At 42.8% G+C, this 72,089-nt stretch overlaps 1 protein-coding gene across 1 annotated transcript; it reads left to right on the top strand.

The window, feature by feature from the left end:
- The first annotated feature begins 19,911 nt into the window (after window positions 1-19,911).
- LOC135051708 (vomeronasal type-2 receptor 26-like) lies at window positions 19,912-51,475 on the top strand. The gene is made up of 5 exons (XM_063957404.1): window positions 19,912-19,932; window positions 24,251-25,117; window positions 31,914-32,141; window positions 40,069-40,192; window positions 50,580-51,475. The coding sequence occupies exons 1-5, from the start codon at window positions 19,912-19,914 to the stop codon at window positions 51,473-51,475; spliced, it is 2,136 nt and encodes a 711-aa protein (XP_063813474.1).
- Window positions 51,476-72,089: the final 20,614 nt, after the last annotated feature.

The raw sequence follows: 72,089 nt of genomic DNA, 5'->3' as shown, positions 1-72,089 counted from the left end.
TCTGAGAACTGCTCTGTCTGGAAAAAAACTTAGGAAAGAAGACTTACACGATAACGCTCCTAAATCTGACACTCTTCTGGCTGACGCCATTGCCAGTAGAAAAAGCACTTTAACCGTTAACCATTTAAGATCTGCTCTCTTAAGCGGTTCAAACGGAGGACCCTGGAGAAATTTAAGAATTAAATTCAAATCCCAGGGAGCTGCAGGAGGAACAAATTGAGGTTGAATATGTACCACTCCCTGAAAGAAAGTAGGTACATCCTGTAAATCAGCAATCTTTCGCTGAAACCATACAGTTAATGCTGATACTTGAACTCTCAAGGAAGCAACTTTTAAACCTTTATCCAATCCTGCTTGAAGGAAATCCAAAATCATGGATACTTTAAAAGATCTTGGATTCAAACTTTTTCCAGTACACCAATGAATATAGGCTCGCCATATTCTATGATACACACGAGCTGAAGAAGGCTTTCTTGCTCTAAGCATTGTTTGGATTACTGGTTTTGAAAATCCTCTGGCTTCTAAGATAGAGGTTTCAATAGCCACGCCATCAAATACAGACGATCCAGATGACTGTGGCAACAAGGACCCTGCATTAGCAGATCTGGATGTTGAGGGAGCAACATCGGTACTTCCACAGACATTCTCAGTAGATCTGTGTACCAATGCCTTCTTGGCCAAGCTGGAGCTATTAGAATTATGGCTCCCTTTGCTTGCTTTATTTTTCTCACTACTCTGGGTAACAGAGATATTGGAGGGAACAGATATGCCAGATGAAATTTCCATTCTACTGACAGCGCATCTACAAGGACCGCTCCGGGATCCATTGTTCTCGATCCGTACTTCGGAACTTTGTTGTTTAGATGAGACGCCATGAGGTCTATCTCCGGTAGACCCCATCTGTTCACTATTGTCTGAAACACCTCTGGGTGTAATGCCCATTCGGTTTCCTGAATGGTGTGACGACTGAGAAAATCCGCTTCCCAGTTCAGTACACCTGGGACAAACACTGCTGACAATGCTGGGAGATGGAGTTCTGCCCATCTTAGAATGGGAGTTACTTCCTCCATCAATCTTTTGCTGTGAGTTCCTCCTTGATGATTGAGGTACGCTACTGCTGTTGCATTGTCTGAGCGAATCTGGACCGGTCTTCCTTGCAGACTGTCCTTTGCCTGAACTAGAGCCATGTAAATGGCCCTTATTTCCAACAGATTTATTGGCAGGTGACTTTCCCTTGTGGCCCATTTTCCCTGGAATCAAAGGCTTCCGAGTACCGCACCCAGCCTTGCAGACTGGCATCTGTTGTCAGGACTTGCCATTCTTTTATCCAAAAGGGTCTCCCCTTGTTTAAATGGTCTGTCTGTAGCCACCACGCTAGAGACCTTTTTATGTTTACTGGAAACTTTATCATCTGCTTTTTTATCGTCTGATGATTTCCGTTCCATTTGGTCAGAATAAGGTGCTGCAATGGTCTGGAGTGGAATTGCGCATATTCCACCATGTCGAAGGTTGATACCATAAGACCCAACAGTCGCATTGCTGCATGGACTGACATTGTCTGGGCGTGCAATGCTTCCTGAGCCATGACCTGCACCTTGACTATCTTTTTCTCTGGTAAGAGAACTTTCTGTATGTCTGAATCCAATATAGCCCCCATATGAACCATCCGCTGTGACGGATCCAGAGACGACTTTTCACAATTTATGAGCCACCCGTGTCTCTATAAACAAACTATTGTCTGTTGAAGATGGCTCAAAAGTAAATCCTGTGAATGTGCTAGGATTAACAGGTCATCGAGGTATGGGAATATTCTTATTCCCTGTTTACACCGACAAGCTGTCATAACCACCATAATTTTGGTAAACACCCTGGGCGCTGTTGCTAGCCCGAAGGGCAAAGCTTGGAACTGAAAATGTTCCTGGAGGATGGCAAACCTGAGGTAACACTAATGAGACAGTGCTATAAGCACATGTAGGTAAGCATCCCGTACATCCAGAGATACCATGTAATCTCCCGGTTCCATAGCCAACATTATGGAGCATGACATCTCCATGTGGAATCTTGGGATACAAATGTATTTGTTCAACATTTTGAGATTGAGAATTGGTCGAAATGACCCATTTGGCTTCTGGATCAGAAATAGATTGGAGTAAAACCCCTGTCCCCTTTGTGATGGTGGTACAGGGACAATCACACCTGATTGCAGTAATTTTTGGACTGCTTCTTGCAGAGCATTGGCCTTCGACTCTATACGAGATGGGCTGGTGCAAAAAAAATCTTTGAGGAGGCTGCCTCCTGAATGGGAACCCATACCCCTGAGAAACCACCTTCTGCACCCAATCATCTGTCATCGACTGTTGCCATATGTGTGCAAAATGAAGGAGTCGGCCCCCAACCCTGGAATCCTCCAGGCGGAGGCCCGTCTCTTCAGGCTGATGGTTTCTGTTCAGGCTTGGAAGCTGGCTTTCTACTAGCCCATTGCTTCCTACCCCTGGCCGATCTATTGGACTGGGGCTGCTTAGATTCCTCTTTAGCTTTCGCTTTACTTTGCCAACGAAATGAGCGAAACTTTGAACCCTTAGACTTAGTATTATAAGTAGCCGGAAATCTGACCTTTTTTGATTCAGCCTCAGATTCTAGGATATCAGATAATGGTTTCCCAAACAATATATTACCAATAAAAGTAATGCTTCCAATTCTTTCTTGGATTCCGCATCTGCTTTCCAGGTACGTAGCCAAACTGCTCTGCGAGCGGCTACTGTCAAGTCTGAAGCTTTAGAAGCAACTGTACCCATATCAATTGCTGCTTCTTCCAAGTATTGGGCAGATTGTCTTAACGGCTTAAATTATACTATTGCTCCCTATTAGGAGAAGAGAGGCCATTCTCTAGTTCCTCTGTCCATTCGCCCATTGCCTTTGCTACCCAGACCGAAGCCATAGCAGGTCTTACTACTGCTCCTACTAGAGAAAATACATTTTTCAAAAAGCTATCTACCCTTCTGTCTGTGACATCATTTAGTGAGGTAGATGACAGTGGTAAAGCAGATTTATGCACAAGTCGCAGCACATGTGCATCTACTTTTGGAGGAACTTCTCTTTTCGAACAATCCACAGCTGGAAAAGGATAATAAGAATTCCATCTTTTTGGAATCCTATATTTCTTACTGGGCGTCGCCCAAGACTCATCCATCATTTCTGTCAGCCCATCTGACGCTGGGAATTCAGTTTTAACTGATTTTGCTCGTTTAAACACAGTTCCAAAGAGAGAACAGCCTTCACAGCATCAATAAGTTCAGCTGCATCCTCTGAACTAAAACTCTGCGACTGATCATCATACGGAGTATTTGAATATACTGTATCATCCTCTGTTGTATCATCTTTTGTAGTCTGCCACATAGACGCATCTGTCTTAGTCTTACCTGTCCCTTGGTTGCTTGTAGAGGCTACTGGAACCAAGGCGTAGGAAGGGAGCTGCATGTATGGGTTAACAGCATAACCTAACCCTTGAGGTGGTGCTACCGGAGTTAACCTGTCTGCTATTGAAGATAAAGTCTTTGAGAACATATTCCATGGTGGCTCTGTTGGTGGTTGAACCAACTCCTGCTTTTTACTTTGCTGAAAAGCAAAACAGTTCGCACACAACCCCTCATAAGTGACCAATTGGTCCATACCAATAAACCCTGTCTTACAAGATAAGCATGTTAGGGATGTAGGAGTGCTTGATAAATTCTCCTCGTCACTTTTGCTGCTCACAGACATGGTAGCAATCTGTTAACGACTACACAATTTGTGACTGAAAATCACCTATATATGAGTATATAGAAGTGAGATCAATCTGACCACAGCCGTGCACCTGAATTGAGGGTCAGAACACTATCTGCAGGGAGGGGAACAGCGCTGATATGGAGGGTACTTGCAGGCAGCGAGTCGCCGCCCGCAGCTCCTCTCCCACCTACACACCATACCTGCCGCCTGACACCCACACCCCAGGGAGAGGGCGCTAGCTCAGGCACCGCTAGATCAGCATCTGCAGCATACAGACAAGGGCTGCCATGCTCAGCGGCAAGCGGTGCGGAGCATGTGCAGCGGGACAGCGCCAGGACGGGACACGCACTAATCAACATTGCTGCTGGGCCGGAGCTCCGTCCGTCTGCAGCCTAAGGACGCGCGCCGCACCTCTCCAGGGAAACACCATGCCTGCCCGCCCACAGGGCTCCGGACGCTTACCTATGCTCCGCGATCACAGCAGCTGACGCTGCCATGCAGGATGGAGGAATGACGCCCGTCAGACGGGGCGGACAGTGTGCGGCGGAACGGGGCCAGGAGGGAATGCTGACCACGACCCATTGCTGCTGGGTCTGAGCTCCCTCCCTCTGCAGTCACCATCTCACAGCAGCAGCCTGGAGGTTAGTGGCCACCACGACCCGCACATCCTTACCTCACATATACCTCACACATACCTCACACATACCTCACATATACCTCACCAGAGGCGTAACTAGGGTAGGTCGAGTGGGGCACGTGCCCTGGGCGCCCTGGCAGGCCCAGGAGAGGGGGGCGCCGCCGGCGTCCAGGGCATCATGCCCCACTCGCCCCGTTAACCCTAAATGTGCGGGGAGGAGAGAGCGCAGAGTCTCTCCCTCCCCTCACCGCCGCTGGGAGCACTAGCAGCGCTGCCAGCAGCGCTGCCGTGTCCGGTCTCCGGCGCTAGCCAATCATGGCTTGCGGACCGGCTCCTGATTGGCTGCCGGTCCGCGAGCTCTGATTGGCTAGCGAACCGGCGCCAGACAGCCGCCGGCGTCCAGAGACCTGGAGCAGCAAGGGGAAGGAGAGGCGCTGTGCTGCGCTCTCCTCCCCTCACAAGAGGTTAGTGACGGGGGTCCGGCGGCGGCACGGGGGGCCTGGCACTGTGGGGCATGTAACAGGCACTGTGGGGCATTGTATCCAGCACTGTGGGGCACTGTAACTGGCACTGTGGGGCACTGTAACTGGCACTGTGGGGTATGTAACTGGCACTGTGGGGCATCGTATCCAGCACTGTGGGGCATTTTATCCAGCACTGTGGGGCACTGTAACTGGCACTGTGGGGCATGTAACTGGCACTGTGGGGCATTGTATCCAGCACTGTGGGGCATTTTATCCAGCACTGTGGGGCACTGTAACTGGCACTGTGGGGCACTGTAACTGGCACTGTGGGGAATGTAACTGGCACTGTGAGGCATGTATCTGGCACTGTGGGGCACTGTAACTGGCACTGTGGGGAATGTAACTGGCACTGTGAGGCATGTATCTGGCACTGTGGGGCATGTATCTGGCACTGTGGGGCATGTATCTGGCACTGTGGGGCATGTAACTGGCACTGTGGGGCATGTATCCGGCACCGTGGGGCATGTATCTGACACCGTGGGGCATGTATCCGGCACCGTGGGGCATTGTATCCGGCACCGTGGGGCAATGTATCCGGCACTGAGTGGGGCATTGTATCCGGCACTGAGTGGGGCATTGTATCCGGCACTGAGTGGGGCATTGTATCCGGCACTGAATGGGGCAATGTATCCGGCACTGAGTGGGGCAATGTATCCGGCACTGAGTGGGGCATTGTATCCGGCACTGAGTGGGGCATTGTATCCGGCACTGAGTGGGGCATTGTATCCGGCACTGAGTGGGGCAATGTATCCGGCACTGAGTGGGGCAATGTAACTGGCACCGTGGGGCAATGTATCTGGCACCGTGGGGCAATGTATCTGGCACCGTGGGGCAATGTAACTGGCACTGTGGGCCATTTTCAGTGGCCACACCCCTTCTGGAGCATAGCCACACCCCTTCTGGTGTGTGGCCACGCCCATTTTTTCGCAGCGCCCCTGGACCCCTCCCCATCTCCCGCACCTGCCCCTCCACCACCCATGGCACCCCCACCCACTGCGCCTTCGGACCCCCTACCCCACCCGCAGTGTCTTCCAAACCCCTCCCCCATCTGTAGCAGCCCCTCCCCCATCCGCCACACCCCGCATCTGGCTCTCCCCCGCCCGCTGCACCTTTGGATCCCCTACCCCACCCACGCAGCAGGCCCTTCCCAATCCGCATCGCCTACACCATTCGCAACAGCACCGCACCCGCCACTCCCCCACCCATGTTACCCCCGCATCCACCCCTCCCCCACCCACCGCGCCCCCTGGACACCTCCCCCATCCAATGCACACCCGCACCCACCCCTTCCCCATCTGCAGCGCCTTCGGAACCCCTCCTCCATCCGCAACAGCCCTGCAGCTGCCATCCCCGACTTGCGACACCCCTGCTCCTACCCCACTCACAGCGCCTTCATACCCCCTCCCCCATCCGCGGTCCCCACTCCCCAAACCCCTTCCTGTTGCAAGGGACTACGCCCCCTTCACCATCGGACGCCCTATCATTGTGCAATATTCAAACACTAACAAAACTAGGAATGCAGGTAATACTCCATATATTGAACCCCAGAAAGGCGTGCAGGGGTTAAGCCTTCCGACGGTGTGAAGAGCTCCCGTAGGGCGCGATGAAGCACCTAGTTATTATTATAATTATATGTTTATTTCCTAAGGAACAAAAGTGATGTTGCCAGAAAGATCAGATAATTCAATTCTTGTAGAGAATCAGACCTGCATGAAAAAAATAATATTAAGATTTGATAATGAGAATACAAATAAAAAGTCTAGCCAATTATAACTATAGATACATTAAACAGCATTAGCTATCACCTATACACCAGAGTAAATGGCATACAGTACATGATATAGTAAATAGAGCAATAGTTGAAAAAGCTTGAGCTATACTGGATTATAGAGGTATCATCAATAGATGATTTTAGGTAAAAGCAGTTCAAACAACTGTCAGTCTCAAAAATTAAATACCTACTGTACAGTGGTTGTTAAAGACAGGGCACCATTGGAAGTGTGGACAGGAAAAAAAACAATTATCAGTCATTTATATGTATTGTATGTAGGGCATGTGCTCACATTGAATGTGAATTTATTATGTTGGTTCTTTGTACAAATTATAAATTGATTTTAACAAATTCTAGTATACAGTACATAGACCATTGGTGGTCTTCAAATTTGTATTATTAAATTTAGAGATGTGCGCCCACCCCCGTGTTCTGGTTTTTGATATGTATTTTTTTTTAAATATTGATAAAAAACTGATAAAAACTCATTTTATTTCTACAGCATTACAATCATTTACAATCACTTCCAGTCAGTTTTTACCACCTCACAGCTCAAAATATTGTTCACAAATATTGGTCAAAGGCTGCCTGGCTAATCTTAGCACATCTATGACATATTGACACACAGCAGAGGCAGAAAAGAAGCGAGGTGCAAGATTGAATTGTCCCTGGACTTTCCCACCCACTCTTCTGTTAGATATTAAAAAAGATGTGCACAGTTTATTAAACCTAGCACTTCAGCAACAGGGACAGACAATTTTGTTGCTGAAGTGCTTGATTTGTTTGGGCCCCCCAAACAAGCTACCAATCAACGTAAGGCAGCTGAGCTAACAGTGCTGTCAATGATCTCTTCCTAAAGTGGCAAGATGTCATAGTCCTCCTAACCCTTATCAGAATTTACATCTTTCTCACACAATATTATTTCATCCCCAGTGAAATCTACCATTACAGAAGTCTCTGTAATCTTTCTGTGTACACGCTTGAGAGTGGGCAGCTTAAGAAATGCAAAGCAAGTGTGTACAAGGGCCTAAAAATAGATGTTATGGTAAGAACTTACCATTGATAACGTGATTTCTCTTATGTCCACAGGTATCCACAGGATAACATTGGGATATGGTTGAGCGACAGCGGAAATGGCACCAACACGGTCACAAGCTTTCTGGCCTCCCAGGATGCATCGGGGCTTAGCCATATAATCCCGCCCACTCACTCAGTAAAATCAGTTAATTCCACAGCAAATTAGGCAGGAGCATCAGGTAGAAACCTATTTAGGCGATAAGAACACACATGCACACCCTTCCATAGAAGAAGGAAGAGGTTTAGTGATTGTCAAGATCCTCAAATCAGGTTTGTCAGGGTGGGATCCCTGTGGATACCTGTGGACATAAGAGAAATCACGTTATCAACTGTAAGTTCTTACCATAACGTCTATTTCTCTTGCTGGGTCCACAGGATTATCCACAGGATAACATTGGGATTCCCAAAGCCAATTTTAGCAGTGGGGACGCTCCTGATTACACAGGAGGACCTTTCGCCTGAAGTCTGCGCCATGAGAGGCAAAAGTATCCAAGGCATAATGTCTAATGAATGTGTTTATGGAAAACCATGTGGCTGCCTTACAAATCTGTTCTGCTGAAGCACCCTGTGCTGCCCTGGAAGGACCCACCTTACGTGTAGAATGAGCAGAGACATTAGCTGGAGTAGGGAGATCAGCATGAGAATAAGCTTCTGATATTACCATTTGGAGCCATCTCGCCAGCGTCTGTTTACTAGCAGGCCATCCTCTTCTATGAAATCCGTAGAGGATGAAGAGAGAATCTGTTTTCCTGATGGCACTAGTACGATCTTTGTAGATTCTTAAAGCTCGGACTATGTCCAGGGACGCTTCTCCTGCAGATAGTCCCGATACCTGAAAAGCTGGGACTACAATCTCTTCATTCAGGTGAAAACTTGCATCCACCTTTGGAAGATAACCAGATCGCATTCTGAGAACTGCTCTGTCTGGAAAAAAACTTAGGAAAGAAGACTTACACGATAACGCTCCTAAATCTGACACTCTTCTGGCTGACGCCATTGCCAGTAGAAAAAGCACTTTAACCGTTAACCATTTAAGATCTGCTCTCTTAAGCGGTTCAAACGGAGGACCCTGGAGAAATTTAAGAATTAAATTCAAATCCCAGGGAGCTGCAGGAGGAACAAATTGAGGTTGAATATGTACCACTCCCTGAAAGAAAGTAGGTACATCCTGTAAATCAGCAATCTTTCGCTGAAACCATACAGTTAATGCTGATACTTGAACTCTCAAGGAAGCAACTTTTAAACCTTTATCCAATCCTGCTTGAAGGAAATCCAAAATCATGGATACTTTAAAAGATCTTGGATTCAAACTTTTTCCAGTACACCAATGAATATAGGCTCGCCATATTCTATGATACACACGAGCTGAAGAAGGCTTTCTTGCTCTAAGCATTGTTTGGATTACTGGTTTTGAAAATCCTCTGGCTTCTAAGATAGAGGTTTCAATAGCCACGCCATCAAATACAGACGATCCAGATGACTGTGGCAACAAGGACCCTGCATTAGCAGATCTGGATGTTGAGGGAGCAACATCGGTACTTCCACAGACATTCTCAGTAGATCTGTGTACCAATGCCTTCTTGGCCAAGCTGGAGCTATTAGAATTATGGCTCCCTTTGCTTGCTTTATTTTTCTCACTACTCTGGGTAACAGAGATATTGGAGGGAACAGATATGCCAGATGAAATTTCCATTCTACTGACAGCGCATCTACAAGGACCGCTCCGGGATCCATTGTTCTCGATCCGTACTTCGGAACTTTGTTGTTTAGATGAGACGCCATGAGGTCTATCTCCGGTAGACCCCATCTGTTCACTATTGTCTGAAACACCTCTGGGTGTAATGCCCATTCGGTTTCCTGAATGGTGTGACGACTGAGAAAATCCGCTTCCCAGTTCAGTACACCTGGGACAAACACTGCTGACAATGCTGGGAGATGGAGTTCTGCCCATCTTAGAATGGGAGTTACTTCCTCCATCAATCTTTTGCTGTGAGTTCCTCCTTGATGATTGAGGTACGCTACTGCTGTTGCATTGTCTGAGCGAATCTGGACCGGTCTTCCTTGCAGACTGTCCTTTGCCTGAACTAGAGCCATGTAAATGGCCCTTATTTCCAACAGATTTATTGGCAGGTGACTTTCCCTTGTGGCCCATTTTCCCTGGAATCAAAGGCTTCCGAGTACCGCACCCAGCCTTGCAGACTGGCATCTGTTGTCAGGACTTGCCATTCTTTTATCCAAAAGGGTCTCCCCTTGTTTAAATGGTCTGTCTGTAGCCACCACGCTAGAGACCTTTTTATGTTTACTGGAAACTTTATCATCTGCTTTTTTATCGTCTGATGATTTCCGTTCCATTTGGTCAGAATAAGGTGCTGCAATGGTCTGGAGTGGAATTGCGCATATTCCACCATGTCGAAGGTTGATACCATAAGACCCAACAGTCGCATTGCTGCATGGACTGACATTGTCTGGGCGTGCAATGCTTCCTGAGCCATGACCTGCACCTTGACTATCTTTTTCTCTGGTAAGATAACTTTCTGTATGTCTGATTCCAATATGGCCCCCATATGAACCATCCGCTGTGACGGATCCAGAGACGACTTTTCCCAATTTATGAGCCACCCGTGTCTCTATAAACAAACTATTGTCTGTTGAAGATGGCTCAAAAGTAAATCCTGTGAATGTGCTAGGATTAACAGGTCATCGAGGTATGGGAATATTCTTATTCCCTGTTTACACCGACAAGCTGTCATAACCACCATAATTTTGGTAAACACCCTGGGCGCTGTTGCTAGCCCGAAGGGCAAAGCTTGGAACTGAAAATGTTCCTGGAGGATGGCAAACCTGAGGTAACACTAATGAGACAGTGCTATAAGCACATGTAGGTAAGCATCCCGTACATCCAGAGATACCATGTAATCTCCCGGTTCCATAGCCAACATTATGGAGCATGACATCTCCATGTGGAATCTTGGGATACAAATGTATTTGTTCAACATTTTGAGATTGAGAATTGGTCGAAATGACCCATTTGGCTTCTGGATCAGAAATAGATTGGAGTAAAACCCCTGTCCCCTTTGTGATGGTGGTACAGGGACAATCACACCTGATTGCAGTAATTTTTGGACTGCTTCTTGCAGAGCATTGGCCTTCGACTCTATACGAGATGGGCTGGTGCAAAAAAAATCTTTGAGGAGGCTGCCTCCTGAATGGGAACCCATACCCCTGAGAAACCACCTTCTGCACCCAATCATCTGTCATCGACTGTTGCCATATGTGTGCAAAATGAAGGAGTCGGCCCCCAACCCTGGAATCCTCCAGGCGGAGGCCCGTCTCTTCAGGCTGATGGTTTCTGTTCAGGCTTGGAAGCTGGCTTTCTACTAGCCCATTGCTTCCTACCCCTGGCCGATCTATTGGACTGGGGCTGCTTAGATTCCTCTTTAGCTTTCGCTTTACTTTGCCAACGAAATGAGCGAAACTTTGAACCCTTAGACTTAGTATTATAAGTAGCCGGAAATCTGACCTTTTTTGATTCAGCCTCAGATTCTAGGATATCAGATAATGGTTTCCCAAACAATATATTACCAATAAAAGTAATGCTTCCAATTCTTTCTTGGATTCCGCATCTGCTTTCCAGGTACGTAGCCAAACTGCTCTGCGAGCGGCTACTGTCAAGTCTGAAGCTTTAGAAGCAACTGTACCCATATCAATTGCTGCTTCTTCCAAGTATTGGGCAGATTGTCTTAACGGCTTAAATTATACTATTGCTCCCTATTAGGAGAAGAGAGGCCATTCTCTAGTTCCTCTGTCCATTCGCCCATTGCCTTTGCTACCCAGACCGAAGCCATAGCAGGTCTTACTACTGCTCCTACTAGAGAAAATACATTTTTCAAAAAGCTATCTACCCTTCTGTCTGTGACATCATTTAGTGAGGTAGATGACAGTGGTAAAGCAGATTTATGCACAAGTCGCAGCACATGTGCATCTACTTTTGGAGGAACTTCTCTTTTCGAACAATCCACAGCTGGAAAAGGATAATAAGAATTCCATCTTTTTGGAATCCTATATTTCTTACTGGGCGTCGCCCAAGACTCATCCATCATTTCAGTCAGCCCATCTGACGCTGGGAATTCAGTTTTAACTGATTTTGCTCGTTTAAACACAGTTCCAAAGAGAGAACAGCCTTCACAGCATCAATAAGTTCAGCTGCATCCTCTGAACTAAAACTCTGCGACTGATCATCATACGGAGTATTTGAATATACTGTATCATCCTCTGTTGTATCATCTTTTGTAGTCTGCCACATAGACGCATCTGTCTTAGTCTTACCTGTCCCTTGGTTGCTTGTAGAGGCTACTGGAACCAAGGCGTAGGAAGGGAGCTGCATGTATGGGTTAACAGCATAACCTAACCCTTGAGGTGGTGCTACCGGAGTTAACCTGTCTGCTATTGAAGATAAAGTCTTTGAGAACATATTCCATGGTGGCTCTGTTGGTGGTTGAACCAACTCCTGCTTTTTACTTTGCTGAAAAGCAAAACAGTTCGCACACAACCCCTCATAAGTGACCAATTGGTCCATACCAATAAACCCTGTCTTACAAGATAAGCATGTTAGGGATGTAGGAGTGCTTGATAAATTCTCCTCGTCACTTTTGCTGCTCACAGACATGGTAACAATCTGTTAACGACTACACAATTTGTGACTGAAAATCACCTATATATGAGTATATAGAAGTGAGATCAATCTGACCACAGCCGTGCACCTGAATTGAGGGTCAGAACAGGACTGACAACATAGAAAAGTCAGCACACATATTAGCAGTCATTCACATGTAAAGGCATTAGACATTGTCATATGAGAATACAACCCCCATAACAACTTACAAGTAAGTAGGAAAATTGTACTTCTGTTTCAACTGGTTCTTTTTCAACATAACATGCAGAAAACACAGTAATATACAGATCTCATATGCAATATGTACTAAAAATGAACAATTCATACTAATAAGTAGAGAGAATTTTTAGTACTGTATACCCTTCCTCTGTAGTGGGGGATACAGGGAGACTTACCACACTTCCATATCCAAGCAAATGCGCACGTAAGACGCTGAGTGGATTCAGACGCTACTGATGTACACTACCGCTCCTGATAACTGATAACGGACACAGTCGCTCACTGACGGACATGGACGCTCAGCGACTTCCACGTGTCTGCAGATGCTAAGGCCTGCGACTCGGTCTAGGCGGGATCTCTAGTGTACACAACTGCAGCGTCTAAGCTGCGACCGAGTCAACTCGTGGTAGCGTCTGAGACGGAAGTGAGGTCATTTAGTTCATGGAAGGGAGACGCGCGGGAACTGGTCATGAACTCGGAGGAGGGGCGTCCAGGAGAGCGTGTGAATCCCCCTGTTGACTTAAACTCTAAGGATCGCGGACTCTACCTAGTCGTGGCACCTATGATCCCTAGAGCGTAGCGCTGTCGCACTCGAGATGTTCGGCGCATCAACACACTGTTTGTAGTCTCACCCAAAACACTGTAGCTGTTTCCGGACCCCTCTAGTAAGAGGAAATCCCTAGACATACCTTCCCCCCATGGTCTGGCCACAGCCTGGTTACGTCTGCTGGACCTGCTAGAACATCCGACACAGATGTCCGTCGAGATAGCAATGTACCGCGAAGGTGAGCGTTGTTGCGACCCGGTGGGGAGTTGTTGGAGCGACTCTTTCTAGTATGCGTTTAAGATGCTGTTAAGAAAAGTCGCTCAAAAAATATAGTAAGTCTATAAAAATAACATAATAAAAGCTTCAGGCTGCTTTATTCACAGCAGCCCTGTGACCATGCAACTTCCCGCCCACACCTGATTGGTTGGATATGTGGAATGTTTTAAATGCAAATATGACTTTATTACATAAAAGATTGGACAAAGCAGAGTCCAGGAAAAAAGCAGGGAGTACTTCCATGGCTTTGACTGTGTCACAAGGCCCTGCGGTGTCTCAAAAACGTCCCCTTTCCCAGATAGCAGACACTGATACCAACCCGGATTCTGACTCCAGTGTCGACTATGATGATGCGAGGTTACACCCAAGGGTGGCCAAGAGTATTCATTATATGATTATTGCAATAAAAGATGTGTTGCATATCACAGAGGACCCATCTGTGCCTGACACGAGGGTATGCATGTTTAAGGAAAAGAAACCTGAGGTAACGTTTCCCCCATCTCATAAGCTGAACGCCTTATTTGAAAAAGCTTGGGAAACTCCAGACAAGAAACTGCAGATTCCCAAGAGAATTATTATGGAGTTTCCTTTCCCCTCACAGGACAGGTTACGTGGGAACCCTCACCAACGGTGGACAAGGCTTTGACGCGCTTGTCCAAGAAGGTGGTGCTACCGTCTCCAGACACGGCGGCCCTCAAGGATCCTGCTGATCGCAGACAGGAAACTACCTTGAAATCGATTTATACACATACAGGTGCCTTGCTCAGACCGGCAGTAGCGTCGGCATTTGTGGGTAGCGCAATTGCAGCATGGGCAGATAACTTGTCATCTGACATTGACACCCTAGATAAGGATAGCATTTTATTGACCTTGGGTCACATTAAAGACGCAGCGTTATATATAAGAGGGGTTGCGAGAGACATTGGGCTGTTGGGTTCAAGAGCCAATGCCATGGCAATTTCTGCTAGACGATCCCTGTGGACCCGCCAATGGACGGGTGATGCCGATTCAAAGAGACATATGGAAACTTTACCTTACAAGGGTGAGGTTTTATTTGGGGAGGGCCTCGCTGACCTGGTTTCCACAGCTTCCACGGGTAAGTCTTCTTTTTTTCCTTATGTTCCCCCACAGCAAAAGAAAACACCTCAATATCAGATGCAGTCCTTTCGGTCGCATAAGTCCAGAAGGGGTCAGCGCTCTTCCTTCCTCACCAGAGGTAAGGGCAGAGGGAAAAGAATGCCTGCTACGGCTAGTTCCCAGGAACAAAAATCCTCCACGGCTTCTACAAAATCCACCGCATGACGCTGGGACTCCACTGAGGGAGTCCGCACCGGTGGGGGCACATCTTCACCTCTTCAGCCAGGTCTGGGTTCAGTCGGATGTGGATCCTAGGGCGATCGAAATTGTATCCCAAGGCTACAAACTGGAATTCGAAGAAGTGCCTCCTCGCCGATTTTTCAAATCGGTTTTGCCAGCTTCTCCCCCAGAGAGGGAAATAGTTTCAGCTGCCATATAAAAGCTGTGTCAACAACAAGTGATTATCAAGGTTCCCCTGATGCAACAGGGGAAAGGGTACTATTCAACCCTATTTGTGGTCCCGAAGCCGGATGGCTCGGTCAGACCCATTCTGAATCTAAAATCCCTGAACCTGTATTTGAAAAAGTTCAAATTCAAGATGGAATCTCTCTGGGCAGTGATCTCCAGCCTAGAAGGGGGGGATTTTATGGTATCACTAGACATAAAGGATGCATACCTTCATGTCCCCATTTATCCCCCTTATCAGGCGTACCTGAGATTCGCTGTACAGGACTGTCATTACCAGTTTCAGACGTTGCCGTTTGGGCTTTCCACGGTCCGAGGATTTTCACCAAGGTAATGGCTGAAATGATGGTGCTCCTGCGCAGGCAAGGAGTCACAATTATCCCATACTTGGACGATCTCCTGATAAAAGCAAGATTGAGAGATCAATTGCTGCAAAGCGTGTCACTCTCCCTGAGAGTGCTGCAGCAACACGGCTGGATTCTAAATCTACCAAAGTCGCAGTTGATTCCTACGACTCGGCTATCATTTTTAGGCATGATTCTGAACACGGAAAAGAAGAGGGTTTTTCTCCCAACGGAAAAAGCCCAGGAACTACAGAACATGGTCAGAGACCTGCTAAAACCAAAAAGAGTGTCAGTTCATCAATGCACTAGTGTACTGGGGAAAATGGCGGTGGCCTAAGAGGCCATCCCCTTTGGCAGGTTCCATGTGAGGACGTTTCAGTGGGACCTTCTGGACAAGTGGTCGGGGTCCCATCTACAAATGCATCAGAAAATAAGCCTGTCCCGCAGGGCCAGGGTGTCTCTCCTGTGGTGGCTGCAGAGTGCTCACCTTATAGAGGGTCGCAGGTTCGGCATTCAAGACTGGGTTCTAGTGACCACGGACGCGAGCCTTCGAGGATGGGGAGCAGTGACACAAGGAAGAAATTTTCAAGGACTATGGTCAAGCCAGGAGGCTTGTCTACACATCAATGTGCTGGAATTAAGGGCCATATACAACGGCCTACGACAAGCGGAGAATCTTCTTCGCGACCTACCCGTTCTGATTAAATCAGACAACGTCACAGCCGTGGCTCATGTAAACCGCCAAGGCAGGACAAGGATCAGAGTGGCAATGGCGGAAGCCACCAGGATTCTTCGCTGGGCGGAAAATCATGTAAGCGCTCTGTCAGCAGTCTTCATTTCGCGAGTGGACAACTGGGAAGCAGAATTCCTCAGCAGACACGATCTCCATCCAGGAGAGTGGGGTCTTCATCAAGAATATTTTGCAGAGATAACAAGTCGTTGGGGACTTCCTCAAATAGACATGATGGTGTCACGCCTCAACAAGAAGCTTCGGATGTATTGTTCCAGGTCAAGGGACCCTCAGGCAGTAGCGGTGGATGCCCTGGTGACACCATGGGTGTTTCAGTCGGTTTATGTGTTCCCTCCTCTTCCGCTCATCTCAAAAATATTAAGAATCATAAGACGAAAAAGAGTACAGACAATACTCATTGTTCCGGAATGTCCTCGAAGTGCCTGGTATTCAGATCTTCAGGAAATGCTCACAGAAGATCCGTGGCCTCTTCCTCCCAGGGAGGACCTGTTGCAGCAGGGGCCCTGCGTGTCCCAAGACTTACCGCGGTTACGTTTGATGGCATGGCGGTTGAACACCAAATCCTAGCTAGGAAAGGTATTCCGGGGGAAGTCATCCCTACTCTGATAAAAGCTAGGAAGGAAGTGACGGCGAAACATTATCACCATATCTGGAGGAAATATGTATCTTGGTGTGAAGCCAAGAATGCTCCTACGGAAGATTTCCACCTGGGCCGTTTTCTTTACTTTCTACAGACAGGAGTGGATATGGGCCTAAAGTTAGGCTTCATTAAGGTACAGATTTCGGCCCTATCAATATTCTTTCAGAAGGAATTGGCTTCTCTCCCAGAAGTCCAGACTTTTGTAAAGGGAGTGCTGCACATCCAGCCTCCTTTTGTGCCCCCAGTGGCTCCATGGGACCTTAACATGGTTTTACAGTTCCTTAAATCACACTGGTTTGAACCTCTTCAAACGGTTTAATTAAAATTTCTCACTTGGAAAGTGGTCATGTTGCTGGCCTTGGCATCTGCAAGGCGGGTGTCCGAATTGGCGGCTTTGTCTCACAAGAGCCCCTATCTGATTTTCCATATGGATCGAGCAGAGTTGAGAACTCGTCCTCAATTTCTGCCTAAGGTGGTTTCATCTTTTCATATGAACCAACCTATTGTGGTGCCGGTGGTTACGGGGGATTTGGAGGATTCCAAGTCCCTTGATGTAGTCAGGGCCTTAAAAATTTATGTAGCCAGGACGGCTCGCGTTCGGAAAACAGAGGCACTGTTTGTCCTGTATGCGGCCAACAAAGTTGGCGCTCCTGCTTCTAAGCAGACTATTGCTCGCTGGATCTGTAATACAATTCAGCAGGCTCATTCTACGGCTGGATTGCCGTTACCTAATTCGGTAAAGGCCCATTCCACTAGGAAGGTGGGCTCTTCTTGGGCGGCTGCCCGAGGCATCTCGGCTTTACAGCTTTGCCGAGCAGCTACTTGGTCGGGTTCAAACACTTTTGCAAAATTCTACAAGTTTGATACCCTGGCTGAGGAGGACCTCATGTTTGCTCAATCGGTGCTGCGGAGTCATCCACACTCTCCCTCCTGGTCTGGAGCTTTGGTATAATCCCCATGGTCCTTACGGAGTCCCCAGCATCCTCTAGGACATAAGAGAAAATAAGATTTTAAACCTACCGGTAAATCTTTTTCTCCTAGTCCGTAGAGGATGCTGGGCGCCCGTCCCAGTGCGGACTATTTTCTGCAAGTCTTGTATATAGTTAATGCTTACATAAGGGTTATGTTACAGTTTAGATCAGTCTTTGGCAGATGCTGTTTTGTTCATACTGTTAACTGGTTCGTATGTTCCATGTTGTACGGTGTGATTGGTGTAGGCTGGTATGTATCTTGCCCTTAGATTAACAAAAATCCTTTCCTTGTACTGTCCGTCTGCTCTGGGCACAGTTCTTTAACTGAGGTCTAGAGGAGGGGCATAGAGGGAGGAGCCAGTGCACACCCATCTAAAGTCCTTAGAGTGCCCATTTCTCCTGTGGAGCCCGTCTATACCCCATGGTCCTTACGGAGTCCCCAGCATCCTTTACGGACTAGGAGAAAAAGATTTACCGGTAGGTTTAAAATCTTATTTTTTGACTACTAGTCTTCATTTTCCCCTTCTGGGTTGAAAATTCACCTACAATAGCAGCAGCAGTAGGCCAAGTACTAAAGATTCTTCTGAGCAATCCTGTATATGGGAGGATTTACTTAGCCTTATCCTGGATGCAGGACTACCTTCAATCATTAGCAAAGATTTTGATGATGGAGGTAATGGTGGTGGAGATTTCAGGTGCAGGGATGTAGCTGAGGGAAGGAAGTTAACTGATGCTGTACTGTCTGTTATTTTTTCAGCACCAGTTCAGATTTTCCCAAGAATAATAACCGTAACCAGATATAAATTCCACATAATAATAGAATTCAGAAATCTTCGTTACACATATTTGCGCAAATGTGTGATTAAGCCCCAAAGCCGCATCAAGGCGTCTCTGTATATTTGGGGTCGCTAGCGCTATATCTAGGTGCAGGGTGTGGCACCCCAAAACACCAGCATAAGCCAGAAAGCCCAGCGTAGCACACCAGTGAAAAAACTATAGTGTTAATAAATTAGTATTTAGGAAGCCGAAGCTATAGAGAAAGTGATACAAAAATGAAATGCAATTAAAATAGAGAAATAGTGTTAAAAAATTAATAAGTGAAAAATTTTAGTAGAATGTAAAGGTATGCCACACTAAGGCCATCCAGCTCAGCCAGTCCAGAGGCACCACACCTCACACCTCCATTACCCCAATCTGGGTCTAAGATTAACCAGCAAGGAGCCACATGATAATGGCTCCTTACTACAATATGTCTAAGCTAAGAGCTACCTGCCTTGGAGCAACCCCATAATGATCCATGTGGCATGTCAGGGCCTGCACCTCCTCCTAATGCAGGAACCTCTCTGCCTCTCACAACAAACATATATATTGGTAGATGCTCGATTAGCTTAGTGATATCATTCAGGTGCTCGAAAGGGAGGGGTATTTCTAAGCAAGAAAAAAAGGCATTTGTTTCCCCCAGCACCCTGAATGATAACCGTAACCAGATATAAATTCCACATAATAATAGAATTCAGAAATCTTCGTTACACATATTTGCGCAAATGTGTGAATAAGCCCCAAAGCCGCATCAAGGCGTCTCTGTATCTTTGGGGTCCCTAGCGCTATATCTAGGTGCAGGGTGTGGCACCCCAAAACACCAGCATAAGCCAGAAAGCCCAGCGTAGCACACCAGTGAAAAAACTATAGTGTTAATAAATTAGTATTTAGGAAGCCGAAGCTATAGAGAAAGTGATACAAAAATGAAAGGCAATTAAAATAGAGAAATAGTGTAAAAAATTAATAAGTGAAAAGTGTTAGTAGAATGTAAAGGTATGCCACACTAAGGCCATCCAGCTCAGCCAGTCCAGAGGCACCACACCTCCCACCTCCATTACCCCAATCTGGGTCTAAGATTAACCAGCAACAAAATTCTCATTAGGGTTGGCGTCAGCTACACAAATATCCCCCACATTCTTTTGCACTTCCACATAAGCATCCTCCATTTCTATGTCAGCATGTTGATTTGTGCTGAACATCCCCACATTTACAAAGGTTACAGAAATGGTGAAAGGAGGCTTCTTTATGGGTACAATATCAGAAAGGTCATGCTTACACATAGCACTTGAGTACACACTTAGACTCTGCTCAGGTATTTGTGATATTTCCAAACACAGTTTGTTCTACTGCGTGAGAATGGTTTACATCATCATAAAAGTCAGAAGATGTCTCATTGACAGTTGCAGAACCACCAGTAATAAATAAGGGCCAAGGCATGTGCCCTTCCTAATGACTATGTGTGGCAAATGACATGTTGGCAATTTTATGTTTTTCTGAACCAAACTTTCCCTTTATTAGAAGTGTTTTTTTATTTACCACTATATAATGTTTTTGGATATTAGCTACCCTGAATTAAACCCTCTATGCCCTTGTGATTGGCTTTAATAGATGACATTGAAGGACTAGTATTGTTGTGACTGGTGTCAGCAGCTCCAGTACTGGTACAGTATGTTGTTCCTGCTCTTCTCTTTACTGATAGTTATCCATATAAACAAACATGAAGAAGTTGTACAAACAATAGAAGAATATATCTTTTTTTACTATATTTTTCACAAATTACAGCTCTGACTGTGAGGGATCGCAGTGCTTATGTGAACAGAACACACAACAATTTGTAAAAAAAAATAAACTTATTATTATTATTTTTAAAAAATGTGTTCACAAATTACACTATGGAGCCACACTGTATGTTAATGCAGTTGAGTAAAGCCAGCTGAATCACATTACTTGTATGCTATGAATAAACACAGGGATATGGCCTGTGGCATCACAATACTGTTATGTTATGCATACATAGAGAAGTATGGCCTGTGGAGTCACAGTACTTGTGTGTTATGGTCTGGATATACACTAAGGGTTTGGTCTGAAGTAGCACAGTACTTTTTTATGGGTACACACTGGGGTATAGCCTGAGATATGACATTACTTGTGTTATGGATACACTCTAAAGGTACAGCCTGCGGAGTCACAGTACTTGAATGTACTGGATACACAGGGTTGTATGGCCTGTGGATTCACTGTACTTATTTGTGAGGGACACACACTGGGGTAACGCCAGAGCATCACAGTATTTGTGCTATGTATATACACTGGGGTACAGCCTGAGGTGTCACAGCACTTCTAATATTTATATTATATTAGTATTTTTTGTATGTCAACATGGCCAGAATCAAATTCTAGCATGTAGTCCAAATTGTTTTCCTTCCCTGCTTTTCTAATGTCCAAATGACACTTTTCTCAGTTGCAGAGCTCCATTCTTGAAGCCAGGTGACTTCTTCCATTGTGTTTTCCAACTTATTCTGAGTCTGCAAAAAATTGCTCTCCATACCTTCAAGTTTAACAAGTCCCAACTTTTTGTTCAGCTACAGTATTTTAGATTCTGCAATATTTAATTTAAACTCAGGATTTTGTTCTCTGACAATTATTTCCATGTGGAGTTTAACTATTTATGTGCACTGTTCATGGTTTATATTCTTGTCTAGCAACTCCTCAATCAAATCACATAGAGATGTGCTTGGACTTATTGCACCCATGACAATTCATGGATGTGACTAGTTTACAACATTTAGCATGTCCACCAATGAGTGCGTGAGAATAGGCAATGCATTGTATGATTGCAGGTGTTACTATTTGCACCCTGGTGCATGTAACCACTGCCTCGATGTGTACTTACCTGCAAATACATGGGGACAATGATGAGCTTGAGCACATGGTCATTTCTTCTGTTATTTCATGTAGAATTCCTCTAGAACAATATTTCTTTTAGCAAGACACTCTACAGTTGCTCTGGTAGCAGCCAAGTTGGACTGAAATGTCCTTATTTGATCACAATTAATTGCATACAATATCCATGTCTTTTGCATCACTGTCTCTTTCCCACATACAGTAGCGTGATTCTGCAGCATATGGAGATATTCCTTTATTTTCCCAGAGCATTCATCTAGCTTCTCAGTAGGACAATATATCTCTAATTCACACTCTGCAAGTTTATCTTGCGTGGACACAAAGAGTATTTTTCTTTCAACATCAAACCTAAATCTTCTACTTTTCCTTGTGTGTGTTGCATCACTCTGAAATGCCTTCACAGTCTTTTAATACTGTCTGCTGAAGTACTACCCACTTTTGGTGCATTTTAATTAAAAAATGTCTTGCTTTTTCTTTGCACATCATTGATATGTTCTATTTCCAGCATAGACTCTGAACATTTTAGTCTCCTGAAGGTGTTCAGTTGTGACTTCCTATTTGAGGTCTCTCTCTTTAAGGGATTTCATTTGCCACTTTCTTTTTCTTTATCTTGTCTAAATAATATTTTTAGAGGAAAATTCACTCTGTATCTTTACAACCATTGGCTCATGGAACAGTTTCTCATCAGTAGACTTATTTAAATAAACTATCTGCTCAAAAAAAATACACGTCTTTCATGGAAAACTGTATTAATATGGACACATTTTTCCATGCTGACATAGTCCTTTCTTGGCAGATCCAGCACCATACACTAATCATACACATTGTTAGTTTTATTCTGCTGTTGTTTTCTAGATGTCACTTTATCTGGAACGTCACTTTTCAACATAACATCTTGAAAAGAATTATCCTCCTTGGTCTAGCAGTGGAGTTTAAAACACTTTAAGTCAGCCTGTTTTATTTCCAATCTGTGGGAACCAGTTCAGGATTTCCAACTCTCCAGCTTGAAAATAAATACTTGAAGACAAACTGCTTTCTCTAGTAACAGGCTTCATTTTATTAGTCATATTTATCTTTATGCAGTACATACAGGGACAGCATTTCTTGATTGACACTCTCACACTTTGCTGTCAAAAGTATTCTCATCGCAGCAAACAGTGTGCATGAAACTGAAGACTACAACCACCAGAATGTACCACTTTAACTGTCCCCTTATTTGTCTTTGCAAAAGGTATATTGGGGTCATTGACAATGGCTGCAAGTTTATATGTTTTGCTCAAAATACTGTATGAACAAAATCCCCAATCTTTTATTTGCTACAAACACAGATTTGCAGTATTTTATTATTAGTATTGATAGAAAAAAATTTTGTGTTCACTATCGCCACCTAGCCTAATTCTACTACAATAATTTTGCTTGCACCTAAGGCTATTAACCTACACTAATATATATCTTTACTTATCTCATAATATCTTCCAGCTGGACCTCCTTGACTAGCACAAGATCTGCATCTTCCATCCATACCCGTTACCTGCTCTCATTCATGGTTACTGGAGGTTTTTGGGATGCTCTCACATGCTCAATAAGACTTTTCAATAGTCTCCAAAACTTAAAGTGTTTAATAAAACTCATCTACTGTATTCAGATAAACTCATCAAATTCCAGGAACACCTGAAAAAATTTTATATGCTATCTTACACAGTCACATCCACTCTATAGAGTCCACACATAACTCTACGTACTTTCTCTTTTTATTTTTCACTTTCACGTCATATTGACCCTAGGCCAACATTTCCTTGTAAATGGATTATATAGAATAAGAAACTGGCAGGTGAAATAGGCAATATGTAGCAATTTTCTTATTTATGTATGATTATTTTCCATAAGCTTGTGAGCAAGCCCTCTTTCCTCTTTTTACTGTCTGTTATTACCCAGTCTAATTTTGTTACTGTTTTGCTTCCATTTGTAAGGCACTATGGAAAATGATAGCGCTACAGTATAAGTAACTGTTGATAATGATGATGATGATGATGATGATGATGATTATCATCATTGTGTTTTTTCAGTATATATGTATAAACTTCAGTGATACTGTGGTGCAGATATACCTCTAATATTACATATAAGATATAAATAAAATCCATTAAAAAAAATACACAGTCATGTACTATAGTATAATCCTATTAATCATTCAAATTACAGGGTATAAATGTACAAAAAAAACATAAGTGCAGTGGAGTTAGGGACTATTTTTTCCATGTTAGAGGTTACTGATGGCTGATTTACCATATGTTGATGGTAAATCCTTCATAGTGGTGTTCCTTTTCAGAAAGATGAGGGACTTGCTAAAGGCACAATATTATGTTCATAGATAAATGTTAGGAAACCAAAATGTCTTTTATTGAAAATGTTTAATTAGTTTTCTCTTTAATTGGTTATAAATGCTGCTGTTTATTGAGTAATAAGCTTAATCATAGCTATGGGCACATTTATGAAGGGACTAAATAGAAAGTAAATACTGTATGCCAGTGGTGTATATACGGCCAATGACATTTTCTGGCTGTGATCTGTACTCTGAAATATTTCATTTTTAAATTAAATAACTAACTCAATTTGATGCTCATGACCACCAGACAAATATAATTTAATTCTGGAATAACTCTTCCCTCCTTATTAATCTTTAATTACAATGGATTTGCTCTTGTTATTAAAAGTCAAACAACCAGCTGATTTATACACAAACTTAAATAGCATTGTTTAGCTTTCCTAATAGATGTGCCATTCTTTCTAGATCAGCTACGGTGCTACAGACCCACTGCTACGAGACAGGAATGTGTTTCCATATCTTTTCAGCACCGCATATAATGACCATGTTTACTTTTCTGTTGTTTTAAAAGTATTGAAACATTTTTCATGGAACTGGATTGGAATTGTCACTACTGAAGATGACAGTGGAAATAGAGAAAGCGGCATTCTCAGCTCATTACTTATGAGTCACGGCATCTGTATTGAGTTTACAGCTAAAATTGATATTAAAGACCGTATACATGACATTGGATATAAAGGCATAACAGTTGACAATAGCATAAACCGGCAGATAATTTTACAATCTTCAGCCAATGTCATTATTGTCTGTGGATCAGTATCTTTGTACATGCTTCAGACATTGCAAGTAGCAAATAAAAAGACTTTAATCTTTTCCCCTCCCTGGTCCAATAATTATGAATTGCAGATACGTTTTAGTAATGTATTTAACCGTTCTTTAGGGGTTGCACATACTCTGAAACCTAATGAAGACAACAACAGTAGAAGAAGACATTTTGTTAATCCATATCATAAAATTGCAATGATAGAGTTTACACAGAGTATCCATCCATCCAATTACCCAGATGACAAGTTCCTTGAAGATACCTGGATACAACGTTTCCACTGTTTGTCACCAAATGAAAATAAAAACTCACTGTTTGGAGAGTTGTATGATATAAAACTGCACAACTGCTCAGGATATGAATCTATAACCAAAGCTTTATATCGCACTGGTTTTCCTATTGTATACAATGCTTTACTGACAATGTTTCATGCACTAGATGATATGCTGTTATCTAAGGGACACCATCATTCTAAGTACAAAGTGGAACAAATTGATTATAGAAACAAGGTTATTATTATTATTATTATTATTATTATTATTATTATTATTTACAAAATAAATTGAATACTGTAACTTCAAACAAACCGTAAAGATTGTCTTACTCAAAAAAAGGGTTCTAAAATGTAATATCTTATGGCAGTGGTTCCCAAACTTTTTTGAATCACGGTGCCCTAGAATTTCAGAATTTTTTTCATGGCACCCCCGGGTGCCTCGAGACACTTGTAGTGGTGCCCTGAGTTGATGGTCCAGGACCAATTCAAATTACTTATGGCCGCCCTATGTAATGAGCAAAACCAGTGCTGGTGGCTGTCAGTCATAAAATATGTGGACAAACAGAAGCAAATCTTGTACCTCACCACGGCACACAGTTTGAGAACCACTGTCTTATGATCATTTTATTTTGAATGTATTTATTGCTTTCACCTGTCTTTGTAATTAGTTTGTAGCTTTTCAGTTGGTGCCTGATATGTGTAGTCATAACATTATTATAAAGATTGAATAGAGTAATATATATTACACAAAATACAATGTAACCATTATTGGCATCTTGTAACGTGATTATAGAGGAAGAGTCTGGAAGAATATGTATTTTTGTCACTCATGCAGTAGTATGTATAGGTGCAGCCATGCTCATATTACTGCGATGCGGCATGTTGCAGTTAGGGATGAGCGGGTTTGGTTCTCGGAGAGCCGAAACCAATGGAACATTGCGATCTGAGTCAGTATCTGGCGTGGGGCGGGTGCTCTGTCTGCTGTACCTGTAAGGGGTTATCTGTCTGCTGGATCTGAAAGGGGTGCTCCATCTTTCTGCTGTGTCTGAAAGTGGTTTTGTCTCTGTCTACTGTATCTGAAAAAGGGGTACTCTTTCTGTCTGCTGTATCTGAAAAGGGTGTTCTGAGTGCTGTATCTGAAAAAGGGGTGCTCCCTTTGTCAGCTGTATCTGAAAGGGGTGGTCTCTCTGTCTACTGTATCTGAAAAAGGGGTACTCTTTCTGTCTGCTGTATCTGAAAAGGGTGTTCTGAGTGCTGTATCTGAAAAAGGGGTGCTCCCTTTGTCAGCTGTATCTGAAAGGGGAGGTCTCTCTGTCTGCTGTATCTGAAAAAGGGGTGCTCTCTCTGCTGTATCTGAAAAAGGGGTGCTCTATCTGCTGTATCTGAAAAATATGTGCTCTCTCTGCCTGCTGTATCTGAAAAGGTGGTGTTCTGTCTGCTGTATCTGAAAGGGGTGATCTGTCTGTCCATCCAGGGGCCCCACCCCAGTGTAAAATTAACATGTTGCAGTTAGGGTTGAACGGGTTTGGTTCTCGGTTAACCGAACCCAATGGAACATTGGGATCCGAGCCAGTATCCAAGTCCGGCTTGGGACATACTGCCTTACTCGGATACCAAAGCAAGGCTTAATGTCATCTTTCCACTGTCAGATTCTCGTGGGTTTTGGATTCTATATCAGTCCCCGTGCATTGGCGCCATCTTCACACTGGCTGTGGAGAGTGTACTGGATGGACGTGTCCATCTCCAGTACTGTGTTGTCTGGGGTGGGGCGGGTGCTTTGTCTGCTGTATCAGAAAGGAGTGCTCAGTCTGCTGTATCTGAAAGGGGTGATCTGTCTGCTGGATCAGAAAGGTGTGCTTTGTCTGCTGTATCTGAAATGGGTGCTTCCCCTGTCTGCTGTGTCTGAAAGGAGTGCTCTCTCTGCTATATCTGAAAAAGAGGTGCTCTCTTTGTCTGCTGTTTCTGAAAAGGGGTGCTCTCTGTCAGCTGTATCTGAAAAAGGGGTACTCTTTTTGTCTGCTGTATCTGAAAGAGGTGTTCTGTGTGCTGTATCTGAAAAAGGGGTGCTTTCTTTTCCTGCTGTATCTGAAAAAGGGATGCTCTGTCTGCTGTATCTGATAAACAGGTGCCCCCTTTGTCAGCTGTATCTGAAAGGGGTGCTCTCTCTGTCTGCCTTATCTAAAAAAAACTGGGTGCTCTGTATGCTGTATCTGCTAAAGAGGTGCTCTCCCTGCCTGTTGTATCTGAAAACGTTTTGCTTTGTCTACTGTATCTGAAAGGGGTGATCTGTCTGTCCACCCAGGGGCTCCTCCACAGTGTAACATTTAAATAATTAAAGCTAAAAACAAAAATCCTAAAATTGTAATTGTAAAAAATATATTTTTTGTGCTGTACCCCAGTGTACTATACAATTTTTATTTTATTTTCATAAGTACTGTGACACTGCCAGTCAGACCGCAGTATATTATTTCCTAATCATACACATATTGTGCGACACTGTTTGTGAAGGTCAACCGCAGTGTGTAATTATATATACATATTTCTGACTCATTTGTGAAACACTGTAACCACCAATGTGTGATATAAAAACTTCTTCTACATATTTCTGACTCATTTGTGTGATGCTGTCAGTGAAGGTCAACCACAGTGTGTAATTATAAATATTTCTGACTCATTTGTGTGACACTGTAACTGACAGTGTGTGATACAAAAAATACTTCCACATATTTTTGACTCATTTGTTTGACGCTGTCAGTGCAGTCAACCACAGTGTGTAATTAGTATATATATTTCTGATTCATTTCTACTAAACTGTTGCTGTACTCCCCACTTTATGTTGATAGAAATGGAGGAAAAATAATTGAAAGATCAGGAACCACTTCCTACTACTTGTGCTGAAGCTAATGCCACTAGTCATAACATTGACAATGCAAGTCCATCAATGTAATCTGCTAAGGTAAATCCCCAATGGCATAGAGGGCATGTAAAATCAAAGACGCAATATTTTACGGTGATATATAATAAAAAATTTAAAGTTAGCTGATGAGAAATTTAAATTTGGCAATATGCCATTCACTACATGGTTGTTCTGCGTCTCATAGTGATGATGTAAGCACTCCTCGTTGCAGAAGAGTTAAAACAATAAAACTTGTTAAGACACAGGAACCAACTGTGCTTTTAGAAATATCACCAATCCCCATGGAAGGTCCAAGTGGGTCCTTGGTTGCGCTATATAAGCCTGACCATTCCAATACTGTATGGGAAAAGGAGGCTTCTTACACCATTTGCACACCCTCTGCAAGTTTGGAGGAGCAGCGTCAGTCAATGTGCTGACATTGAGATTGAGGATGTCACTGTAAAAGTACACCACGATGAGGAGGATATTGGTGTAGCTGGCGGTAATGAGAATGAGTGATTCAGTGTCAGAGCACCTCTTTTTCTCTTTTCTTTGCATCATGTGCTGCTTGGGGACTATTTTTTTAAAAGTGCCATCCTGTCTGACACTTCCGTATATGTCCAGTGGTACTGCCATTTGATATAATTACCGACATTATTGCCATTTAATTCCAGTGATTTTGTCATTTTCTTCCAGTGATTTGGACCAATAATACCATTGATTAGCATGAATAATTCCTGTGATACTGGCTTTTAATTCTAGTGATTTTGTCATTTTCTTCCAGTGATTTGGACCAATAATTCCATTGATTATAACAATTCCAGTGATATTGCCTTATAATTCACATGATACTGGAGTCTAATTCTAGATGGGCCAGATGTTTGTGTCGCTTAGCTTAGCCATCCAGCGACCGCCATCCAGAAACCTTGGTGCACCTCTTTTTTTCTTTGCATCATGTGCTGTTTGGGAACTATTTTTTTAAGTGCCATCCTGTCTGACACTGCAGTGCCACTCCTAGATGGGACAGGTGTTTGTGCCACACACTTGTGTCACTTAGCTTAGTCATCTAGCCACCTCAGTGCAACCTTTTGGCCTAAAAACAACATTGTGAGGTGTGAGGTGTTCAGAATAGACTGGAAATGAGTGGAAATGAATGTTATTGAGGTTAATAATACTATAGGATCAAAATTACCCCCAAATTCTATGATTTTAGCTGTTTTTGTGTTTTTTTCAAAAATCATCCGAATCCAAAACCCAAAAGTGTGGTTTTACCAAAACGCGTCCGAATCCAAAACACGACCGTGGACCCAAATCCAAACCAAAACACAAAACACGAAATATGGCCGCCACACATCTCTAGAGTGAACCTAAGTCAAGCACAGTGGAGAATAATTTCCATGTTGTGCAAGGTTCTCAAACCCTATGAAGTTGCCACATGCAACAATAGTTCGGACACTGCCAGCTTGAGTCAGGTGATTCCCTTCATCAGGCTTATGCAAAATCGGCTGGAGAAAGTGAAGGATGACCTGGAATGGAGTGATTCCGCTAAGTATGTTGGACTTGTAGAAGTAGCCCTTCATTTTCTTTGCCAGTATTTAAGGGTTGTCAATCTCTTGAAATCAGATTACTATATTTTGGCTACCGTACTTGATCATAGGTTTTAGTCATATGTTTTGTCTTTCCAATGGGCACAAATCTGCATAGATGCAAAGAGCTGTTGGTGAGAAAATTGTCAGCTCAAGTGGAACATGACATGGTAACATTTCCTCCTTCAATCCTCCAGCAACAGCGGCTACAAGAAAAAACAACATTTTCCAGGAGACCCGCTGGTGGTGATGCAGATCAGTCAGGAACAAGTTTTGTCATCTTTTCCAGACTGTGGGAGCTGCCTACAATTACTGACATGTCTGCTGTTGCTGCATATGATGCTTTCCCCATTGAAAGAATGGTTGATGATTATTTCAGTGACAGCATCCAAATAGCCATGTCAGACAGTTTGTTTCAATAATGGCAGCAAAAAAGGCAATTTGGGGGGCACTGTACAAACTGGCTTTATTTTACTTGAGTTGTTCACCCTTTAGTGTGTACTCAGAAAGAGATTTTAGTGCAGTCGGGAACCTTGTCAGCAATCGATGTAGGAGGATACATAACCAAAATTTGGAAAAGATGATGTTCATCAAAATGAATTACAAATTCCACAAGGAAAACCTTTTACCAGCAATTACCTCCAAAAAGTCCAGAGGTACCTGTGATGGTGGATTCCTGTGGAGATGAATTAAAAATCTGTGAAGACAAGGATGTACACACAGATGGGGGTGAGTAATCGGATGCTGATGAGAACATTGTGCCTATTTAAAGTACTAAAGCCAGTTTGTGCATTAGCAATTGCCAGCTTGTTTTGTGTGGGTCCAAACAAACCAATCAGTTAAGCCACAAGTGACAGTCCGTATCGCTGAAATGATTGGTTTGTTAAACTTTGTATGTTCTATTTAATATACAACATAAGGGTGGGTGGGATGGCCCAAGGAAATTTCATCTTTCACCTCTTTTCTTTGCATTATGTGCTCTTTGGAGTTTTTTATGGACACAGTTTATAAAACTACCACCCTGTCTGCCACTACAGTGCCACTCCTAGATGTGCCACGTGTTTGTGCTGCCCACTTCTGTCACTTTGCTGAGTCATTCAGCTACCTTGGTGCAGCCTTTTGGCCAAAACTGGATGAAAACAATATTGTGAGCTGGTAGGTTGTCAAAATTGACTACAAATGAGTGGAAATTAATGTTATTAAAGTTAATAATGCTTCAGGAACAAAAACACTCCAAAATCTCTTATTTTGACCTTTTTTCTTTTAATAGAGATCAAAAACCAAAACCCGCAAGGGCGGTTTTAGCAAAACCAATACAGATCCAAAACAAGAATGAGATACAGATCCAAAACCAAAACACAAAACCCCAAAAATGGCCCGGCGCACACCCCTAGTTGCAGCTCATCTGTAGATGGTTCATTTTGCATGCTTGTCTCTTTCTTTTCCTCATTTGGACTACCACTGCTCTCTGAGGGTTTTCTCAGGTTAAATAAAAATGAGCTCAGACTTGTTTATGATTGATCACAAAAAGATTGAGATGAGATCATAAAAATATATATATAAAAAACACTCCTGTGTGGGTGTGAATCATTAGATCAACAGTGTCTAGGTCGACAATGTTTAGGTCGACAACTATAGGTCGACAGTCACTAGGTCGACAAGGTTTTAAGGTCAACAGGGTTTCTAGGTCAACATGTTCTAGGTCAACAGGTCAAAAGGTCGACATAAGTTTTTCATGTTTTTTGGTGTCGTATTCTCCGTACAGTGACCAGGAAGCCCAATTAGTGCACCGTGTCTCCTCACATGGCTCGCTTTGCTCGCCATGCTTCGGACAAGGTGCCTTGCTCTGCTACCGCTGCGCTCTGCACAGGTTGCTATTCCCAATCGTAGTCCGCGTGGATCGTTAAGTATGAAAAAGTTCAAAAAAAGAAAAAATATGCGAAAACTCATGTCGACCTTTTGACCTGTCGACCTAGAAACCCTGTTGACATTGAAAACATGTCGACCTAGTGACTGTCGACCTATAGTGGTCGACCTAAACATTGTCGACCTAGACACTGTCGATCTTCAGACCGGATCCCTCCTGGGTAAGCTTATTTATTTTAAGCTTTTTTCCTAGTGGTTTTACAGCAGCTATGGTTGATGACTGTCTCACATTTTTAAAGCAGTAAGTCATTAGGCAGGTGATCTCTAAACCAGTTCTGTGATTGTTTACAGTTCTCACCAGGACCTCTTATGCTGTCACAATGCATATGTACAGTATATGTTATTTGTAAACACATTTTAGTCCTGAATCAGAGGTTTTTCAGAAAACTGCACAAATTGTTGACAATTTCATATCTAGAAATGCTAAAGTCTGCTTAATCATTTTGCCCATGTGTAGTGTAAACTAATACAGTATACAGTATTATTTGGTGCTTTGCTTGTCACCCTGTGAGATAAAGGTCCATAGATTATCCTACAAAGTAGTCTTTTTACAAGACCAGTGTATTGTGACTGTGTAAAATATGTGACCGATGTGAACTGAAAAATGTCTGTTTTATTGAAAGTTACACCAATACCTGAAAAAGATTCAGTATGAAGATGGAGAAGAAAAGAGGTTTTACTTTGATGAAAAAGGAGAATTGAGTACAGAGTACATCATTTATATGTGGTTAAGGAAAGGATGGATGTTTCCTGAGTATATAACCGCGGGTTACTTCATACCATGGGAATTACCAGATAAACAATTTTTCATTGATTCAACTTTGATTATCTGGAAAACTGCCATAAACGAGGTGAGAAGTAAAAGTTAGTTTAAAGTTCTAAAGGGGGAATTTAGTTAGTCATGAAAATTAACATAGCTAATTGATCTTGTGCGGGAGGGGAGGGGTGTTAATTCAATTACTCCCGATAGCTGGCACTATTGTGGAATTTGTTTCACCTGCCCAAGCGCATGAGAAACAAAAGCAATAAGTGCCGTGTTTTCATGTCCGTGATCGTGAAAACACATGGATCTTGGGACTTATCCCAGATCCTGTGTTTTCTCAGAAAAATTTTAACAAAAATTGGGATAATTGAATTACCATGAAAAGAAATTGCTGTAAAACAGGATTTACTGCAATTTTTACAGTGGAAATGGATCGCAGGTCCATTCCCTCCTCAGTTGCAGTATTGTGTGTCTTAGTTGAATGATTATCGGCATGACCATTCCCCCAGTCTTGGTCGGCTGGCAGAGGACTTGTGTTCCTTGGACCAAACCCATACATGATTGCTGCTGCTGAACTTCATTGCAGCAATACCGACCACTGCACAGAAAAGGATACAAGGAGTCCATTCTAATGAACAGACATCCACAGGTCCAGATTAAGGGCCAGACAGAGGCTTAAAATGTTCATTGGCCTATAATGAGAATGGGAGAATATGTGTGGGTGTGGCCTAAACCACTACACTATCACCCCCACTGTCTCTCATAATACATAAAAATAAAAAAACTGCATAATTATGTGAGAAACCTAGAAGAAGAATTTTAAAATTATGTGGACAGCTACTGTAGGCATGCTGCAATTATGGTGGGACTATATTTATGTGGAGACCTGGAGCTATAGCTTCATCCACCCCATTGTTAATCTGGACCTACTTTCCTGTGCTGTCTGTCATGTACCCTAATAACACAACCACTGCTGCTCATCTCCTCAAAGACCACAGACTCTGACCATGATTTTATGGATGCCTGCAGCAGTGATGTATCTATAATGGCTGAATGATTTACAGAGCACATGGACCCATGGATCCAGGGGAGCCTGCACTCTACTCCCTGCAATCATGAGATATCTACCACTGTGTCTATGCTTCAGACCCTACAATAAGTGCTACCAGCAGTGACATCTTTCCATGATGTATTGGTAAAGGGTAATATTCTCTGAATATCATGCGCTAGTCCAGGGTGACAGAGGGAGATTAGTGAGGTAAATGTGTGGCTAAGAGACTGATGTAGGAAAGAGGGGTTTGTGTTCTTGGAATACTGGGCGGACTTCTCAGTCAGGTGCCATCTTTTTTGTTGCAATGTATTACACCTGAATGAGGAGGGTACAGCAGTGCTGAGGGGAGGGTTTAGCTAGAAACTACGGGTCAATCAGTGAGAATAGTAAGGATGGAGGTAGCGAGCTGAATGGGGGTGGAGAAGGAGGCAGGGACAGACCCCAGAACCCACAGCGGTGAGTGATCGGTTCATGACAAATCATTTATTACTGCAGCAAGGTTTAATAATTATAAAGTTGGGAGCTGAGATAGTTATTAAAGTGGTGGGGTTAATTATTTAATATGGTATGATGTTATAGGTGTTAATCATGTAATGTAACTTAGGGTGAAGTGAATGGGGCGTGGGAGGGTTATTATTATTATTATTATTATTATTATCCTTTATTTATATGGCGCCACAAGGGTTCTGCTACATAAACAAATAATTAACACAGGAAAACAGCAACTTACAGTTGATAATATAGGACAAGTACAGGGTAAATAAACATAGCTACATCAGCAGATGACACTGGAATAAGTATCAGGTGGCAGAAGACTGCTAGATTTGGAGTAGTTCAAGATTATTAAAGTAAGAAAAAGGATAAGCACATGAGGGAAGAGGGCCCTGCTCGTGAGAACAATCATTTAATTTAATGAGGTGTGGGTTGGGCTACAAATGTAGTACAGTGGGGAGTGTAAGAATTTAATGGAATGGTGGAAAGGGTTTGGGATCGTATTTATAGAGATGAGCGGTTTAGATTACCTTTAATCCAAACTACTCCCAATTTGGGTATCCAGGTCAATTCCGAGTCTTGGCTGTATGAGCCAGGCTTGAATTTCAAATTGAGGCCAGATTTCATCCTCCCAGCATTGTATTCTCATGAGCTTTGGAAACTATATAAGGGTGTTGTGGCTGGTACTCAGTGACATTCCACTCTCAGCATGCTGCTGTATGCTGCACTGTACTTTTTTGTATTGGTGGTGCTGTGTTCAGACTCATAAGATATGCTCTATAGTCAGTTTGTGTAGGAGCACGCTGCTGTATGCTGCAATTTACTCTGCTGCATTGGCTGTGCTGTGTCCTGATTAAAAAGCAGGAAAGTAGAGAGACTTGCTGGGCCCAGGTATTTTTTAGGGTGTTTGGCCTAATCATGGGAGGCATGGCCCTGCACACATAAAAAAAATATGCAGAAAATAATAGCACTTTAAGTACTCCTTGATCACCAGGACAGGGAGGGGAATTTGAGCCCATTCTGGGCCCCTTTATCATGACTGAGCCTGGATAAATAGTACCTGCCTCCACCTCACCCTCTAGGTACCACTGCTCACGATCTGTGCTCCATAGTCAGTGTGTATAGTTGCACACTGCTGTATACTGTGCTCTTCTCTGCTGTATTAGCTGTACTGTGTCCAGACTCACATGCTTGCTCTATTGTCTGTGTGTATTGGGGCATGCTGCTGTACTCTGCTGTAAATTGGCTAATCTGTGTCCAGGCTCACAAGCTGTGCTCTGTATAGTCAGTGTGTATAGAAGCATGCTGCTGTATGCTGCACTGTACTCTGCTATATTGGCTGCACTGTGTCCAGATTTACAAGCTGTACTCTGTATAGTCAGTGTTTATAAGGTCACACTGCTGTATGCTGCACTGTACTCTTCTACATATGCTGTGCTGTGTCAATCTAAAGTGGCTTTTCACTAGCAGCACAACATTGGGGGTTATTCCAACCCAATCACTCACTGCAGTTTCTTGAAGCGCAGTGATCGGGTCGGAACTGCGCATACACCAGCGCCGCAGTGCGCCGGCGCATGCCAGCCATCATTGTCTAGCGATCGCCTCTGGGGAAGGGGGGCACGATGGCTGCATGATGTCACACACAGCCGCTGCGGGCCGAGGAGCAATGAGTAGCTACCGGCCAGAACACTAAAGCTGTGCTGGTTGGGAGCTACTCTTGAAGTGCAAAGGCATCACCGCTGTGCGATTCCTTTGCACTTCTGTTGGGGAAGGAGCGGAAATGACATGCGGGGCGGACTAGCCCTGTGCTGGGCGTCCCCCCGCATGTCAGTGTGAATGATCATAGCTGTGCTAAATTTAGCACAGCTACGATCAACTCGGAATGACCTCCATTGTGTATTGTCATTGTCAGTTGTGAGAAAAAAATAAAAACATGTACAAAAATGTTAAAAAATCAAAATTTACAAAAAAAGTATTATTTTAAGTTTGCTCAACCTGTGTGCATTGTAACCCTGTGTAGTTATTATTCACATAATAAAATAAAACCCATTTGAATTGCCACAGTGGAGTTCAGCTGCAAAGTTAAAAGCAAAGATATTCTTCTCTTGTTTGTACTGATTACTGTGCTTCACCCTAGTGTGCTTTATTCACACGCATTTACAAGCCCTTAGACTCCACACAGCTTAAATTGAGCTGTGATTTTAAAACAATAAATTATATTTATATATATATATATATATATATATATATATATATATATTTAAGTTCTTTGTTTGTACTGTTTTGTGTGTTTTATCCTAGTGTGCTTTGTTCATGTGCATTTATAAGCCCCTTGACTCCATGCAGTTTGAATTGATCTGTGACTTTAAAAAAGAGGAAGAAAAAAAGTATAGTGAAGTACTATTGTTTGTACTGTTTGGTGCAATTGATCCTTGTGCGCTTTATTCATGTGACGCTATAAGCCATGTAAATCCAGTCAGTTTGAATTTTGCTGCAACTTTAAAAAATAAAAAATATATATATACTGTATACTGTACATATACAGATGTTGCCATGCTCATCTTTGCTGTGATGTGGCATGCTGCAACATGGCTTGCTGCATAGTGCACCGAGCTGTGACTATTTGCAGCAAGCAAGTGCTTCATGGAGCAATTGATGGCTGCGAATAGTCATAATAGTCACAACCTGTCATGCCATGCAGCAAGCCGTGTTGCAGCATGTCACATCACAGCAAAGGTGGCCATGGCTAAATATGTATATTTAATAAAGTTCTATTGTTTGTACTGGTTGGTGAACAGTAACCTAGTGAGCTTTGTTCAAAGCCCTGTGACTCCAATCAGTGTGGGCTGAGCCGCCAGTGAAAAAAAAAGTAAAAAATATATTGTCTAATTTGTTTGTACTGTTCTGTGCACTGCACCCTAGTACTCTGTACCACAGTATGACTTTTTTCACTTTGTTCAAGGACAATTTAATCTGTCCCTACTTTTCATTTCTGCAACTGCTACGTGGTAATGTTTCTTAGATGTGCTATAAACTGCCATGTTTGTCACCTAGTAACCAGCTAGCTCACTGCAGCCTTTGGCCTAAAGAGAATGAAACCTTATTGTGAGCTGTGAGGTAGTCAAAATTGGCTGGAGTGGAAATAAATGTTATTGAGATTAATGATACTCTAGTGATTTTAGCTTTTTTGTCAATTTTTGGGAAAAAATCCAAAACCAAAACCAGATGACACATTTGATCCGAAATCAGTAAAAATGGTCTGGTGCACATCTCTACTTATTTGTCAAGTAAGGGTTAATCAAATAATTCAACGAGAGTGGAGGGCTGGGTTCAGGGGCATAACAAGACCTAGGAGGTCCCAATAGCAAAATTTTAAACACCCCCGGCCGCTCTAATTATTCTAAAGGGTGGCTGCTCCTTTAGCATCGAGATACTGCAGGCACATCTGCTGTTTTGGCCAGCACCATCTCTCCTCAATGACTGATACTGGGCATGGTCATGGTCTGAAGTTATCCCAGCAGGCTTAACATGGCGACACTAGGGATAACCACAATTGTAGTTACTATTAATATTTGCCATCGATGGTGATATGACAAGAGACCATCAATGGTTTTCAACTATGCAATGTATGACCATTTATGGAATCACCAACCAATATTCATGCCTGTTCTTTCACTGACTGGCCCATGGGCCAATCATAAGCTGGAGATAGGGCTTCATGGGTGTCAGGGGGTTGAGCTAGGCTCCTTGTCCCAGCACCTTTTAAAGAAAAATTGGGTTATGCTGTGCCATAGATGAAGGGAAACTATCTGGTTCAACCCCAATATATGGCAAAAGTAATCAACATCAGCCATAAACCATCAATGATTACGAATCATCAATGGGCAGTGGCCATTCCTAGGCCACACTTGTCCCTGCTTCAGTGAGAAGAGATGAATCCAGCTTGGACAGCAGCTGTGCCTGCAGCAACAGACTGAAAAAAAGCTATTGCCAGCAGACAATATCAGGAGGTAAGCACATGGCTGGAATCCTAACTGGAAGGGTCATACCCATTATATCTACATCTTTGGCTGGGCTATTGATTTATTGCTGTGATTGGATTAATAGTTTCTGAGATGGAGGGATAGTTTATTAATTTATTAGTATAGTGAGGAATAATAACATAAAGTGCTGATTGCAGAGTGAGATGTCATCATACTAATTACAGTATGGGTGCTACTGAATCCATTTTTATCTAGCTAGTGTGACAGAAAGCATGCAGTAGAAGAGTCATTGTTAGTCTTTCCTTGTTTCATGGACCTTTCTGTTCTACATACAGGGTTCCAACATTTCCAGATCCAGACAGACGGATACTGAACTTCAGACATTGAGAGGGTCTATGTACTAAGCCTTGGAAAGAGTGAAAGTGGACAAAGATAAAGTTCCACCCAACCAGCTCCTGTCATTTTTCAAATACAGACTGTAACATAGCAATTAGGAGCTAATTGAATGGTACTTTATCTCTCCCCAAAGCTTAGTACATAGGCCCCAAAGTGAGATATGCATCGCACCTTGTAGAGAGATAAAGTGGAGAAAGATAACGTACCAACCAATAAGCTGCTACCTGCCATTTTTCAAACACAACCTGTAAAATGACAGTTAGAAGCCGATTGGTTAGTACTGTATTTCTCTCCACTTTATCTCTCTCAAAAGGTTTGAAACATCTCTTTTTCAGCGCCATAACTAGGTGTGTGCCTGAGGTGCCCTGCACACAGTGCATATGCTCTGTGGGCACATCTTCAGGTAGCACCCGCAGGCCGCTTACCACCGCTGACACTATCTGCTGTGCTGTCTGCTGTCATTTATATAGTGGTGCACTCGGCTCCTTCTCCTTTCCATATATGAGATTTTAACTCCACAACATACAAGACATGCAGCTACCCCCATTATGCTCCACCCTCTCCCGGCTTACCCTGTCTCCAGCCACACAGTCCTGCAGCATCTCCTAGGAAAGATGTCTTATGTCTCTCACAGTATAGCCAGCTCCCACAGCAATTGTGCAGGGAAGGAGGAAGTGGGCAGACCAGTCTCCGGTGGCAATGTATGTGAGCAGGCAGTGGTAAAAGCATCACAAAGTGGATCTGTGGACTCACTCCAGCATCCAGTCAGACCGCCGGTCTGTACCCCCACCCTTCAATATGTGAAATGCAATGTCATACTGTAAGTGCAGTGAATTGATTGGGTGGGGAGTAAAATTATCAAGAAAGGTTAGGTTATAAATTAAAACTGAGGGAGCATGAGGGGTTAATTAATGGACAGGAAAGGTAAATATAAATATACATAGAGTGAGGCATAGAGATAGGGTATCCCTCTTAACCCTTTTCTATGCCTCACTTTACCTGCCCATTAAAAACTACCCAAAGCTTCATCCTATGCACATCTCTTTCATTTATAACATAACCTTCCTTAATAATTACCTCCAGGGATGTCATAAATTTATGATGTAACTGTATTACTGACAATCAGGACCCTAACTAAGGTGGTTCAGATGATGCTTTGCACACCATGCACCATCTGCAGCCAACCCGATTGGCCACATTTGTATATATAGACAGCTGTAGCACTGATGAGGAAGAGTATATTTTCTACGGGTGGTATTCAATTATTTTCACTGCCTTCCATACCCATTCTGTTTCTGCTGATGGGTGTGGCATAATAATTTTAGCTGGCTATGCCCAGGGAAGCAAGGGCACCCAACCCTTTACGCAACCCTTTACGCAGCTAAACCTGAATACTATGGGTGCAATATGTGCAATAATGGGGATCACTTTATAAAGAATATTGGGTGTGATATATCATTTGAATACCGCCCTATGTGTCCGTACCCCTCCTGCTCTTGGGAAGAAGAACTTCCAGGTTTCAGAGCCAGCGGCAGTAATTTAAGTGAACTGTTGGTGGGGATGGACAGAAACAGACACACACCTCTTCCCCACACAATTTTTTATACTGACACTACAGGAGGAGAGGAATAATATGGAGGAATTAATATAGGGGTTCTATCTGGCATAATGTGCACAAGGGACTCGTCTGTTGTATAACATGTTAAAGGTCCCCAAATGTGGTGTAAAAGTGGTATAAAAGGCTTCACTGTAAGGTGTAATATGTATAAGGGACTCTACTGTATGGTGTAATGTGACTAATGGACTCTATTGTGCTGTGTCATGTGAATGGGTACTATTCTGTTGCCACACCACTTCCCCACGAACCAGCAGCCCTACATTTTGGACAAATGCCTTCAGCGAGCAATGTCCCTGTTTTGAATGTGTGGGTGAGGGGGGGGGGCACCAATTCTTTTTCTGGCACAGGGCACCAAAATTTTTAGTTACGACACTGCTCCCCCGAATGTTTTGGCACCTTAGTAATTTACACTAACAATCCATTCTTTGTGTCTGGAGGAGAACCATGGGTTTAAGAATTTTATCTTTATCAACAGGTACCACGATCACAATGTTCTCCAAATTGTCCTCCTGGTAGCAGAAAAATTAAGAATAATTTAAAACCGGTCTGCTGCTATGACTGCGTCCTGTGTTCCAAAGGAGAAATCTCCAATGTAACTGGTAAAATATTTTTTTTCCAATTATGATAAATTAGTTTTATAGTTATAATATTAGAAAAACATATTTAAATATCCAGGTAGAAAAGTTGATTTATAAATGATAATGTATTAACTTTATCTAACTAAAAAGCAAGAAAACAAACAATGGGGGTAATTCTGAGTTGATCGCAACAGGAACTTTGGGGGTCATTCCGAGTTGTTCACTTGTTATTTTTTTTTGCTACGGAGCGATTAGTCGCAAACTGCGCATGCGCAATGTATGCAACGCGCCTGCACCAAGTAAATTAGCACAAAAGTTTGGTATTTTACTCACGGCGTAACAAAGTTTTTTCATCGTTCTGCTGATCGTAGTGTGATTGACAGGAAGTGGGTGTTTCTGGGTGGAAACTGACCGTTTTCTGGGAGTGTGCGGAAAAATGCAGGCGTGTCAGGGAAAAACGCGGGAGTGTCTGGAGAAACGGGGGAGTGGCTGGGCGTGTGTGTGACGTTACACCAGGAACGAAACTAACTGAACTGATTGCAGTGTAGGAGTAAGTCTCGAGCTACTCAGAAACATCTCAAAAAGCCACAAAATAACTACCAGAAGATAGCGATCTGTTTTATACCGACAGCGCTATCACAAGAAAAACATAGGAAGATATCACCATTACATCCCTTATTAGAGGTTCCTGAAGTGGAGTCTTCAATGTGTATTATCTGATGTGTTTTCTCCAGAGTATCACCGCATATAGGGAAACAAAAACTGGGCTGTGCTGCTAGTTACAATCTGTAAAATAAATCTATAATAAGCAATATAAACATTGTTTCAGACTGTAGCAGAACAGACCAATCAGGGAAAGATTCAAGTCAGCAGTCGACTGATAGGTGTATTTATTATTTTATTTTGTCCACAAATCTTTGTGTCCACAATGGTCCACAAAGATTAATAATAATTAATCCTGTGTTCATTTCTATAACTGAAAGTATTGTCACTTTCTCTGGTATACTTTGGTAAACTCTCATTTGTTTTAAAGAACAGGGCACTTCATATGGTGTTTAGATAAGTAGTTGAATATTTAAATTTAGCACATCTACGATCAGCTTCTCTGACATGCGGGGGGGATATGCCCAGCACAGGGCTAGTCTTCCCCTTCATGAAAGGGCTGAAGCCCCACCCCCCTTCCACCCGCACAAGTTCAAAAGCATCGCACAATGGCGATGCTTTTGTACTGGAAGAGTAGCTCTCTGCCAGAGCAGCTTCTGCGAGCTGGCAGATGCTACTTGTCGCTATGAGGGTTACAGTGGATGCGTGTGATGTCATGTAGCCTCCGCGACTTGCCCCCTCAATGGTTCAGGCATGCCTCTTTTGCCCCAAACGGTGGACAATTGCCGCCGACTCGCCACCTCCTGCCCGGCGACCACCTCTGCCTGTCAATCAGGCAGAGGCAATCGCAGGGCTGAGACTGGAATCAGCTTTCTGGCATGCGCTGGCACACTGTGGCACTGGTGCATGCGCAGTTCAGACCTGATCAGCTGCTGTGTGAAAACGCACAGAGGGATCAGGTCTGAATTAGGCCCTATGTGTGGTGTCCTCTTTTTCCTGTTGAAATCAGTGCAGGATAGGTGATGGACACACTACACACTGAGAGAATCGGTGAAATCAGATATTGAAGAGAAAACATGAATTACACATCAGTCTGTATTGCCATCAGATGCTGCTTCCCATTGTATGCAATTATCACAGTGGCAATGGATGAGCAACACTGAACGGGATACCATGATATATGTCAGGAAGGTTAGAAGGTATAGGCAGCTGTAACATCAATGGTATGCACTCTTGTATGGGGTGATATTTATAACTACTTACTGATGCCATTTTTGTATATGTATAACTTAATTGCTTTAAATATGTACTTCTTATTAGGATAAGTGCTTTTGCAGACATATAGCTCCAGTTAGAAATGTACAGCTGTCTTTCACCTTTGACCTAGTGCAAAAGACACATAAATTGGGGAGTATACATAGCTTTTAGGCTGGCTGATTATAATAAATATATGTCCCTTTTATACAGTAAGTATATCAGATGGAAACTGTCTAGTAAGCTGTTTGGGGTATTGTGATCACAAGTGGGTTATAGGGGAACTTATCATTAAAAGATAAATTATCTTATGTGAACAACTACTGTACCCAGCTGCAAAGACACTGAAAGTAATATATTTTTAAACAATGTTAGAGTATTTCTTGCAGGAAGGCTATGAAGCCTAGAGACTTAAGCCCCATACACATGGGGAGAGACGTGTGCTGATTGATCTACATTGTCAGTGGCCACTCAGCACACATCTCTCACCCCCGCTCAGCTCAGTGCGATGTGTGCTGAGAGAGGGGGCAGGACAGGGGGAACTAATTTCACCCAGCAGTGAAATGAGTGACCTGCTAGATTGTTCCTGCATGCCAGCCAATCTAGCACCACTGATAGCGATGCGCAGGGCCGCACATCGCTGTGGGGTATACACACGGAGAGATCCGTGCTGAAATTCTAAGCAATCTAGTCAGATTGTTTAGAATTTAAGCACTGATCCTTCTGTGTGTACCCCCCTTTACACATAGCAGATCAGTTCCAATTGAAGCTGGTTCTGTCTGCAGCGGATCCAGTCTTCTACAAACCTACTTCAGCGCAATACGTAATACTAGTTAAGAGGGACCCTGAAGACAACTTCGTTGCTTGAGTTATTTTTTTAACCAACAGCAACCCTGTTACTTAACAGTATTGCAGTTCTGCAGTGTCCCAAAGCAAAGTTTCAGTAAGCCTTTTACCGGATATATGAAATAATTAAGTGTCTACTTTAAAAATACCTTAATACCTAGTGCGGGGCTAGTTTGCCCATGTGCAACTCTCTATTTCCTACTTGGTTGCCACTGGTCAGGTAAGGTTGGCTCTGGATATGTCCCTTTGTGGATTCAGCAACTGGACCATGTATGGACCAGGGGATGAAGATGATTTGAGCCATAACTAGCCATTTTAGTTTACTAGGCAAAAGTGAACACTGACACCACTCCTCCCATTTTGGTGGCATTGGCAGTTAAGGAGTGTCAAGAGTTGGAGAGACAGGTACTAATTACCCAGGTCCAGTGTACCCTACCCCATGGGGATGTGGAGGTAGAGAAATGCCCCCTTTCATAGCACATGCCGATGCAAGACAATGCCATGTTTAGGATTTGTCTCCTAAAGAGGGAGTGGCAACACACAACACATCACAGATTTGCCAACCAACACCCGATTTTCTGATATATGCCCAATAACTTTTTTTTTTACTTGACCCCCAAGCCCAGTAACTTTTCTTTAGTATGCCCTATGCCAAAACATTTGTCTTTAATATGCCACTTATGCCCAGCAACTAATCTCTAATACGCTCCTCATGCCCAGCAACTTTTATGCCCATCATGCCCAGTACCTTATTCAAAGTTGATACTCTACACAGAAGCATTTTTTACACATGTCCTCATGCAGCTAACTAGTGCCCACATTACAGAATTTTCTTACCTAAATGTCCTGCAGTGCTTTCAAGTTAGCTATAGAGGATCTTGTCAATATAAATGGCAACAGAATCCCACCCAAAGCTTCAGCTAGGAACACAGCAGCCTTTCCTGCACTGTGTACCATGTGACTGCAGATGTAACGTGACAACAGACTAAGCATTTCTTTTAATGTAGAGGAAGTGCTGTAGCTGCCTTGTGCCACTACCTCACAGGGATGCAGAATCCAGGTGCCAGAAACAGGTTTCACAGATGCAATGTAAGACAGCAATGTGGCATCCTTTGGGTCCTTGTGTACTGTATGCTGACCCCTGTATGGTTTTGATCTGCCTGGTGTGCAGTAGTATCAACTTGCCTAATAGGACTAAGTAAATCCTAGAGTATGAATCAAACACAATGTGTAATCCTTCTCATCAGTAAAATGAGTATGCCAGGCATAATTCAAGTAAAATTCATCTAGAAGTTTTTTAAATGCAAATGAGGGGCCTAAGTCATTAGAGGAAGGAGTTTGACCGCTGGGGAAAAGATGTCTAGTCTTGGATCAGGAACCAAATTAAAGTCACCTACAGTAGTAAAATTAGGCTACCTTGACAGACTTTCTGAATTTCCTCAAATACTTCTAAGAAAAGGAACCTGTCAAGAACTTGGGGCATACATTGAAGCTAAGGTCAATTTATGATCATCCTTAGTACCAGTCAGTACATGGAATTGACCATTCTATGCTGACAATTGTTGAAAAAGGGTAAATGGTGTGTTAGCATTAAATAAGACACCAATGCCTTTACACCTAAATGGACCATTATCCATAAAGCTAGTAGTGTAATGATGATCTCTAAATGAAAGGGGTGCACCAATGAGTAAAAATATTTCTCTTGAAGTGCAACAATGTCTAGACTTCTCTTGCGAGGGGAAGTGAGTCCTTTTATATTAAAGGTAAGCAGAGGAAAATGCAGGATTTTAATGGGGGTATCCTAAATAATTTAACTGTAGGGGCTACAAAAAGGAACAGCCTTAAGAAGAACTTGCAGTGAAGATATTAGACATCCCGTGAACACCTGTCACTTAGGAGGGAAGGGGAGAGGGAATAAAACAGTTAATAAAACATGGTGGTAAAAAGGATAAAAAATGAACTAGCCCAGATTGCTTATTTAATTGAATGGAAAGATATGTGTTTGTTATGCGTGCGAGTCAAGAAATCTAGAAACAATAGGAGGTCACCCAAGTCCTCAGTTCCTTTATCCAAATGATCTGCTTTGATGATGTCTTCCAATTTGAGAAGCAGATCTTCATTTTGAGAGCTGGTGGAACCAACCAATGTGCAGATCATGGTTGTCTGTGCAAGAGAGTCATTTCTGGTAAAGATTCATGACATAATCCTAGAGAGCATCATTTAAAACAGATCCAGGAACTTAATGCTGTTCCTTCTAGACCTGTCCTTAAAGTCAGCAAGTTTTTTCTTAACCACACCGATGGGCTGATTTGGATTGCAAGCAAACCCAATGGTTTATGTACAAATATGATGGATTAGGGTCTACACATGTTTAAAACCTGTTCTGTGCATGTGCAGAATTGGTCCTCCATTATCTCTTGCAGCCTGACCCCATCTCCCTTATCTATAGCATGATGCAGCACTTTGGGGGGAGGAGCACGGCACTTGAATCTCACAATTGCATGCAGGAGGCATCTACTGTATTTCCTATAGATGCCTCTTGCTACATTTGCATTTCTTTTATATGGTATTGCACAGCCACTTATTTTGTGGCTGTACAATAAAGTACACATTTGAATCAGGCTCTGAGTACCCCCAGGACTGAACTCTGAGAGTAAATAAGATTATTGTGGGAAGCAACCAGCTCCTGCACTTTATTCTCTAGAAAATTGTAACGATCCCCCAATACTGCTACTTTGTCCTTGAATGACTGGGGTCCACAGTGATGTTAGCAAGCAAGTATTAAAGCATGTGATGTAACATGTTGATTGTAAGTGGAACATCTGGTGGTGGAATGGGCATGAAAGAGAAAGTGCGGGTAGAGGCAGGTGTAAAACCACCACTAGAAATATCTCTGACCATTTAGTTACCACCTGGTCATGGGAGGTGTGGGTGGTAAATAAATAAAGGGGACAGGTTCAGCCCTTTTTGGGTGCATGGTGGTCTTCAAAGAGGTATGGTTAAAGAATAAATTAGCAGGGCTTACTATTTAGATCATATGGGTTCTCAAATGTTCCTCATTACTGTATGTAAAATCGGTCTGATGGGTGTAGATGACAAAATCATACATGCAACATGGTGGCATTAGAATGATCAATTACCGGAACCCAAGGGAAAGAAAGTCACATCACTCAGGATGGGGTGACCCTGGTAGAACAATGTATCTGAAAGCAAGTTATTATTTAGGGGAGAAGTAATGGGGTAATGAATACCACAGCCAGTTGGTTCTCAAAGTTATGGTACTACAAGTCCCAGCCATTCAATGCAAAGGGGTTTAAACAGGGGCACTCCAGATAAGGCACATGTCAACCTTTGCTCAGGGCCAGGGGAGTTCTAACTTAGGAAGAGATCCTACACACATGAATATTGTGATTAAATTAATCTGGGAGTGCTCAAGCTGCAGGAAGTAGGCAGTTGAATAGGCCCATTTCAGCAGTAGTAGTAAGCAACAAGGATATTGAAACAGCCAGAGAAGTGGTGAGCTAAGAACAGTCCATGGGAATTCCCACTCTGCAGGCAGAAGAGCACAGCAATCATTGGCAATATTGGCAGATGGGAGGGCTTTGAAAAGGCTGTGGATAGAGGAAGCATGAGCCTCAATGCCCGGCGACCACAGCATTCCATAGTCATTGGTGGAATGTTCATGTGAAAGGCTCTTTAGTGCCCTCTGGAAGTTAGAGGCCAGGAAGAAAATTAGAAAGCATGGTGGTGTCCTGGGCATGAGGCTGCAAGATGGCTCAGTCGGTGATGGCTACAACATCTGCACCCCACAGCCATTATAGAGATGACTCAGACCCAGGTGCTGCAGCTCAATATGAGGCACATACAATAAGTAGGGTTCCCCCCATCAGAAGTTAAGCAGGACTTATTTAATGTCCAGTAAGCCAGGTAATAAACAAAGGAATAGCTCCTCAATAGTGCATCCACCATCCTATAACAGGAGCTTTTCAAAGAACAATTAATATTAATTTAATATAAAAGAAACCATGTAATAATGACACTACAATGACACAAAAAAAATCATGAATATAAATAAAAAAATTAAAAACAGCCAGAATATCTTGTTAAAGAGCTTGATGGGTCATTGTCACCATAGTAATGAGGTATGTGTCGAAGTCAAAAATATTACATAGAGAAATCATACAAACTACACACATTATGAGTCACTATGCTTGCGAATATGCACAGCATGCACAGCAATATATGGTAACATACGCATTTACACAGACATGCCACAAAGATATATTCAACACATATTTCATACAGCACATAAATTAAACATGTCAAGCACCAGACATTATAAGGTTTTAAATTATATAATGGAATATAACGTCATGTATGTGTATTGTTGGAGCGGAGCAAGATGGACATGTTGTGCTTGGTGCCACAGTAATCAGAGGAATATGTATGTTAATTTGATACCGGTGGTTAGATTGTAGCACATTGCAATGAGTAGTTATGATTGAATGTAGGAATATAAAGCCACTATTCTTAAATGAACAAAAGGACATTCCAAGGAAAGCAGATGGGTTGAAACCAGAGGCCAACCCTATGATGTCGTCTTCAAGGCTTACATATGTGAATGGAGACAGCCAATTAGGATGTTTCTGCTGTGAGTACAGGCCATGTGACCACGATCATGTGATCGGGTCCAATATTAATACAATTAATAAAATATGGATTTTACTAGTTTATAAGTTTTGTTTTTGAATTTTAAAATAATGAGTATGGATATGTTGCCCTCCTGCTGCTATCTGTAGAGTATCAGACTATTTTGTATAATTTATTATGATTAAAATTACACAGGTGCCAATGATGTATTTTATTTAGACCCCTATATAAGGGGGATGTATGATCACATTTGATAAAGATGCCAAGTGACAGTGAAATGCATAAGGTTGTCAGCCTCTGACCAGGGCATTCCAAGACCAGTTTGTGGGACACTCTTATTTAAGATGAATGAGAGTGCAAATGCAATTGATAAAATTGTATATACTTTAATAAATGCACATAATTTATAAAACAAAATATAAATTTATCTAAAAAGTCATAATGCTTGACACAGCCCCAAAAGGTTCCACATAATCTTAATGATCCGGTAATTGACTGTGAACCAATCGCTGTCTCATAAATTAGTTGCCTTTTCCACTGTATTTAGATAAAGTTCCACAGAGTGTTATATAGTGTTACAGAGTGTTATATAGTGTTTTAAGGATGATTTTCTAATGCCCACTGCTGCTGGAATTCAATAGCAGTAAACTTCTCAATGTCTTATGCAGCGGGGGAGGGAGAGCATACACCTCTCTGGATCCAAGTGCCATGTAGAGAGAGGGAGAGCGGCTGTCAGCGGCAGTGTCCCTGTCAGCCCGTGCTCTGAGCTCCACCGACGGCAACGGGCTGATGAGATGTTTCACAGGACACACACAGGAGAGGGTACAGCTGCAGACTGGCGGTGGAATAATGGAGGCAGAGACCGGAACAATGATGTGGACCTCACAGGGGTAACCTTTACGCGTTTCTCCGCTGTCACAATGTAGCAGTTTCCTCAGAAGGTGTATTATGATTAATATTACACAGGTGCCAATTATGTATTTTATTAAGACCCCTATATAAGGGGGGATGTGCCTCTGTATGATCACATTTGATAAAGCTGCCAAGTGACAGTGAAATACATAAGGTTGCCAGCCTCTGACCAGGGCATTCCACGACCAGTTTGTGGGACACTCTGCAGTTGTCGAAACCTTTGGAGACTCCAGCATTCACCACTGTGGACACTTAATAAAGGGGAGAACCACCGTAGTTATTGTGTAGGACAGAAGTATATACTGAACCTCGCTAGGTGGAATACCCATCTAAAACCACAAGGAATCTGGTAATTATTTACCTTAAGACTGGATGTCCCATTAACATTTCCATGCTGCCTGAAGGATACTGGATGACCAATCCAAATTGCAATAGACTATCACTGGCTTATTGAGGCTGCCCTAAGAGAGACTAATTGTGGTCAAGAGACTGGCATTGAGGCTATTTTAATTTTTAAATGTATATTCATGAATGGTTTCTGTGTGTCAATGTTATGTCATTATTACATGGTTTATTTTATATTAAATGAATTCTTTCCCTTTCTGTATCAGGGTGACTGACTATCACCCCGTTTGACAGCAGCATAGAAAACCAGCTCAGTCAAAAGCGCCTGAATTTTTTATTAAGCAATTAATATAATTTGTTTTCTTTTTTTGCTGCATCCACCATCCTAGCCTTGCAGGCCACTCCTCCAAATCACAACACTTTCTAAACACCTCAGAATTGAATTTGGGAAGGACATATACCATACAGCCATTAATACTGTTTTGGAGAAAAAACATCATGACCCAGCAGATCAAAATGTACCTTATGAGCAATAAAACATTTTTGCTTGTGTCCCAAGGCATAAACTCAATAAGAATTAGAGTAAAGTATCCTATAACAATCCTTAGAGGTGGACGTCAATCTGCTATCAGGTACTGTATTAGTAGGTTCAGTGGTAAGACTCCAAGTAGAAGAACATATTTCTCTCTTTCTTCAGAGGGAAGTAAAAATACTCAAATACAGTTGTGCATTAGCCAAAAAAGCAGCAAGTGGGTTAGTTCAAAAATAATCACAGGTGTTTAAAATCACATAGGTCTTTAGTGTATGTTAAATACACAAACTTTATTGTTCATTAAATGACATTTAATTTATCATATTCATACTGTAACAAAAAATATGAAAACAGTATGAATGGTGTAATGGTTAGCATTATTGCCTCACAGCAGTAAGGTCATCATGGCCCTAATGGTGTGGAGTTTGTATATTCTCCCCATACGTTGTGGGTTTCCTCCGGGTACTCCAGTTTCCCTCCACAATCCAAAAATATACTGGTAGGTTAATTGGAGCCCAACAAAATTAACCCTAGCTTGAATGTATGTTACAATTAAAACTTTTTAAAACTATCTACAATAAGACTTGGCATCAGTGTTATATGGACAGTTATTCAAAGATTGTATTTTTTTTAAATTGTCACACAATTTTTATTTGATTCACAGTTTTATCCACAAATTCATGGTACTGGGCACCAAGTTGTCCCCGAGTTTAATTAATTTACTATTGGACTTCTTGAGGAACAATAAATATGTAGCCATTTTGGGGTGCACTTGGTGCTCTATGGCAGACACTGTACAGTACATTGACATTTAAGAAGTGTTATTTTATGTTAGATGTTTATCAGATAATAAATTAATACTTTTTTGTATTGGTCTTCAGTAATACAGTTTGCATTCCTAGTAGTGATTATTAGTAATTTATCTGATAATGACGGAGGCTCAGTAGGTAAATATAAAACTTCACAGTTACCAACATGGTAATCAATTTTAGTGACTTTTAAAATAAACAGATATTATGTTATCCATTCTTTCTTCTAAAGTTAGCCATACACCTAAAGATTTATTGTCTGATCTGGCTGGTTGGAATGAAAATCTGGTAATGGATGAGAGCAAATGACAATTGACTATTTACTACCAACCACTGGAAAATAGATTTTCATTCCAACCAGCCAGATCTGACAATACATCTTTAGGCATATGGCCAGTTTAAAACAGGAATTTGCTAGAATTCAGCATGTAATACATATAAAGTTGTGTCTTTACAGACAGTGAAAATTGCATAAAATGCCTGAATATAGAATGGCCCAATGACAGACAAGATCAATGTGTTCTGAAAGTGGAAGAATTTCTGGACTATTCAGATGCCCTTGCTGTAGCTCTATCTTCTCTCTCCATTCTATTTTGGATCACTTCTGTCCTAATATTAGGGATTTTTATGACATACCAAGATACACCAATTGTGAAAGCAAATAACAGGAACCTGAGCTTCATCCTCCTTGTCTCCATATCCATGTGTTTTCTCTGCTCGTTTTTGTTTATTGGGCGTCCTACTGACAGAACCTGCATGTTCCGACAAACAGTTTTTGGCATCATATTCTCCATAGCTGTGTCTTCTGTTTTGGCCAAAACCATCATGGTCTGCATAGCTTTCAAAGCATCCCAACCTGGAAGCTTCTGGAGGAAGCTGATTGGAGGCAAACTGTACTATTATATTGTTTTACTGGCATCATCTGTACAAATTATAATTAGTATTTGCTGGTTGTCCATTTCTCCTCCATTTGTGGAGCTGGACACAGAATCTTATGAAAGAAAGATCATCATCCAGTGCAATGAAGGTTCTACTATTGGCTTTTATGCTGTTCTGTTTTATTTAGGGCTTCTTGCAGTGATAAGTTTTGCTGTAGCATATTTAGTCAGATCATTACCAGATCAATTTAATGAAGCCACGTTTATCACCTTCAGCATGCTAGTGTTCTGCAGTGTCTGGATTGCAATGATCCCAGCCTATCTAAGTACCAAAGGAAAGAATATGGTGGCTGTAGAGATTTTTTCCATAGTGACCTCAAGTGCTGGACTGTTAGGCTGTATATTTTTCCCAAAATGTTATATTATTTTACTCAAGCCTCAAATGAATACAAAAATAGTAATCTGTAACCACTGAAACATGTGAATATATATATATATATATATATATATATATATCAAATGTATAGTACAATAAAACATAAATAAATAATACAATTATAAATAATATGCAGTTTCTTTCTGTGAGCTGTATATAAAGCTGCATGTGGGCTGGTGACTATTGTACAGTTTGATCTAAACTAAAAAACACAAAATTAAATTCCCTTTCTATAGCTCATTAAAATAATTATACCATACTTCCCAACATCCGGGACCCCTAACGCGTTGGTCTCCATAATGTGTCAAAGCTGCACTCCAAAAAAAGGGGCATGGCCTATGTAAATGGGGGAGTGGCTTCACAGGAATGCCACAATCACATGCAATCAGGGTCGGCTCAAGCACGTTCCATAGGAGAAGGTGCGCAGTCGCCCAACTCCTAAGGACGCCTATTAGCTGGCCCATCAGTTAAATAAAAAATGGCACCAGATCATCATAGCTTGCAGACCGGTGGATCCTGATTGGCTGCCGGACAGCGAGCTATGATTGGCTCACGAACTGGCACCTGAATTGACTTACCCGCCGGAGACCGGACCCTCACAGCATGGGTGCATATGTGTATCTGGCACTATTGGGTGCATATGTGTAACTGGCACTACTGGGGTCATTATGTGTAACTGGCACTCTACTGGAGTCATTATCTGTAGCTGGCACTATACTGGGATCATTATGTGTATCTGGCACTATACTGGAATGTTAGGTGTATGTGACACCATACTGGGGACATTATATGTAAGGAAACTTACTGTGGGCATTATGTGTAAGGCTGCCTATTGTGCGTGTAGAGAGGTGTGTGAAAATATATTTATAGTTTGATAATATAAAGTTGTGAGGCCACGCCCACTTTTCCAGGAATGCGTTTGTTTTAGGCGCATGCATGTAGAGGGAGCACTTCGAAATTGTCTCACTCAGGGTGCTAGAAGGCCTGGAGCTGGCCCTGCATTCCATTCCCTCATTTCCATCACTGTGTGGGCATGCTCACTCTGTGAGCTACTGGCCATGCCCCCAAACCCTCTGCCTCCCTGATATGCAGAGCAGAGTGGCAGGAGACCTCTTAACTTCCCCCAACCACCACCAATGCAGGACACTGCAGCCGTTGGGTGGGGCAACCAGACAGTATCCAAAAAAATGGGACAGCTGGGAGGTATGACTATACAGAGATTGCAAATTAATGGTGATTAACTTTCCTTAATGACAATTTTTTATTGAATTAATAAAAAGCATTGGTTAACTTACACATCAGAACAGGGCGAGGATAATGGTGATGAGGGTGGTATTCATGTGACCGCCGGTCAGCTGACCGATAGTCACATGACCTCCTCCACGAGCCCGACGGCTCACTTTCCCGATGGTCGGCATGCCCACCAACAGGGACTATTTCCACTCGTGCTGCACTCGCCCCTCCCCGCTGGGATCCCGGTGTCGGTATGCTGCCGGGATCCCGGCGTCGGTAAGCTGACCGGCGGTCAGGAGACCGCCGGTCAGACATACTACACCCGGTGATGAGGCACATCTACATCCTCACCACAGATACTAAGTTGTGACAATAGAGACCTCCCAGTTGTATAATTCCTTGCTGACATCCCCAAGTCCCCTCTTCTAATTACAATGGGAAAGGAGCCTTACAATACAGTGCTGTATTTATACTACTGCCACTGATAAGCAAAGCCTTCAAACAGAAAAACAAAAAAACCAGCAGCACACCAACAAGCAACACAGGCAAAGACAGGAAACAACCAAACAAGGAAGAGAGGAAAGCAACAAACTAGATAGCTGTATATTAGCTGTATATTAGCCTCGGAAATCCTTCCCCTGCTAACATAATAGGCTGCCCTGTAAAAACATCCTGTCATCCAAGGAGCGTGTTACTCCTTAACCTATTATCTATTAAACTATCCATCACACACAAGTAGGTACCGATTTTTGACTCTCCAAATTTCCATTGAAAGTATAGGAAAAGGAGCATGGTCACACCCCTTTTCCTGTGGCCACGCCCCTTTCCTAATTTGTACCGATTTTTATGTTTGAAATGTTGGGGGGTATGCATACAGTAGAGATGTGTGCTAAGCGGAAGGGAGTTTGGGGACTGGGGGGCCACTCACTTCACACAGCTGTGAAGTGAGCGACCTGACTAAATTGTGCCTGCATCAGTGTAGATACAGCATCTGTATGCGCATTATCAGTGTATATAAAGCATTTATTATTATTATTTATTTATTACCAGTTATTTATATAGCGCACACATATTCTACAGCGCTTTTACAGAGAATATTTGGCCATTCACATCAGTCCCAGCCCCAGTGGAGCTTAAAATCTATATTCCCTCTCACATTTTACATGCACACACATTCACACTAGGGTTAATTTTGTTGGGAGCCAATTAACCTACCAGTATATTTTTGGATTGTGGGAGAAAACCCACGCAAGTACGGGGAGAATATACATACTCCACACAGTTAGGGCCATGGTGGGAATCGAACCCATGACCTCAGTGTTGTGAGGCAGTAATGCTAACCATTACACCATTCGTACTGCCCATCTGTATACCTTGTGTCAGTGTATATACAGCATCTGTATGCCCGTCATCAGTGTATATACAACATATGTATGCACCCCATCAGTGTATATACAGCATCTGTTTGCCCCTTATCAGTGTATATATAGCATCTGTATACCTCGTGTCAGTGTATATACAGCATCTGTATGCCTTGTGTCAGTGTAAATACATAATCTGTTTGCCCCTCATTTGTGTATATTAGCATCTGTATGCCCTTATCAGTGAAAATAAAGCATCTGTATACCTCGTGTCAGTGTATATACAGCATCTGTATGCCTCGTGTCAGTGATACAGCATCTGTATGCCTTGTGTCAGTGTATATACAGAATCTGTATGCCACTCTTTAGTGCATGCCTCGTATCAGTGTATATACATAATCTGTATTCCCCTCATTTGTGTATATACAGCATCTGTATGCCTCGTGTCAGTGTATATACACGAGAATGAGAATATCACACTGATAGGTACTTATTTAAGCGAGGAAGTAGTCTGTGACCGATTAAAACAATTAAAGATTAATAAATCACCAGGGCCCGATGGCATTCATCCAAGGGTTCTAATGGAGCTTCACTCTGAACTGGCAAAACCGCTATCTTTGATCTTTAAGGATTCAGTTATATCAGGTATGGTTCCCAAAGACTGGCGTATAGCGGAAGTAGTGCCTATATTCAAAAAGGGAAGTAAAGCTGAACCAGGTAATTATAGACCAATTAGTCTTACATCTATAGTGGGGAAAGTATTGGAAGGTATTCTAAGAGATAGTATTCAGAAGTTCCTTGAAACCAATAAGGTCATTAAAAGGAATCAACATGGGTTTATGAAGGACAGATCCTGTCAAACCAACTTACTTGGCTTTTATGAAACAGTAAGCGCAAACCTAGATCAGGGTAAAGACGTGGATGTAATCTTTTTAGACTTTTCCAAAGCGTTCGATACTGTACCACACATGAGACTTATCTACAAGCTACAAGAATCAGGGATAGGAAGCACAATATGCACTTGGGTCAAAAACTGGTTAGATAATAGGGAGCAGCGCGTTGTGGTTAATGGATCTTTTTCAACTTGGACTGAAGTGCTAAGTGGTGTGCCGCAAGGCTCAGTATTAGGACCGCTATTGTTCAATATTTTCATTAACGACCTAACAGAAGGTCTAGAGAGCATGGTGTCAATTTTTGCAGATGATACCAAATTGTGTAAGGCTATAAATACAGAGGAGGATGCTGAGTCTCTTCAGAACGACTTAGTTAAATTAGAAGCATGGACAGCCAAATGGAGAATGCGCTTCAACACAGACAAGTGTAAGGTAATGCACTGTGGTAACAAGAACAAAAATTACACCTACCTACTAAATGGGGTAAAATTAGGGGATTCTGTACTGGAAAAGGACTTAGGTGTCCTCATAGATAGCAAGCTAAGCAGTAGTACCCAAAGTAGGACTGCAGCAAAGAAGGCTAATAAGATATTAGCATGCATAAAACGGGGTATTGATGCTAGGGACGAGAGTATTATACTCCCGTTATATAAATCACTAGTGAGGCCACACCTTGAATACTGTGTACAATTCTGGGCACCGTACTACAAAAAGGATATCCTGGAGCTTGAAAAGGTACAGAGGAGGGCGACCAAACTAATTAAGGGCATGGAGACGATGGAATACAAGGAAAGGCTTGAAAGACTAGGCATGTTTACATTGGAAAAGCGGAGACTAAGAGGGGATATGATCAACATCTACAAATATATAAGGGGACAATACACAGAGCTTGCGCGGGACCTGTTTTTGGTTAGATCAACACAGAGGACTCGTGGACACTCGCTCAGGTTAGAGGAGAGGAGATTCCGCACAATACGGCGTAAAGGCTTTTTCACGGTAAGGACAATACGTGTTTGGAATTTCCTGCCCGAGGGAGTTGTAATGGCGGAATCTGTCAACACCTTTAAGAATGGGTTAGATAAATTCCTAATGGATAAGGATATCCAGGGGTATGGTGCATAATCATGCATTATAGTTACTATAAATAGGGATAAAATGCAACGGCTGACAGCAGCATCAGTCAGAAATTTTAGTCAAATCATCATGCATAGGAGACCACAAATAGGTAGAACTCGATGGACAATTGTCTTTTTTCAACCTCAGATACTATGTTACTATGTTACTATCTCTATGCCTCGTGTCAGTGTATATACAGCATCTGTATGCCTCGTGTCAGTGTATATACAGCATCTGAATGCCTTGTGTCAGTGTATATACAGCATCTGTATGCCTCGTGTCAGTGTATATACAGCATCTGTATGCCTCGTGTCAGTGTATATATAGCATCTGAATGCCTTGTGTCAGTGTATAAACAGCATCTGTATGCCCCTCATTTGTATATATTAGCATATGTATGCCCTCATCAGTGTATATACAGCATCTGTATGCCTCGTGTCAGTGTATATACAGCATCTGAATGCCTTGTGTCAGTGTATATACAGCATCTGTATGCCCCTCATTTGTATATATTTGCATATGTATGCCCACATCAGTGTATATACAGCATCTGTATGCCTCGTGTCAGTGTATATACAGCATCTGTATGCCTCGTGTCAGTGTATATACAGAATATGTATGCCCTCATCAGTGTATATACAGCATCAGTATGCCTCGTGTCAGTGTATATACAGTATCTGAATGCCTTGTGTCAGTGTATATACAGAATCTGTATGCCTTGTGTCAGTGTATATACAGCATCTGTATGCCTTGTGTCAGTGTATATACAGCATCTGATTGCCTTGTGTCAGTGTATATACAGCATCTGAATGCCTTGTGTCAGTGTATATACAGCATCTGGATGCCTTGTGTCAGTGTATTTACAGAATCTGTATGCCTCATGTCAGTGTATAACCAGCATCTGTATGCCCTCATCAGTGTATATACAGCATCTGAATCCCTTGTGTCAGTGTATATACTGCATCTGAATGCCTTGTGTCAGTGTATATAGAGAATCTGTATGCCTCGTGTCAGTGTATATACAGCATCTGTATGCCCTCATCAGTGTATATACAGCATCTGAATCCCTTGTGCCAGTGTATATACAGCATCTGAATGCCTTGTGTCAGTGTATATACAGAATCTGTATGCCTCGTGTCAGTGTATATACAGCATCTGAATGCCTTGTGTCAGTGTATATACAGCATCTGTATGCCACTCTTTAGTGTATATACAGCCTGTATTTACTATTTAGTACTCTTTAGTGTATGCCTCGTATTAGTGTATATACAACACCTATGAGTACTTTCCTTAAATATAAATTTGCCACATACGACTAAGGGGCCAATTCAGATCTGATCGTAGCAGCAAAGTTGTTAGCAGATGGTCAAAACCATGGGGGTCATTCCGACCTGATTGTAGCTGTGCTAAGTTTAGCACAGCTTCGATCACTTCCACTTACATGCGGGGGGACGCCCTGCACAGAGCTAGTCCACCCCGCATGTCAGGCTTCAGCCCTTCCCCGCACAATTACAAAAGCATCGCACAGCGGTGATGCTTTTGTACTGGAAGAGTAGTTGCCAGTCAGCGCAGCTTCTGTGGCTGGCCGGGAGTAACTCGTCGCTGCCCTGGGTCGCAGTGGCTGCATGTAAAGTCACGCAGCCACTGTGGCCCTCCCCCCCACACGGTCCGGCCACGCCTGCTGCCCCCTTCTGCCCAGTGACCACCTCTGCCTGTCAATCAGGCAGAGGCAATCACTAGGCAACTACAGCCTTCGGCTGTCAGCTATGCGCCAGCGCACTGCGGCGCCGGTACATGTGCAGTTCTCACATGATCACTGCACTGCGATGAACTGCAATGAGCGATCAGGTCAGAATAACCCCCCATGTGCACTGCAGAGGATGCCGGTGTAACATGTGCAGAGAGAGTTAGATTTGGGTGGGGTGTGTTCAAACTGAAATCTAAATTGCAGTGTAAAAATAAAGCAGCCAGTATTTACCCTGCACAGAAACATAATAACCCACCCAAATCTAACTCTCTCTGCACATGTTATATCTGCCACACCGGCAGGGCACATGGATTTGCCCAACTGCTAACAAATTTGCTGCTATGATCAGGTCTGAATTAGGCCCCAATACTCTAACACAGACATGAAGGTCTTTTGCTTAGACTTGCAAATACATTTGGGCATTGGACCCCGGAGGTAACATGACACAGGAACTTCTGAGAAAGGAGAGTGAATGGACTTTTCACCTGAGGGCCTTTAAACCAGAGGGCCTTAATGAGTTTGTAAACTACAGCACATTCGGGGTAATTCTGAGTTGATCGCAGCAGGATTTTTGTTAGCAATTGGGCAAAACCATGTGCACTGCAGGGGAGGCAGATATAACATGTGCAGAGAGAGTTAGATTTGGGTGGGGTGTGTTCAAACTGAAATCTAAATTGCAGTGTAAAAATAAAGTAGCCTGTATTTACCCTGCACAGAAATAAAATAACCCACCCAAATCTAACTCTTTCTGCACATGTTATAGCTGCCTCCCCTGCAGTGCACATGGTTTTGCCCAATTGCTAAAAAAATTCCTGCAGCGATCAACTTGGAATTACCCCCATTGGAGGTAATTCTGAGTTGATCGCAGCAGCAAGTTTGTTAGCAATTGGGCAAAACCATGTGCACTACAGGGGAGGCAGCTATAACATGTGCAGAAAGAGTTAGATTTGGGTGGGTTATTTTGTTTCTGTGCAGGGTAAATACTGGCTACTTTATTTTTACACTGCAATTTAGATTTCAGTTTGAATACACCCCACCCAAATCTAACTCTCTCTGCACATGTTATATCTGCCCCTCCTGCAGTGTGCATGGTTTTGCCCAACTGCTAACAAAATTGCTGCTGCGATCAACTCAGAATTAGGCCCATTAATTTAAGCCTTGGGGCTCTTAAAGCCAGAGAGCCTTAATACATCTGTTAACCTCAGCACTTCTACCTTGATCCCAGCACCCATAAGCACATGCACGGGGGGGTTCTGGTTTCCCAGAAACCCCCTTCCACCTGGCCTGAAGCTTAAATTGTGACCACTATAACAATAGTATATAATACAATAGCTAGAGCTGCCACCACAACATGCAGTGTAAGGGACAGTTCTGTCTCCTACTGGATCTATTATGTTTGTGTAGTTATTTATTATGGGATGTTTAACCTTTTGCTGACCACTTATGTTATTTATATTTGTTTAATACGTTTAATACAGCATATAACATGCACTCTAAATATTGTAATTATTAAAACAGTACTCCATACACTATCCAGTGTATAAAAAGACCAAGAGGTACATATGTATGTCCAGGGTCGGTAATAGGTTCTTCTACCACTCCCCCAGTCTCCTGCAGTCGTTCCAATGTCCCACAGGGTGAGAGATTGTGGATTGTATTTTGAAACCCCCCTCTAGAATTCCTGCGTTTGCCCCTGGCACCATCTTTTCTCCTTTATAAAATAGTGATCACAACTTATTTGCACTACATTCCTTTACCTTATGTAGTCACTTCACTATAACACTTTGCCAATCTCACAATTAAAAAAACAGCAAATATCACAGAATTTGGGGGTAATTTTGCTCCTACGGTATTATTATCCTCAATATCATTCATTTCCACTCATTTCCAGTCTATTCTGAACACCTCAAACCTCACAATATTGTTTTTAGGCCTAAAAGTTGCACTGAGGTAGCTGTATGACTAAGCTAAGCGACACAAGTGTGCGGCACAAACACCTGGCCCATCTAGGAGTGGCACTGCAGTGGCAGACAGGATGGCAGATTTAAAAAAATAGGCCTCAAACAGCACATGATGCAAAGAAGAAAAAGAGGTGCAATGAGGTAGCTGGATGGCCAAGCTAAGCTACACAAGTGTGCGGCACAAACACCTGGCCCATCTAGGAGTGGCACTGCAGTTACAGACAGGATGGCACTTAAAAAAAACGAGTCCCCAAACAGCACATGATGCAAAGAAGAAAAAGAGGTGCAAGATGGAATTGTCCTTGGGTCCTCCCACCCACCCTTATGTTGTATAAACAGGACATGCACACTTTAACAAACCCATCATTTCAGCGATAGGGTCTGCCACATGACTGTGGCTGAAATGACTGGTTTGTTTGTGCCCCCACCAAAAAGAAGCAATCAATCTCTCCTTGCTCAAACTGGCTCCACAGAGGCAAGATGTCGACCTCATCCTCATCCTCTGATTCCTCACCCCTTTCACTGTGTACATCCTCCTCCTCACAGAGTATTAATTCGTCCCCACTGGAATCCACCATCACAGGTTCCTGTGTACTTTCTGGAGGCAATTGCTGGTAAAGGTCTTCCCGGAGGAATTTATAATTCATTTTGATGAACATCATCTTCTCCACATTTAGTGGAAGTAACCCCCTACGCTGATCGCTGACAAGGTTACCGGCTGCACTAAACACTCTTTTGGAGAACACACTGGATGGGGGGGGGGGGCAAGTTAGGTAAAATAAAGCCAGTTTGTGCAAGGGCATCCAAATTGCCTCTTTTTCCTGCCAGTATACATAAGGACTGTCTGACATGCCTACTTGGATGCTGCCACTTACATAATCCTCCACCATTCTTTCAATGGTGACATAATAAAATGTAGTGACAGTAGACATGTCAGTAATCGTTGGCAAGTCCTTCAGTCCAGACCAGATGTCAGGTTTAGCTCCTGACTGTCCTGCATCACCGCCGGCGGGTGGGCTAGGAAATCTTATCCTTTCCTTGCAGACCCAGTGGAAGTAGAAATTGAAGGAGGAGCTGTTGATGGGTCACGTTACATTTGAGTTGACAATTTGCTGACCAGCAGGTCTTTGCACCTCTTCACACTTGTGTCTTCTGGAAAGAGAGATACAATGTAGGCTTTAAACCTAGGATCGAGCACGGTGGCCAAAATGTTGTGTTCTGATTTCAACAGATTGACCACCCTTGAATCCTGGCAAAGCGAATGAAGGGCGCATCCACAAGTCTCACATACTTTGCGGAATCGCTCCATCTTAGCTCCTCCTTCAATTTATCCAGCTGCTTCTGCAAAAGCCTGATGAGGGGAATGACCTGACTCAAGCTGGCAGTGTCTGAACTGACTTCACGTGTGGCAAGTTTGAAGGGTTGAAGAACCTTGCACAAGACGGAAATCATTATCCACAGTGCTTGAGTCAGGTGCATTCTCCCTCCTTTGCCTATATTGTAGGTGGATGTATAGGCTTGAACGGCCTTTTGCTACTCCTCCATCCTCTGAAGCAAATAGAGTGTTGAATTCCACCTCTTTACCATCTCTTGCTTCAGTTGACGGCGGGGCAGGTTCAGAAGTGTGTGCTGGCACTCCAGTCTTTGGCACACAGTGGCTGATTGCCGAAAGTGGCCCACAATTTTTCGGGCCATGTGACAGCATCTCCTGCACACGTGATGTTCCACAGCAGAGACATGGGGAGGCTAAACCACAGGAGCAGAGAAAGGCTAAAAGACAATGGGATGCTGAGGCACAGTGGGAGGTGTAGGATAAGAGGCACAGGGTGGGGAATAAGGTTTAGAAACAGTGGTGAAATGAGCCTTAACTTGACAAAAATGTCTTACCAGGACGAGGCGGGTGCGCAAATGCCGGCGGCGGAGGAATTGGTCCAGGGGTGCTTGTATTAAACACATTGGCCACAGCATTACCATTGTCCCCAGCAGTAATCAAACAAAAGCATTCATACCCTCATGGTTTACTGTACATTTCACAAGGTGCAAATCGTACCTGGGGCCTAATTCAGATCAGATCGTAGATGTGCTAAATTTAGCACATCTATGATCAGTTTCACAGACACTGGTAAATCTCAAAAATAAAAATAGACGCTTGCAGGGGTGATCAAGAACCAATTCAAATATTTATTGTCACTGTAATAGGCAAAATCAGTGCTGGGGTCTTCCACCCCTTATACAATGCCCACAACAGTAGCACCCCTAATACACATAATGCCCACAGCAGTACCGCCCCTTATACAATGCCCACAGTAGTATTGCCCCTTATGCTATGGCCACTGTACTGTTAGTGCCCCTTATGTACAGTAGAGCCCATAAAAGAAATGCCCCCAGTAGTAGTGCCCTTTATGTCCCCAGGAGTGCCCCTTATGTCCCGCTTATAAAGTGACTCCTATGCAATGCCCGTAAATCTCAAAAATAAAAAAGACGCTTGCAGGGGTGATCAAGAACCAATTCAAATATTTATTGTCACTGTAATAGGCACTGGAACTTGGCCGGTACCTGTTTTATGGGAAAAAAGATAAATTACTGTAAATACTGTACTGTACCAGGCCCCCAAGGAACCCTATAAAGCACAGTTTACGTGACATCATGATGTTCCACAGCAGAGACATGGGGAGGCTCAGCCACAGGAGCAGGGAAAGGCTAAAAGACAAGGGGAAGCTGAGGCACAGTGGGAGGTGTAGGATAAGAGGCACAGGGTGGGGAATAAGGTTTAGAAACAGTGGTGAAATGAGCCTTAACTTAACAAAAATGTCTTACCAGGACGAGGCAGGTGCGCAAATGCCGGCGGCGGAGGAATTGGTCCAGGGGTGCCTGTATTAAACACTTTGGCCACAGCATTACCATTGTCCCCAGCAGTAATCAAACAAAAGCATTCATACCCTCATGGTTTACTGTACATTTCACAAGGTGCAAATCGCACCTGGGGCCTAATTCAGATCAGATCGTAGATGTGCTAAATTTAGAACATCTACAGTATGATCAGTTTCACAGACACTGGTAAATCTCAAATATAAAAATAGATGCTTGCAGGGGTGACCAAGAACTAATTCAAATATTTATTGTCACTGTAATAGGCAAAATCAGTGCTGGAGTCTTCCAATCATAAATGACAGTACAGTATTTGGGCAATCAGAAGTGAATCCTGTCCCTCACCACATACAGTAATTGAACCTAAGGATGACATACAGTACTGTACAAGCACATTTTACATTTGTTTATTTATTTGTTTCTAAATTTCTCAATAAGAAACTTTTGGCCTAGGGGTGCCGTGACTCAAAATCGTTTGGGAACCACTGGTATAAAGAGTACACAATAAAGAGAGTACAAGACTTACTGCTTGTGGCGCTGGTCCACGGTATGGCAGTGAAAGAGTGGTGCCGGGCCCTTCGCCACATTATCTGCTGCCGGGCCCTTCGCCACCTTATCTGCTGCTGGGCCCTTCGCCATCTTATCTGCTGCTGACACCCTGGGTACAAAAAGGAATGTACAGTGCCCTTAGATACAGTACATTACTGCACATACTGAATGCTGTAACAGTTAATAATGGCTGAGGAGGTGCTTATGTACACGGGGTAACGGTCATTGGGTGCACCACACTAAGGTTGACAGTCATTATGTCGACCACTATTGGTCAACAGTGTTGATAGGTGGACATGGTCTAAAAGTGGACATGTGCTAGGTCGTCATGAAAATAGGTCGACATGGTACTATTGACATTTTTGGGTATCGTTTTTTTCACAGAGTGACCGGGAACCCCAATTAGTGGTCAACCTAATGAATGTTGACCTAATGATGGTTGACCATATAATCGGATACCGGTCACTATTACCATTCGTAACCCATGTGGATCGTAAAATATGAAAAAGTTAAAAAAATGAAAACATTTTAGAAAAATGCATGTCAACCTTTTGTCATGTCGATCTACAGTAGTACATGTCTACCAAGAGGCCCTGATGACCTAGACACCCTGTTGACCTACTTACTATCGACCAATTGTGGTCAACCTAGACACTGTCGACCTAAGTATTGTCGACCCCAAGACCGGATTACCTGTACAAGTAAACCCCTGGCAACGAGCAGGTACAGTAATGTAAAAGTAATTAGAAGCCTTACTGTAGGACTTAATGTTTAATGGGCATTGTGGTGTCTGGCATAATGTATCACGGACATTGCGGTGTGTCATAATGTGTCACAGGCACTGGTGTTTCTATAATGGGTGCAATGTGTGCAGAGGGGGCCCCCACCACACACAGTGCACCCATTTGGGTAATACTCACCTCTCCGGAGTCCCGCGCCGACATCACAGGTGCTGTTAAAACTAATTTTCACAGAGTTCTGTGCATACGCAGTAGAGAAATCTCTGGGAAAATGTCCGCCGCGCCATTTTCCCAGAGATCTGTGCATGCACAGTAGAGTCTGAGCCCTCTACTGCGAGGGGACACGGTGCACTAATTGGGGTTCCCCATCACTTTCCGAACAAAACAACACCAAAAACAAAAAACAAAACTCATGTCGCCTTCCAACCCTGTCGACCTAGGTACTGTCGACCAATAGTGGTCAACCTAAACATTGTTGACCTAGTTACTGTCGATTCTATGATCCACACCTATATCATGGGCATTGTGGTATGTGGTATAATGTTTCAGGGGATTGCAGTGTATGGCATAATGTATAAGGGGCATTGCGGTGTGTGGCATAGGGTATAACGAGCATTGCGGTATGGTGTGTGGGATCCGGGCATGGTTACGGTATGAATGGTTGACCATGTTAAGGTCGTCAATCATTAGGTCAACCACTATTGGTCGACAGTGACATGGTCGACATGCACTCATGGTCGACACTTGGTAATGGTCGACACATGAAAAGGTCAACATGGATTTTTGGACTGTTTTTGGTGTCGTTTTCATCGTAAAGTGACGGGGAACCCGAATTAGTGTACCGCGTCTCCTTGCATGGCTCGCTTCGCTCGCCATGCTGCAGGCAAGGTGCCTCGCTCCGCTACCGCTGTGCTCGGCACAGGTTACTATTCCAAATCGTAGTCCACGTGTATGGTAAAGCATGAAAAAGTTAAAAATCTATTTAAAAAAAAAAAGCCATGTCTACCTTTTCAAATGCTGACCTGTCATGTCGACCATTTTCATGTGTCAACCATGAGTCCATGTCGACCATGTCACTGTCGACCAATAGTGGTCGACCTAATGACTGTCGAACTTAACATGGTCGCCCATCCAAACGGATTCCTCCGGGCACAATTTCTAAACTGACATCTGGAGGAGGGGCATAGAGGGAGGGGCCAGCCCACACGTTTAAAGTCATTTTGTGCCGATGGCTCCTACAGACCTGTCTATACCCCATGGTACTAAATGGACCCCAGCATACTCTAGGACATTAGAGAAATGTACATTACTTAAATACAGAAGTAATAATGTGCAGTACTGGACTGTACTTACTCCTCAGGGACAGCCACAGTAATTCCAGTTTCCTGGGCTCCCTGGTGACCAGATCACTCCACTTCCTCTGGAGTGACCTGAGGCTGCGGGACTGGCCATATTTTGCTCGGATCTCAAGGCGGGCATTATTGTAAGCCCGCCGCTTCTCCAAGATAGTAGTAAATAGCCGGTTCCGCCACCTAAGCAGGATCAGAAGCTCCCCTCTAATGTAGCGTCTCTCTGCCATTTTTGCCTGATGTAAGACCCGGATGCAGTACACAAACCGTTGATTGAATCTGCTGGCTGTGTACAAAACCTATTGTAGCCCACAATGCGTGCAACTGAATTTGCTTCCCCACCGCCTGCAATGTGTTGTACCCATAACGGATTTTATCCGGTGTCTGTGTACAAAACATAATGGAGCCCAGCGGGAAAGAATAAACAGACCAAACCAGTTTATTTCTTTAAAAAAAATATATAAAAATAAATTCACCAAAAAAATAATAATTCTGGTCTCGACAGGATTCGAACACAGGATGCACGCTTTGCAGGCAGACACTGTAACCATTATGCCAGTGCTGACCATGCTATGAGTTGGCACTCCAGGTAAATATATTATGTGTTTTGATGTGTTGTACTATTAACGGATTGTGTCCGGTGTCTGTGTACAAACCATAATGGAGCCTTCCAAGATGTCACATTAATGACATAGAGATCCATTGGCATTGTGCATTACATATTTAGGGCTATTTGAAGCAAATGAACCGGAAATGACGTCCGAAATGTACATGCTGTTTATGCTTCACCAATAAAAGATATTTTCCCCAATGTAACGACAATATTGATAGTGTACGGGTGCACCATGGTTGGGGTTAAGGCTTTGTTACAACGAGCTCAGCTGGAACGAATAAACAGACCAAACAAGTTTATTTCTTTAAAAAGAATATATAAAAATAAATCCACCAAAAAAATAATAATTCTGGTTTCGACAGGATTCAAACACGGGATGCACACATTGCAGGCGGACACTGTAACTGTTATACCACTGCTGACCACAATATGAGTTGGCACTCCAGGTACATATATGATGTGTTATGATGTGTTCTACTTTTAGTGAACGCGCTGCACCGTGCTTAACATGGAGCATTCGCCACCTAGCGGTAAAACTGTGTATTACATGGCGTGGGACACAACGCACGCCATAACGTTATTACAACTCGCGATTCAGGACCCTAAATAGCGCGCTATTAGCAACGGTGTATGAGGATACATCTGTATAATGAGGCACGCGGGGTTGAGCCACCCGGTAATGATGAAGGTCGGCACCATGTATACTAAGAAGTGATTAACAGTTATGTATGACAACGACCAAATTTCAGAGCCATTGAGTACCACAACCACTATCGGTTTGTTAATTTGGACAGAGTTACATCATTTGTAGAGGAAATTCGAGCCGTTCATACTTCTATACAGGCCATGCTCGATGGCGTCCTTGCGGGCGTGGAACCTGCAGACCGCGTTCAGCTTAGATTGGAGGGGGATGGGTTACACAACGCCATCTATTCGCATCGTAAGCTGCAAGAAACATTAGACGCTGCCAGTTTTTTGAACCAGATTACAAACGCGCTTCAAAGTAACGCTGAATTCTTATTATCCACAGGTTTAAGGTTTGTGATCAGTATTTTTAGAAACAGTGCGGACGGATGTTTGACAGGTAGAAGTTTACACCGCTACCATATAGTTTAAACATTGATAAGCGTAAAAGATACCTGTATGATTTCAGAAATATTGGTAATAACCTGTGTTTGGCCGCTAGCGTCTGTAAACTTCTGGATAAAGGTAACAACACCAATGACCATGTAATACAGGAGAGAACGATCCAACTACATAAAGCTTTGAATCTGCCGATTGATAAAGCGGTCAGCTTTAGCGATGTTGCATTTTTTTAAAATTACTTAAATGTTACGATCAAGCTCCTCTATTACAATCAAGGGGATTGGAAATATTACTGTACGGACAGCCGTTACAAAGACACGCTGTTTGTGCTATATCATGATTGTCACTTTTATGGGATACTCGATATCAAAGCGTTTCTTGGTGCCCGATATTATTGCAGCCGTTGTCATAGTGCTTACCATCATAGAAATAATCACGATTGTCTTTTCTTTTGTAAGGCTTGTCACAGACCGGATTGTATTGACGACGGTGTGACTGCGTTAAGGTGTTCGGTGTGTAGGGTATTTTGTCGATCAAACGAATGTTTAGAGCTACACAAAGCTTTAGCTTTTGATCACAAAATATCCTGTCTTGAACATGTCTATTGTGACAGGTGTTGTATCTACCGGCGAACAGACCATAACTGCCGAGGCCTAAAGTGTCCCATCTGTAAGGTGGCCGTTGATGGGTTTTTGAACCATTTGTGTTATATACAAACCATCAAGCAGGAAGAACCCACAAAGAAATACATATTTTATGATTTTGAGTGTGTGCAGGAGACGGGGGTGCACATACCAAACTACTGTTACGCTCTAACATTAACGGGGGAGAAAGACTGGGAGTTTAAGGGTGGTGCGTGTATCAAAGATTTTGTAAAGACGTTCATGAATCCAAAATTTGCGCATTACTTCAACGGCGTTTAAAATTAGTTTATGTTAATGGAAAAGGTTGCAGTGAAGCGGTCCTAGCAATTCAACCGTGCGACTCTGCTCTGTTGCGCCTGCTCGTTTTTTGAACCCCGTATATGGGCCGTTCAGCGCCGTGTTGTTAAATTCTCCAGCCGAATATTTGTAAAATAATCCTGTTGTGTGCTTTGTTGACAAAGCATCCGAGCTGTAATTCAATACAGTCTCAATGTACGCGCGTTACCTAAAGATTGTTGGATTGTGATATGAGCCTGTCACCCAAAGTTACATCCACCTGGTTGAATAAAGTCGCTATGGAGTAATTAATAAGTGCGACCCGCGCACCTTGCGGTATCGGCGTGTTATCGGTTCGTACGATCTTGCACGTCACGTACAACAGCGTGTTGATCAGATCGTAGTAGTGTTCACCGCTGGCAGCTATATAAAATTCAAGCGGAGCTGTGTCGGATAACGCCGCTAAAGGTTGAACTTCGACGTATAGACTTTTCTCGATGCTAGTTTGTGTCGGGGGCATGTCAAAAAGATCCAGCTCTGTTTTTGCACATTCGACGGACTCGTGGTGTATGAAAGACATGTTTAAAAAATATCACCAACGATGCGCTTCGGATTTCTCTTCTTCTTTGAGTTGCGTCGTCTCTGGTTTTTATTTAAAAAGGGTATGTCCCAAGGCGGAAGCGCTATCATGCGCTTCCGCTTTCTTTTAGACACGCCTTTTCTTGTATATATTAGTCCTGAACCATCTTGTTTTGCTTGGTTCGCATTGTGTATCTTATTCACCATGGCCGTTGTGGCTTGTCCGATAACATATTTTGCTATATTGCGTGCCGGGCCTTCATATGCGGTTTTGCTAACTCTAAACCTCTCTGGAAAAGAGGAACAGCTTTTCTGAAAAGACTTCGAAAAATACAGCCTAAACCGCAGCAGTACATGTACGTGCTGCCGTGAAAACCTGGTAATCCATTACCGGCTTGAGATTTATAATATTGCGCGTAGAGACCCGGATCGCCATAATTTTTAACAGCGACCATTCTGCTTAGTTAATAAAATTCAGTTTTGCGGCGTCTGAAGTGTAGCTTCACGATCGCTTTCCGAAACTTAAATGCCATGTTCTCGTTCTGGTCATTCTTTATCTCTATGACTATCGTGTCAAAATGTGTTTTGCACAATGGTACGTAATCGGGCTTCTCGTATCGTATTGTGACCACCTCATTGTTATAACCCTTCATTTCAACAGTGGGAAGTAGCGGTACATAGCTATCCCCAACCCGCTGGTGTTCGATAATGTCTGTGTACACGTACATCGTATATTGGCCGCCTTTGATGTCGGCGCATGGTTTAGAAATCTTAGTTTTAGGTTGTAAACCCAGTATCCATGTCAGCTTAGAAACGGCATGGATTTGATACAACAGCTTACTGTCGCATGTTACAACACGTGCAAACGGATCGTACGTTTAGTCTTAATCCAACGTCCAGTTTCAGTTGTACAATTTCAGCGTTGATTACGTTCAGTAGCGCTTCGATTGTTTCATAAAAACCCGGTTTAATGCACAAACTTGCTACTCTCGCCACCGGCTGATCTGCTGTTCCATCCCATGATAATTGCAGTCTACAATCTTGTAAATCCAATGTATTCCACGTGTGCGGATATTGTATCTCAGTAAGTGCTACTTCCCATTCGCCATTTAAGTCTATCGGTTTAGCCAATTTTGTCGTATAGTTAGAAATCTTATTTTGCGGGAAAGTAACCGCCGAGGCGTTGCTGGGTAAGGTTATGTAGAACGACTTGTCATCCATTGCTCGTCTTGTTTAGATAGTGATGAGCTTTAAATGTCTTTTATCACTGATGCCACGACCCAACTGTTAAATTTTGCGGGGTACCCGCGCCACTTGACTAACGCATATTTTCGGCCTCTGACCGTCTTATTTTTTAAAGAAAATTCCACTTTGTAAACCCTGTTGTAGTTTTTTGGTATGCTTTGAAGCTCTTCGTGGTAAAAACTACCTGTTATAACTTCACTGTACAGATCTGTCAACTTATAAAGCGGCTTAAGCCCATTAGTGTTCACACTATGTACAACAAATATCTCCTCAGAAAAACTCTGTTCGTAGCCTTTCTGAAATATGTCCTTATATTTAGAAATACGGACGTGGTCACCGATTCCTAAACAAACGGGGGCTTTCTTACTTCTAAAGTAATCACCGTAGGTCGTTTTGAAGACACTCAATGCATTAGAGTCATTCAGATCGTTTGGAGCGCACTTAATCGTTCTATGGTATGTGTTATTATAGCTGCGTATAAAGTCTTGTAAAACGTATATATATCTGTAGGTATTCTTTGCCGTGAAATAGCGCCACATTCGTGTTTTTAAAGTCCTATTTAAGCGCTCCATAACAGCAGCTTTCATATCGTTATTGGTCGTGAAATGATTTATAACGTATTTTTCTAACACCTTTTTTAGGTTTCTGTTTAGAAACTCTTTACCGTTATCGGTTTGTAGCTTCATCGGTACAGCACCCCGCTGGAATATTTTTTCAAAAGTATTAGCGACTGTTGCGGCGTTCTTAGCAATCAGACTTTAAGCCCAGGCCCTCTTACTGAATATATCGATGACTGTTAATATGTATTTAATACCATCGTTGTATTTTGACAGATCTATCAGCGAAAGCAAATCGCATTGCCACTGTTGATTTACTCCCGATACACAAATCATGTTCCTTTTATAGTTTTTTCTTGCCGGTTTGTGCAACGTGTATGCGTCATGTTCTTGTAACCACTTTCTTACGTCGGATCTTTTAAGTTTATTTTTAACCGACCCATAATATTTATCAATGCCGCTAAAACTACCTGGTTTTAACACTGTGTAATATGCATCTTTCAGCCGCTTGATTTGACGCGCTGCGTTGCGTGACATTCTGTGACTGGTGTTACGTGACACTCTTTTCAAAGCCATTATCTTTTAATATAGTTTAATATCGAACTCTATAAATTTTATATTAAATTTTATATAAAAGCGATATCAAACACTATAATTTAATATTAAAGGGGGTGTGCCCCAGGAGAAAGGGGGCGTGGTACCTCTAATTTTGACAGAAAGGTGGTCTTTATCTACTATAGTACTTTTGTGTAAATGTATCTATTCTCACGATATAATATGATACTGCTAGTCATTGAAAGTCAATGACCATTTATAGCATACAACAACCTTGAGGAGGTTTCTGGTGTTACACAGATACTTCAGTATACAGATGTAACCATGTACGGGTACTTTCACTGTGGCTAGGTGTGCCTACCCCTAGCCATATCAAGCTGCTGAATTTGCAAAAAGGGCACATGCAAATGGGGCACGGGCACTTCTAGATGTAGCCACCCTGCAGCTTGGTGTGGCTAGGTGTGGGCGCAACTAAATGTGCCGGGGGTGCCCATACATGGCAGATGTAGCCATGAGGATCATGGCTACATCTGTACCTCTCTTCTCTCCTTTCCTTTTTTTGGAGTAAGAAATAAATACTTGTTAGTTTGTTGCTATATTGTTTAGAATAGAATTGTGCAGACAGAAGTATCCTCTAATACTTCAAGAATCTCAGGAGTAAAGTGTAAGTGATGTGGAAGATACGGCTCAGGCTATACAGTCCTCAGCTGATTCTTCCATCACAATGTTCCGGGAACTTCAAGATAAACTAGATGATCTTGATAATAGAAATCATAGATATAACCTCTGATTTATTGGTATCCTGCAACATGTGAAACCCTTGACCCTGGTAGAATTTCTAACCTCATATTCCTGACACAAAGGAATTCCCACAAGTAGAACAGGTACATAGGGTATGTGTCACAATCCGGGTAATTCATCACCATTTCTTAAATTCCAAATGTCTCCTGAGACTGTCCCAGCGCTCCAAGCCTGGATTCCACCTGCGCTGTCTGCGTGCAGCACGCTGTTTAACATGACCTCGGTTTCTCATATGCTAAAGTTCAAACAGACTTTCCCTCCGGGTTCGAGCATGGGCGCGGCCATGTTTGGATTCATCGCATGTAGCTTTGCAGCCTATCAGCTGCACTCTGGACTCTAAAGAAAGGGTTGTGGACTAGCCGCACAGAATCTTGAGCAATCTTATACAGTAATGACTAGTTGGATACTACCCAATTCTTCTCTATTTCTTTGAAACAATGTCCACCTATTACAAGACTGGTGGTGCACCTTGAGAGTATA

This window comes from Pseudophryne corroboree, chromosome 1 (genome assembly GCF_028390025.1).
Source record: "Pseudophryne corroboree isolate aPseCor3 chromosome 1, aPseCor3.hap2, whole genome shotgun sequence".
Lineage (NCBI taxonomy): Eukaryota > Metazoa > Chordata > Amphibia > Anura > Myobatrachidae > Pseudophryne > Pseudophryne corroboree.
The sequence above is the reverse complement of the archived record's forward strand: the minus strand, read 5'-3'. Positions and strand labels throughout refer to the sequence as shown.

Excerpts from the sequence above, each read along its gene's own strand:
- LOC135051708 (XM_063957404.1), top strand. The coding sequence starts at position 19,912 with ATGGTTTACATCATCATAAAA. Across the intron at positions 19,933-24,250 it reads TGGTTTACATCATCATAAAA|ATCAGCTACGGTGCTACAGA; the intron begins GTCAGAAGATGT and ends CATTCTTTCTAG. Across the intron at positions 25,118-31,913 it reads AAATTGATTATAGAAACAAG|TTACACCAATACCTGAAAAA; the intron begins GTTATTATTATT and ends TTTTATTGAAAG.